The sequence below is a fragment of the Vigna unguiculata genome, chromosome 3 (assembly GCF_004118075.2).
Source record: "Vigna unguiculata cultivar IT97K-499-35 chromosome 3, ASM411807v1, whole genome shotgun sequence".
Classification (NCBI taxonomy): domain Eukaryota; kingdom Viridiplantae; phylum Streptophyta; class Magnoliopsida; order Fabales; family Fabaceae; genus Vigna; species Vigna unguiculata.
This window is the reverse complement of record NC_040281.1, coordinates 33826896-33898984: the sequence shown is the minus strand read 5'-3', so window position 1 is coordinate 33898984 and position 72089 is coordinate 33826896. Positions and strand designations below refer to the sequence as shown.

The 72089-nt window shown below is 34.3% G+C and overlaps 2 protein-coding genes and 1 long non-coding RNA gene across 3 annotated transcripts; 1 reads left to right on the top strand and 2 right to left on the bottom strand.

Annotated features, from left to right (window-relative positions):
* Window positions 1-34354: 34354 nt before the first annotated feature.
* On the bottom strand, window positions 34355-36456 carry LOC114179203. Its single transcript, XR_003603447.1, has 2 exons — window positions 36326-36456; window positions 34355-35014 (listed from the first exon to the last, which is right to left on the bottom strand). It is a non-coding gene; the product is annotated as an uncharacterized LOC114179203 (long non-coding RNA).
* On the top strand, window positions 34786-37841 carry LOC114179202 (cyclic dof factor 1-like). Its single transcript, XM_028065452.1, has 2 exons — window positions 34786-35043; window positions 36303-37841. Exons 1-2 carry the CDS (start codon window positions 34888-34890, stop codon window positions 37545-37547), a joined length of 1401 nt encoding a protein of 466 aa, XP_027921253.1. The 5' UTR covers window positions 34786-34887; the 3' UTR covers window positions 37548-37841.
* Window positions 37842-65833: 27992 nt separating this feature from the next.
* Window positions 65834-68264, bottom strand: LOC114179657 (transcription factor MYB97-like). Its single transcript, XM_028066070.1, has 3 exons — window positions 67372-68264; window positions 66645-67202; window positions 65834-66354 (listed from the first exon to the last, which is right to left on the bottom strand). Exons 1-3 carry the CDS (start codon window positions 67883-67885, stop codon window positions 66077-66079), a joined length of 1350 nt encoding a protein of 449 aa, XP_027921871.1. The 5' UTR covers window positions 67886-68264; the 3' UTR covers window positions 65834-66076.
* Between the last annotated feature and the right edge of the window lie 3825 nt (window positions 68265-72089).

Here is a 72089-nt window from a genome sequence, read left to right as displayed (position 1 = left end):
GCCCCAAACATTTCCCAAGTCATCTCCTGGGTTGCCTCGTCCTAAAGAACCTTCACAGTCCAAATCTCCTTCCCTCCGAGTTGTTTGACTTAAGAACCCATAATTCTCACCGGTCCCACTCCCATAGTCAAATCCTCAGCACCTGGAAATCATCCTGCTCCAGCACATGAGTAGGATCTGCCACGTACTTCCTCAGCTGTGATACATGGAAGACGTTGTGCAGATTTGCCAAGTGAGGTTGCTAGGTAATCTCGTACGCTGCTGGTCTGATCCTCCTCGTAATCTGGTATGGCCCGATGAATCTAGGAGTTAGCTTCCTCGACTTGAGAGCTCTCCCAATACCGACTGTCAGGGTAACTCTGAGAAACACATGATCACTCGCCTCAAACTCAAGAGGCCTCATCCTCTTATCTGCATAAGACTTCTGTTGACTCTGAGTCGCACGCATATGGTCCTATATCACCTTCACTTTCTTAGTGGTTTGCTGCAAGAATTCTGGCCCAAGTACCACTGACTCCCTATCTTGCTGCCAACACAATGGAGTCCTGCATCTCCTACCATACAATGCCTCGTATGATGCCATCCCGATGCTGGAATGGTAGTTATTATTGTACGTGAACTCCACCAATGGTAACAAGTCACTCCACGTACCCAGGTGATCTAACACACAAGTCCTCAGTAAGTCTTCTAGCGACTGTATGGTTCTTTGAGACTGCCCATCTGTTTGAGGGTGATAAGCTGAGCTCATTCTCAACTGTGTGCCAGTGTTGCTTGCAAGGATTGCCAGAACCTCGATGTAAATCTCGGATCTCTATCTGATATGATACTCGCAGGCACACCATGTAACCTGACTATCTCCCTGACATACAGCTCTGCCAGTTTATCTAGAGACATCTTCTGATTGATGGGTAGAAAGTGTGCGCACTTTGTCAATTTATCCACTATTACCTATATGAAATCATGCCCCTTCACCGACCTTGGCAGGTGTGTAACAAAACCCATGGAAATGTTGTCCCATTTCCACTGAGGAATATCCAGAGGCTCCAACATACCACCTGGCCTTTGATGCTCGATCTTCACTTTTTGGCACACTAAGCAGGATGCTACATATTCTGCCACATCAGTTTTCATGCTAGTCCACCAGAAGGTCGCCTTCAAGTCTTTATACATCTTAGTTATACCTGGGTGTATGCTAAGATGACTCTTATGCCCTTCATCCAAGAGCATCTTCCTCAATACCTGACTCTTGGGTACACACACCCTCTCTCTAAAACGTAGGATGTCGTCTTTACCCATCCTGAAGTCTTTTCTCTTATTTGTACCCAACTCACCTATTATCTATTGTAGCTCCTGATCATTACCTTGTTCCACCCTGACCTCATCTAGAAACTCGTTAGTGATTCTCAACATGTTGCACCGTATATGGCCCGCACTCGTCTGTAGGCCTAGATTCATATCCCGCAGTTTCTCAATAAGTTCCAACTCTTTTATCATTAAGGTAACCACATGCACCCTCTTCCTGCTCAAAGCATCTGCAACGACATTGGCTTTACCAGGATGGTACAAAAGCTCAAAGTCGTAATCCTTTAAGTACTCCATCCACCTGCGCTACCTCATGTTCAGTTCTTTCTGATCGAACAAGTATTTCAAGCTCTTGTGATCACTAAACACCTAAAACTGCGAACCATACAAATAATGCCTCCACGTCTTGAGGGCAAATACTACCGCCGCCAACTCCAAATCGTGTGTCGGATAATTTTTCTCATGCACCTTCAACTGCCTCGATGCATATGTTATAGGTCACTTATCTTGCATCAACACACAACCAAGTCCCTGATATGAGGCATCACAGTACACCTCAAACATTTTCGTGGTATTAGGAATAGCCAACACTGGTGCGATAGTCAATCTCCTTTTCATATTCTCAAAGCAGGCCTCACACTCCTCTATCCAAGAGAAAGGTTGATCCTTCTTGGTGAGCTATGTTAGTGGACTCACCATTTTGGAGAAACCCTCCACAAATCTTCTGTAATAACCTGCCAAACCCAGAAAACTTTGTACCTCGGTAACTATTTGTGGCTTCTCCCACTTCACCACTGTCTCGATCTTAGCCGGGTCTACTGCTATTCCTTGGGCTGATATGACATGCCCTAAGAATTGCACCTCCTCCAACCAGAACTCACATTTAGATAACTTCCTATACAACTGATGTTCTCTAAGAATTCCTAGTACCACTCTCAGATACTCTACATGCTCTTCCTGACTCTCAAAATATATCAGTATGTCGTCAATGAATACGACAACAAACTGATCCAGATATGGTCGGAATATCCTGTTTATGTAATCCATAAATATAGTAGGAGCGTTCGTCACCCCGAACTACATACTCATAATGCCCGTAGGGTGACCTGAAAGCCGTCTTTTGCACATCTTTCGGCTTTACCAAGATCTGATGATATCCAGACCTCAAGTCAATCTTAGAGAACACAACTGCTCCCCTCAATTGATCCAATAGATCGTCGATTTTCGGCAAAGGGTACTTATTCTTTATAGTCAGCTTATTCAATTGACGGTAATCGACACACAGCCTCAAACTGCCATCCTTTTTCTTTACTAAAAGTAGAGGTGCTCCCCAAGGTGATGCACTCGGTCGTATGAACTTCTTCTCAAGCAAGTATTCTATTTGCTTCTTCAACTCAGCCAACTCTGCTGGTGCCATCCTATATGGTGCCATGGATACTGGGCCAGCTCCAGGGAAAAGATCAATGGTGAAATCTACATCCCTACTCAGTGGCAATTCTGGTATTTCGTCTGGAAACACATCCGCATACTCCTCCACTACTGGAATCATACTGATTTTCTCTATGGTGCTATTATTCTCTATCTGAGCCACTATCATAAAACAAGTGGCCCCAGCTTCCACTTCATTTATCGCTCTCTGAGCTGAGATTAACTCTAACCCTTCATGTTTTGGGAACACCAAACTGCGCCATCCACAATCAATTATAATGTGATTGTTAGACAGCCAGTCCATCCCCAATATCACATCTAGTCCCTCCAAAGGCAAGCACACCAAGTTCACCTTGAATCTGCGACCTGCCACTTCCATTGAACACCCAACGCAGACTGAACTGGTAGCTACCTGACCCGAGGAGGGAGTCGAAACAAGCAACTCACACCCCAGATCACGTTTCTCCAAATTCAATCTCCCCACATACGCATTAGAAATGAAAGAATGCGTTGCGCCAGAATCGAACAACACTAATACTGACTGACCCAACAATAAACATGGCTCGAGGATAAGGTTACCTGATTGAGTAGCCTCTGTGGAGGTCAAGGCAAAGACCCTGTCAGCCACTCTAGCTCTTTCTGCTAGTGATGCTGCTAGTTTTTTCACACCCAAACTCTTCTTTTCTGGACAATTGTTGGCAAAGTGGCCCAATTTTTCACATATGAAACACTTACGACGGTCACCTGATCCTCCTACACCACCTGTCAGTTGAGGACAGTTTCTCTATAGATTGGTCCGCCACACTGGTAGCAAGTGGGACCCTAAGATGTCTGTGGTCGGCTGTATGGCTTCTTCATTTACCTAGCCTCTGCGACATTCTTCTGATGTCTAATAACAGGACCTGGACCCTTCTCTAGATGCTCAGCACTCTTAGCTTGTTCCACCAAAACTGGGAACCTCATCCCTCGCAAAGGTGTTACCACCTTCTTAAGCTCATGTTTGAGTCCTCACTCAAACTTCAAACACCTCCATTCTTCTGTAATATTCTGCAACTAGTACCTCGCTAAATGTTCAAATTTGTTCACGTACTCCTGCACTGTCATATCTCCCTGCTGCAGTGCGAGGAACTCTGCCTCTTTGTCCTGCCTGCTGTGTCTGGAAAATATTTCTCCAAGAATCACGTCCTGAAGCTAGTCCACTCCACATGTTCGTCCCAGGTCTGCATCTGTTATTGCATTCCCGCCCACCAAAACTCTGCGTCATCATTTAGCAAATACATGGCAAACAGAAGCTTCTGCTCATCTGCGCAGTTCATGACTTTGAAAATTTTCTCACACTTGTGGAGCCATGCATCCGCTTCATCCGGAGAGGCCTTGCCAGTGAACTCTACGGGTTTGTGTCGCAGAAAATCCTCCACAGTGGGCACCCTTACTGGCGCAATCACTGCCCTGGGCTGCACTACAATAGGTGACTGCATCGCATCCACCATCTGGTGAATAGCCTCTGCGATGTCATCATCACCATTACCCCTTCTCCTCCTGTTAGCAGCCATAGTCTGGATACGCCACATTCAACTGTTAAGAATCAGTCACTTAGTCAAACAAAACCACTCACACCTTTTCAACATTCAACAAAAACACATAAACAAACAACCACATCGATAAGCTCACTCCCCACTAGCCCAAAATATTTAAAAATATTTTCAAAACGTTTGCTCTGATATCAACTGTAACATCTCGTCAGGATATTACGAATTTTAAATAAAAAGTAAAGAAAAATTACATTAGCTTCATTTATTAAAGCATCATTTCCCAAAAACGCGGGAAATTAAAAAAACTTTAACGGTAACATAATTTAAATATTCACAATTACTTTATTACAAAAATCCACCAAAGTTCAACATAATTAAAATTACATCAAAATTCTTAAAATGAAAATCCTTTCAAAAGCCCCAGGTAGCCCCTGCACTCCGTCTCTAAGTATCTCTTGGCTCACCTGTCAAATCATCTGCTCCCGGATAACAAGTTATTTGATAATCACCACACACACGCAGATAGGGTGAGCTATGCACAAATATATATGTATATATATATATATACATAAAATAAATATGTCATCCATCCCAAACAAAATAACATCACTAAAGTATTTCATTATTTTCAAATTACCCATCCCTGATCTCATAGTCCTTCATGAGTCATATGCATGAACTAGGTCTTGGGACTTCACTGTGCTTCCACGAAACTAACCCATTCGTGGTCCAACCCTACGAGCCTATCCCGCTCGTATTTGTTAGTTTTGAAATGGTTGAAAAGCCAAGAAGGGGGGGTTGAATTGGCTAGTTAAAAATTTAGGCTATCTTTGCAAGCTAAAAACCACCTTTAATTTAATCAAATAGATCACCAAGTTAGGATGCAAACAATATTGAACTATACACTTTCAATCGATCAAAAATAGAGTTAACAGGTTGATTTTACTAAACAGATTATGTTCTGGTATAATCAATCGATTGAAACTGAAAAACAATCGATTGAAATACTGGGAAAAATGCAGAAATGTGAATTTGAATTTTAAACCAGAAACAATGCTCAAGAATGTTCAAGACCAGTTCCAAATGATTATACAAACATGTTCAATGCTTCAAATGCTATAAAAACATGCAAGAACATGAAAAAGATGATTAAAGCACAAGTTCTTGAAACTTTAAAATGAAAATGCAAGAGAGAAAGGTTAGAGAAGAGAGGACACCACAAATTTTTATACTGGTTCACTCAAACCTGAGCTACATCCAGTTTGTCAAGGCAACCTTAGCTTGACTTTGCACTATTTCAAAAGTTTTACAAAGTATCCACCCTTACACTTCCAAAATATGCAAAAACACCACAAAAGACTCTTGAATCACACAAGAATCACACAGCACAGCAAAAACCCTCTTGCAGACCTGGAAAACCACTAGGCACACACACAAAGCTTGAGAAAGATCAAACCTTAGTGGTAGCACAGCCTTGCCTACCACAAACCACTTTCTCCAAGCTTCAAACCAAGCCAAAAGCTTCAAGAATTGATCCAAGATCAATCTTCAACTGCTGCAACACCTATGATCACGAAGGAGAGAGTTTCCACAAGTTTCCAAAACCAAATCGTGCTCTAAAATGACCAACAGAACTCTCTTTCAAAAATCACAGCTTTTATAGTCAAACTGTTACGAAATTCAACAGGTTGATTTTCAAATCAATCGGTTGATTTCACTTGACTTAAGTGAAATCAGTCGATTAAAAACTAAATCAACTGATTGAATTTGTTCCTTAATTCAATCTTCATCAAATCTTCAAGAAGCAAACCACCTTGGCTTCTCATGTCAACAATAGTCCTGCCCCACAGACTCCTCGTCTGTAGTAAAATCCAAGCCTCCCTCGCTCGGACAATGGCACGCACGCAATCACCATATTATGGACTCCTTGCCCAATAGCAGCCGATAGGAACATAACAGTTCCTTGCCCATCGTGTGTCCGACGCATGTAATCACCATACTAAGGACTCCTTGCCACTTAGCAGCCGACGAGAACTGCACAGTTCCATGCCCATCATGCGTCCAACAATCAAGCACATCACAGACCCCTATTGGACTTAGTCCTTCAAGCCCAAACACCACAAATACAAGCATATAATTTCCATACTTTAGAAACTCACAATCAAATAGTCCTACATCACACATAAACATGAACTCGTAGTGTACTCGCTTAAGCTAGAGCTTTTCGCCCAGGCTAGCCCGTCAGCCTCGCTTAAGCCACCCCACCTCGCCTGAGCGAGAGTGAAACAATGGCTTCACCACCTCATCTCGCTTAGGCGAGCTCTTCTCGCCTGAGCGAGTCATACTTGCGCCCAAAAACACACAGACCTCGCCTGAACGAGAATTCAACTTAAAATTTGCGTCATACCACTTCGTGAACTCGCCTAGGCGAGCCACTCCCGCCTAAGCGAGAGTATCCATCGCTTAGAATTCAAAACTTCTTGCTTGGACGAGAAGTCGCGCTCAAAATGGTACAGGTTTCATCGCGACCTCGTTTAGGCGAGTGTCTCTCGCCTGAGCGAGAGACCTAGTTGTTCAACCCTGTCCCTGGTCGCCTAGGCAAGAAACGCGAACCAGAACCATAAACGAGACTCTGCAACTCTCGCTTAGGCGAGATGGATTCGCTTGGGCGAAAATTACAGAGGTTCTCCTCTAGTCACACGCGAAAACAGCCAAAACAATGCCCACTCACAGCACCAACAGTACCAACAAGTTATATTCACAAGCACATCATATGAACATGATATAATCCCATTTGAATCACCAAAACTAAAGGTTTGTCCAAAATTAACCAATACAGTATCCAAAACCCTCCTTCCCAAAACATATATGCACAAAGGGTTTTGCAACTTTAAACCATCAAGCCAATTCATTACTTTGATCACAGATACACGAATTCACAACACTCCTATTACAATTGAGAAGGCAAACACACAGAACCATATCTCCACCTAAATTTTGCCTGCTAAGTTTTCTTTGCCTCTTCACATTCAAACCACAACTAATATTTAGCAAAAAGGAAGTCAGATTTGGGTTCACCAAGGTTTGAACCCATACCATGCCAATGCTTAATTCAATACACAACCACCTAACCATATCATGTTTCGTGATACATTCCTATCAGTATAAGGTTACATTACCACTTCCATGCTCATATATATTATTAAAATTAATAATAAAACAACAACAACACATAATTGGCACACATAGGACACAAACCCGAGTCTTTTCACACAATCAAGTACTCTCAACCACTTGAGCTAGTACTTTTCCTCGATACATCAAACAATATTTAATGCCATAAAGGCTCCCACTACCCGTATTTATTAATTAATTATTTATTTAATTAGTTAATTTTCACGGGTCTTACAGTGTGAGATGATATAATTAATGGTTTAAGTTGTATATGCTTTTGCATGAAATTGAAATTATTGGGTGTCTAAATTATTTGCGAGTTGTTGAAATGCTTAGAAATGCCAAAATTGAGACGCTGGGATGATTTTGGGATTTTGCAATAATAAAAATTATCTACAGAATTTTCTCAGCAGTCGTCAAAACCACCCACCATATTTGATATAGTGTTTAAAAGGGATTTTTTCCCTTAAGAATTTCATTCAATCAATTTAAATTCTGATTAAGGAAATAACTCTATTGGAAAATCAAATTTAATTGCAGAAAAACCATTTAGTAGATTAAAAATTCGCCAATCAGATTATGTTTGGAAACATTTGGTGTTAAATGACTAAATTTCACTCAAGGGATTGTTAAATGACTGTGGTATTCAACCTTTTATTATTTGCCTTTATTTAAATGATTGTGTATTTATACTTTTAATTTGGTTAGAAAGTTATTTAAGTATATTTTGAATGTTTTCTTTACTGATTTTAATTAGAGTATTTAGTAAGAATTAACATGATGTTATGTGGTAACAAAATTTATACGAAGTTGATAAATATTGTAAATTAAAGTAAAATTGTGATGAATTAATGATTCGTCTTGATTTGATACAGTTACTCATATAACTGATATGATTGATACTCATATGATTCATTATTTTTTATCTAAATATTTGTATTAACTAGTCTAGTTGATTTGTTTTCTTTATGGATTACATGTTGTATCTATAATTAAGACTCTTCCTATGAGTAATATCACACATAAAAGTTACTCCCTATCCTCTCATTGTCTATTCTTCCCTCTATTCTCATTCTTCTCTATGTTATTAGTTTTATTTTCACAAATATTATTAATTTATTTCATGTCTTTGTATGGCTGAACAAAGCAATGAAGCTCTTAATGAAAAATCATGAGATCTGCCCAATCTACTCCATACCAAGAAGTGAATACAACAATAAATATTATGAATTTATTTCATGCCTTTGTATGGTTGAACAAAGCAATGAGCACTTTTGATAGAAAATCATGAAACTTATCCAATTGGTTCTACTCCATTCCCATAAGTGAATGTAGCAACATTTGATTTATATCTCATGATTGTGATATTGATTATGGACATGGTTATAAAGGAAATTTCAAAAATACATTTTGTCACCAGAAGTGGTAGAATAATATGAACAAAGGAAAAGAAAAATGTGAAAATATTGGCAAATAAGATGAAAGTATATATTATCATTACGATGGTAAAGACCATTTGAGTTGTACTTGTCGTACACCAAAGCATCTTACAAATAATGAGAAGAACATAGAAACACACTTTGCTTATGAACATTGTGATTCTGATTATGGCCATATGGATATTACTCATCTTGATATGAATATTTTCTTTGCTAAACCAAATGGAAGCATTGATCACCTCATTGGTTATGAGAGTGTTAAAAAAAAATTATCTCATATTCATATTTATGTTTATATGAAGAATGAATGTTGGCACTAGCACCAATAATGAGAATATATGTCTTATTGATAGTGCAACAACTCATACAATTCTCAAGAGTAATAAATTTTTCTCTTGTTTGGTAATGCAAGAAATCAATGTTAGTACTACTTCTAGTACTACAAATATAATTGAAGGCTCCGGAAAAGCTATTGTACTTCTACCAAGAGGTACAAGACTGCATATTAAAAATGCATTTTATTCTCCTAAGTCTAATAGAAAATTATTAAGTTTCAATGATATTCGTCTAAATGGATATCATATTGAGACAAACAATGAAGAAGATATTGAATATCTTTATATCACTCGAATTGAATCAAATATAAAATGTGTAATGGAGAAATTATTAGCCTTCTCATATGACTTATACTACACATATAGTAATGCAATTGGGACGCATGTCATTGTAAGCTACAAGCTTACAAATAGATGTATTTCTTGTTTGGCATAATCGGTTGGGTCATCCTGGATATATCATGATGCAAAAAAAAAATGGTTGAAAAACTCATATGCACACCCACTTAAGAGTCAAGAAACTTCTTGATGAATATCATCTTACAGGGCTTTTCAACTTGGGCCAATGGCCTGGCCCATTTAGTTTATCTTTGTTTTAAATAAATACATGTTATTTTGTATGTTTTATTTTCAGCTTAATAATTGGTTTCTATTTGCAGCCCTTTTCCACATTTTGGGCCTTTGAAGGCTAGAAGCCCAAATCACGTTAACAAGCCATTCCCACACACCAAACAATCTGCTCCAACGTGCAAGCCAAATGAACTTCCAGGCCACTTCCACGTGTAGGGAGAGAAGCTTCAGCGTTCCTTTTATTTGGGCTTCCCTCTGCTACGTACAACCCAACATTTTCCAAGTTGGCAATTGATATTGGGCCTGCGACCCAATCCTCCTTCACACCTCCACACTGCAGGCAACGCTTTCCTTAGTTGCAGCGACAATTGGGCCTACACGTAACAGCCTAATTGCATCAAGCGAAGTCTCCATTTCCTTCAATCTGCAGCCAACAATTTCAATCACACGTGGACCACACTGAATATTCATTTTTCAGCCTGCGAGCGTTCATCACCAAAAGTGTTTTCCTCTTCACACTTAGGGTTGCCTCTGTCATGAGTTTTCACCATCTGTTAGGGTTCACGTCGCAACCCTCAGCCCTCACGTGTCACAACCTTCACGCGTTCCTTCTTTTCCCAGCTAGGGTTTCCGTTTGTTCTTGCAACTTTTAATGTTTAAGTTTTCTCTTGTCGTTAGGTTTGTTAGACGGCATCCACCCTTCTTCTGTTTACTTTTTCAGTTGCCTTCATCTATAAAAGGCAAGCAACCATTTGTATCGATTAGCTTTGATGAATGAGAGAGCGATTTTAATCCCCTTTCGTCTTAGCTCACCTTCACCGAGAGGAAACCCTATAGTGGCCTCGCCGGTGAGATTCCGAACACCATAATCGGAGTTTGGTTAGTTTAAGTCTTTCGCTGCGTTCCAAAAGGTGTTCTGTGTGATTCAATCGGTAGAACTCTGATTGGATGGGTTTTCCGATGAATATCGCGATAGAGGATATCATCATGTGGTAATCAGAACTCCGGTTTCGAGCTTGGACGAAGAGGTCTTCAAAGATAAGTTTCTTCACTTATCTCTGATTCTTCTTTCGAATCTGTTTGATTTTTGTCTTGTACGAATTTGTTTGAGTTCATATTTGCTGCTCTTCGAGAATCTGTGTGTTGTTGGTTGTTTTCACTGAAATTGATTCAAGCTTGCTTGTTCTAATTTCCCTAAATCAATACTATGATGAAATGTCTAGATTTCTGAATCTGTCGCTCCAATACATGTCAGTTAGGTTTTACTTTCAATTTGATTATCTAGCTTTCAGTTTTATAATCTCTGTTTTGTCTTTGTTTATGTAATTTGTTTTATATGTCATTGATTCCATAGAGTTGTCCCTAATTTTTGTGTGCTATTTATCTATTGCACTCGTGTTGTTTTGTGATTTAGTGTTGCATCTCTTTTAATCATGTTTCATTTGCGTATATAGGTTCTTGTGTTTTGTTGAGTTCTTTAATTGCTAGTATATCAATAGCAATTTTCTGCAGTGTATTTTTCACTGTTTCAGTTTAATTCGTGGTTGTTACATTTGCTATTTTGTTTACACATGTGTTGTCTGTGCTTTTGAATCTGTTATTGTTTCTGAGATTCCAATTGCTTGCTAATGATTGTTGCTGACCAAACTGTATCTAAGATGTTGAAATCTAATTGTGTTCAGAGTTCTCATGAGGTTCTGGTTTAGCTGAAAGCATAGGATTTTTTAGTACCTTGTTTATTGTAGTATTATATGCCTTCACAGATGATTAAATTTTCGTTATGTGCCAACTTATTGCCTCAGGACTAGTTTATTTGATTGAGTTTGATGCTGATATGATGCATTTTGCATTGACTGTTCTTGTGGATATTTGAATTTGAAGTCAAAACTACAATCTGTGTCCATTTGCTTAAGTTGCCAGTATTTGATTCAAATTATGTTCGAGTCTTGATTCTTATTACTGCTCTTTAACGGTATCAACTTATTTGAGTCCAATTGGTCTTGTATTCTTTCTTCAGCCCTAACATTGTTATGTGTTATTGTGCAATTCAGTTTTGGTATCATTGTGTGAAAGTCTGGATTGAAAAATCAGTGTGATATCACTAAATCTGCTGCATGTTGTGTTGTGTCATTATCTCAGATTATATACATCCACTGATTTCCAAATATTCAATTTTTATGCATCAGTTGTGATATGAAACTCAAATTCTGCCTTTTCTGTTTGGCCACCTGATTCGTGTGAAACTTTGTTGCATCAGTTATGTTATTGTACTATCTAATACTCTTTTCCTTGTTGAGTATTGTTTGACATTGTGCTTCATGGTGTAGTTCTTTTTGGCCATTCCTGTTTCCTTGCATCAGAAATCAGTTGTTTCTGTTTTCATCCAGTATTGTTTGTGTTCCTTTGTTTTGACAACAGTCTTTGGTGCAATGTTGTTATTTGGTAGCATAAGCAATGAGTTACTAGTGCTTGAATGAATGTATCTGAATGCAACTATGCTGACCTTCATTACCTCATTCAGTTTACTACATTCATTCACATTCGTCCTTGTTGCCTTTTCAGTGCAGTTATAAGTCACGGTGTTGTCTTGCATTCTTTTTGGTTATTTATTTGATGTTGAACATTGTCTTCTATTGACTGTTACTGATTCAATCACATTTTGCTGCACATTGTGTTCTTGATGTTTGCTTCTGCATTAATCGAGAGTCTCATTTCACCTATGTCATTCTCAAATTTTTTTAAGTTGAATCTTTTGTTAATTCTTTATGTGCATCTGTTAATTGACATTGGGAGCATGATAATTGTTGTGAACTGTGGCCTAAAATAAAGAGTATGCTAATCTTTCAAAGTTGAAAAGAAAACAGTGAAAAGAAAATCAGTAGGAAGAAATTGATCATAAGAACATCTGGAAAAAGAAAGTTGCTAGAGCAGTTCATAACTTCATCCTTACATTGTATTTTCAGTTTCAATTTGAGATGCATGTGCATTGTTTTGGATTCAACTTGTTTTGTATGTTTTTGATTTTAGTTTTGTTAATCTTGTTCTAGACACATTCCTTAGGTTCTCCTTTGTGTGTTATCCTTTGTTGCTCTGCCTTTTTCTTGCTTGTCTTTCTTGCTTACTCAATTGAGTTTGTCCATTTAATTCTATCACTTGATGTTATCCAATTCTTCCATTTGAGTTTTTCTTGATTTTCTGCTTTGTTATTCTTATGTGGAAGACCATGAGTGATCTTGCTTCGTTTAGCTTGAAACTCACTAATTTGGCAACTGTGTAGGTGATTGCCTTTCTCTTGAAGGTAGAGCTGAAGGAGGAACTGTGAGGACAAACAAATTAAATGGCTACTCGAGAGGAATTGTAGGAGTGAGTTGGGACTTAAAGAAGGAGTGCAAACAGTTGAGGAATACATTTTTTTAGGGCTGTCCGAGAGGGAGAATAGCAAAGAAGCTGCAGCCCGAGCCTACTTTTATTTTATTTTATTTCTGTTTTGATATCATGGAATTTTGTGGTGTAATTTTCTTCTTTCAGTTTCTGTTCATTTGCTTTGGAATAGGAAAATGCATTATTGCAATTCCATTCCTTAGTTGTTTGTAATAGTTTTAACGTGTAGTGTGAGGTCAACAAGGGGTTCTAAGTTCCACTTGATTCTTCACATAGGAAAAATTTTCGTCTAGTTTATGTTTTCTGCCTTTATGTTTTAAATTTCCAAGTTTTGTGTGATTTGTATGATTGTTTCTATGTTTTAGGTCACCATGATATCTAGGTGTAATGCATTTATCACCTAGTTGACCTTCTTTTGGTCTTTAGATTTCACTTTGTTCACACACTTTGACAAATTGTTTCTCACAATCTATTTTGCTTTGAATTTTTCTTGAGAAATTTTGTGAAAGAAATTTAGAGATCTCTGGCTAGGAAAGGCTTGGTTCCTAAGATTGTCCATGTGACTCACCTCCCTTTCCTAGGAGTATCTCTACAAATCTTTTTCATTATATTCTCTTTAGAAATTCCTAAAGTTTCTTTGTGAAAAGTTGTTTAGATAAGTGTTTCAAAAGTGTTTTCCAAAATGAGTTATCATTTGTACAATAGATTGCATTTAGGTAGTCATAGTGAGGATGTAATGCATCATACACATGAGAGTACATTCCCTTTCTTTGGTAAGGACATTAATGCATTATCATACATATCTTGGGAGAGGGAAATAAATGATTTGGTGCATTCTTTCCATCTTAGACATAGTAAATACTACTTTCTTACTTTGTGCATTTCTAGTTTTGTAGGACATGCAAGAGTAGAGGTGTCAATTTGGCTCAGCCCATAGGGCTTAGTCCTGGCCCATGTGGGCTAGGGCCAGAAAAGCCCACATTGAAAAAAAAGCCCCCAACAAAGAAGCCCACAGGGCCAAAAATCCTACAAAAGCCCTGTGGGCCAAGGCCAACCCATGGGCTTTCATCTTCCACATGAAAAATATATTACTATCTGTAGGACGAGCCCAACGAACCGGACAAGCACGACACCCGAATAGGTCGAACGACCCGGACCTGTCCGACGACCTCGGCAAGAACAACGACACGAACAGGCCCAACAACCCGAACGGGCCGGACAACCCGGACAACCCGGATGGGCCGGACAACCCAGATGACCCAGACGGGCCTGACAACCAGGATAAACCCGACAAGACGGGCCCAACGACCAAGACGGGCCCAACGACCAAGACGGGCCCAACGATCCAAATTGGCCCGACAACCCGATCATGCCCAACGATCCGATAGGCCCAACGACCCGGACGAGCCCGATGATCAAGACAGGCCTAATCACCCGAACGGGCCTAACAAACCGGAGGGGCTCGACTACTCGGATAGGCCCAACGACAGACTCAACCACTCGAATAAGCTCGTCCGTGTCGTCGGGCGAGCCGTGTCGTCGGTATCATCCGGGTCGTCGGGCTCGTTCTGGTCATTGGGCATGTTTGGGTCGTCAAGCACGTTTGGGTCCTCGGGACCGTACGGGTCATTGGGCCCGTCGGGCTCGTCCGGGTCGTTGGGCTCGTTCGGGTCATTGGGTATGTGTGGATCATCATGCCCGTCCGAGTTGTTGGGCCTATTTGGGTCGTTGGGTCTGTCTGGATCATCGAGCCCGTCCGGGTCGTTGGCCTCGTCTGGACCGTCTAGGTCGTCGGGCCCGTCCGGGTCATCGGGTTTTCTGGGTCTTTGGGCCCGTTCGGGTTGTCGGGCTCGTCCTTATCATCGGGCTTGTCATGGTCATTGCGCCCGTCCGGGTCGTCGGGTCCATCCAGGTCATTGGGCCCATTCGAGTCATTGGGCCTATTTGGATCATGGGGCGTGTTCGGGTCGTTGGGTTTGTTCTGGTCGTCGGGCTCATCCGAGTCGTCGGGCTCGTTCGGATCATTGGGCATGTCCAGGTTGTTGGGACCTTCCAGGTCGTCGGGTCCTTATGGGTCGTAGGACCCGTCCGGGTCGTCGGGCCCGTCCGAGACGTCGGGCCCGTCCGGGACGTCGGGCCCATCCGGGTTGTCAGGCCCGTCCTTGTCGTCGAGCTCGTTCTGGTCATCGGGCCCATCCGGGTCGTCAAGTCCATTCGGGTCATTGAGCCCGTCCGTGTCATCGAGTCCGTCCGTGTCATCGAGCCCGTTCGGGTAATCGGGCCTGTCCGGGTCGCTCGACTTGATCTTTGACTCTAGCTTAATGTAGTATTATTTGGGGGGCTAACCCATTTTAGCCCTAGCCCTAACCCACTAGAGAGAGGCTTTGGGGGCTGGGGCTTTTTTTTGGCCCCCTCGTTTAGGGGCCCCTAAAAATGGGCTTTATGAAGAGTGGGCCAAGGGGTGCCCATGGGCTTGGGGCCAAATTGACACCTCTATGCAAGAGAGTGGTGGGATTATAGGCAGTCTAGAGTGAAAAAAGGAAGAAAATCTCCCATTCAAAATTGGAGTGAGTTGAGAGCATGCATGAGAAGAACATTCATACCACCTTCCTTTGATTTAGATCATGAGATAGAGAAAAAGAAAATTGAGATAGCAATAAGGAATGAGGAATATCATCTTACAGGGCTTTTCAGCTTGGGCCAATGGCCTGGCCCATTTAGTTTATCTTTGTTTTAAATAAATACATGTTATTTTGTATGTTTTATTTTCAGCTTAATAATTTGTTTCTATTTGCAGCCCTTTTCCACATTCTGGGCCTTTGAAGGCTAGAAGCCCAAATCACGTTAACAAGACATTCCCACAAACCAAACAATCTGCTCCAACGTGCAAGCCAAATGAACTTTCAGGCCACTTCCATGTGCAGGGAGAGAAGCTTCAGCGTTCCTTTTATTTGGGCTTCCCTTTGCTACTTACAACCCAACATTTTCTAAGCTGGCAATTGATATTGGGCCTACGACCCAATCCTCCTTCACATCTCCACCCTGCAGGCAACGCTTTCCTTAGTTGCAGCGACAATTGGGCCTACACGTAACAGCCCAATTGCATCAAGCGAAGTCTCCATTTCCTTCAATCTGCAGCCAACATTTTCAATCACGCGTGTACCACACTGAATATTCATTTTTCGGCTTGCAAGCGTTCATCACCAAAAGTGTTTTCCTCTTCACACTTAGGATTGCCTCCGTCACGAGTTTTCACCATATGTTAGGGTTCACGTCGCAGCCCTCAGCCCTCACGTGTCACAGCCTTCACGCGTTCCTTCTTTTCCCAGCTAGGGTTTTCGTTTCTTCTTGCAACTTTTAATGTTTAGGTTTTCTCTTGCCGTTAGGTTTGTTAGACGGCATCCACCCTTCTTCGGTTTACTTTTCCGGTTGCGTTCATCTTTAAAAGGCAAGCCAACCATTTGTGTCGATTAGCTTTGATGAATGAGAGAGAGATTTTAATTCCCTTTCGTCTTAGCTCACCTTCACCGAGAGTAAACCCTAGAGTGGCCTCGTCGATGAGATTCCGAACACCATAATTGGAGTTTGGTTAGTTTAAGCCTTCCGCTGCGTTCCAAAAGGTGTTCCGTGTGATTCAATTGGTAGAACTTCGATTGGATGGGCTTTTTGATGAATACCGCGACGGAGCATGTCATCACTTCTTCAGACCAAGGATTTCTCATGTAATATATGTTCATAAAAGTTGATAATAAAACCCATCACCAAAAAAATTAGAAATGAATCAATCTCATTTTCAGAACGAATACAAGGTGATATTTGTGGTCCAATACACCCACCATGAGGATCATTTATATATTTCATGGTTTTAATTGATGCATCTACTAAATGGTCAAATATTTTATCAACTCACAATCAAGTACTTGCAAAGTTATCAGTACAATTAAGAGCTCACCTCCCAGATTATCTGATTAAGAAAATCTATTTTGATAATTCTGGTGAAATTACATATCATGCTTTTCATGAGTATTGTATATCAATTGGAGTTGAAGTTGAGCCTCTAGTAGAACATGTTCATACTCAAAATAGACTTGCGGAATCATTACTAAAATGTCTAAATTATTAGAGATAATCTTCCAATTGCTACTTAGGGATATGCAATTTTGCATGTTGCATTATTGATTCGCATCAAACTAACAAGTTATCACAAATACTATATTATGCAGTTGGTTTTTTGTCAAAGACCTAATATTCTCATGTAAGAATTTTTAGGTGTGGTGTATATGTTTCTCCACCAAATGGGACTATGATGGGTCCTTAGAGACAATTGAGAATATATTTTGGATATGATTCTCCTTCAATAATGAAATATCTTGAACTACCAACACAAAACTTATTTATAGTTCGACTTTTCAACTATCACTTTGATGAATAAGTTTTTCCAATATTGGTTGGAATGAATTATCGTTATCTCATTTTGATCCTCGTACAAAAGAATGTGAACTAGAAGTTCAGAGGATAATTCATTTACAAAATTAGTCAATCAATTACCTTATATTTTATTGACAAAAAAAAGTGTAAGAACCGCAAAATTTAATTAATTAAATAATTAATTAATTAATAAATGTGGGTGGGAAGAACATTTATGACATTAATTTTTTATTGGTATGACGTGGAAAAGTACTAGCTCAAATGGTTGAGAGTACTTTGGTTGTGTGAAAGGACTTGGGTTCGAGTCCTATGTATGCTAATTGTGTGTTATTTAATTATTATTGTTTTGATAATATGTTTAACCATGTTTCCTATGATATAATGCTTGAAGTGTATTAGTTAGCAAGAAACATGAATTGGCTTGATGGTTTAGCATTGATTTGGCATTGCATGGTGATGGGTTCAAACCTTTCTTGGAGAACTCAAATTAAACTTTGCCTGGAAGGGGCTGGACAGTGGGAGAGCTTGAGGAATTGTTGGAACTCAAGCATTTCGTTTTAAGCGAAGGAATTCCAGGTTAGGGGAGTTTTCCACGTTAACTTGAAGAGGATTGATTGAGATGGAGATAAAAGAACATTCCAATGGTATGAGAATTATTCGCAAGGGTTGCAAAAACTAGGAAATTGCCAAGAAATTCATGTGCCGCCTGGCGGCACGGGGCTTGCCGTCAGGCGCCTTCGCAACAGTATTGGTTTTGTATGGTTGCGTGAGACAGTGTGGATGTGGGGGAATTTTAAAGTCCAGACTGGCTAGTGAATGAAATTCAAAACGTGAAGTGGTGAATAAGAGATGTATTGATTAGAGGATTGAGTTGATGGGTAGGAATGGTTGGCAGGCGTTAGGCAATTGTAAATGGGAAGTTAGAGATCAACTTGGTAAATTGGAATGAGTGAATCAGAAAGTTGTCAGTGTGAGCAGTATTAACATCAGATAAATTTGTTTACTTTGTTTACGCACATTGGGATGACACACTTGAATGGAAGTGGGAGTTTGGATAGGGAATTAGTCACTTGAGGAGTGGTGTACCTAAGTGGTAATGACTTAGCGAGAGTTTAGAAGTATAGAATGAATGATGGAAGCAGGTCTGACCCTTTAAACCAGTCCAGCGCAGGTACTAGTATGGCGCCTGGCGGCAGTGTTAGTCCGCCAGGCGATAGCCCTACTTTAGGGCTCTCTAGAAGACGTGAGGCGCCTGGCGGTGAAGGATATTCTGCCAAGCAATATCCGTAGGATTCAAGGTCTACTGGAGTGTTGGCGCCTGGCGGTGAGGGTTGTCCCGCCAGGCGGTGGCTAGTGTGATTTATGGTATTGAGGCGCTTGGCACCTGGCGGTACGTGTCCCCCGCCAGGCGGTCTAGAAGCTGTAGCGCCTAGCGGTACGTGTCCCCTGCTATGCGATTTGACTCCTGTAAGTCCTAGTTGTTGGACATTTTAGGCGTGATGTACAAGGCTTTTGGTGATGCTTCAAAGGTAAGATTGCTAGGTTCCTTAAGTTTAGCTTGAAACGTATCCCTTGAGTTGAGCTCGGGATAGGGGTTAAGCACGTAACATTCCTCGAGTTGAGTTGGGAATGGCATCCCTCGAGTTGAGCTCGGGATGGAGGATGAACACGAGGAACCCTTGAGTTGAGCTCGGGTTGGTGAGTGTTGTCGGTGTGAGTGTGCTGGTTGTGGCCAATACGAATAGGTCCAGATAGATTGCCCTCCTTAGTAAATAGCTAACGAGTTTGGTAGTCTTGGGACAATACGACTTATGTTCGTATTTGGGAACTCCACCTGGTGTTACAGTGTATGATCCGTAGCAATGGTTTCTCGCGCGTGCTTTGTCGATTGTGGCCGATAGGTTTGGCAGCAAATTACCTTGGGGTAGTTACTAAAAGAGGTAGAACACGAATGATCTGGTTGTGGCCAGGTGATATAGAATAGAGTGAGAGATGTTATTTGGATGTTTGCATGAAATTTATAAATGACTACATCTATGTATATCAATATGTTTGTGTGATGATTTTATTAAGCTCACCCTATCTGCTTGTGTTTGGCGATGATTGTATGTGCGGTACACGTGAGCAGTGGATGTTGATGTAGGTGGTGCTGGTGATGCTTAGATACGGAGCGGGGACATCATGGGATTTTATGTTTATGTTTTCTATCTTCTATTGGGAATAAGTTGTAAAGGCTCATGGCCTATTTTTACTAAACTTGCAGTTTTGTAATTATGGATGTTTTAGTAAATTAATAAAGTTTTAAATTTCCCGCGCTTTTGGGAAATGAGGTTTAATCATAAATGCGATGTCTTTATGACTTTATTTATTTTATTTATTTTAATTCCGTAATATCCTGACGGGATGTTACATTTGGTATCAGAGCAATGGTTTTCAAAATGATTTTTGGGGTCTAAGGGGAGTGAGCTCATCGTGTTACGTTAGCGTGGCTAATTGTTTGTGATGTTTTATTAGTTTAGATGTGAAATCCTAATTTGAGCTGTGTAATTTGACCAGCTATAAAAATGTGGCGTGCTCAGGCCATGGCTAACAAGAGGAGGAGAAACACTGCAGGAGCTGATGATATCGCTCAGGCCATTCATCGCATGGTGGACGCGATGCAGTCTATTGCCGCTCAGCCCAGAGCCGTGGTGGTACCTGTTCGCCCCGTGAGGATGGAGGATTTTATGAGGCATAAGCCCTCAAAATTCTCTGGTAAATCCACCCCTGATGAGGCAGACGCATGGCTGAGAGAGTGCGAGAAGATCTGCAGGGTGATAGACTGCATTGATGCTTAGAGACTGTCATTTGTCACTTTCCTACTAGTGGCAGATGTTGAGTATTGGTGGGTGGGCATGCAACAGCTGATGTAGACACGGGCCAAGGATATCACTTGGACTTCTTTCAGGACCAGATTCTTGGAGAAGCACTTTCCAAATTCGGTGAAACATGATAGGGAAGTTGAATTCCTCACTTTCTAGCAGGGGAACCTGATTGTGCAGGCATACACAGACAGGTTTGAATATCTGGCTAGGTTTTATTCACCTACAATCACTGAAGAGTGGAGGTGCAGGAAATACGAGGGCGTGCTGAAATAAAAGTTGCGCCGATTCATAGTACCACTCCGCATCAGGGAGTTTCCGGTCTTGGTGGAGTAAGCCAAGGTGGTCAAGCAGCTTGAGACGGGGCCAGCAGTGGGACTCGACCACAGAGGACCACTACAAACACTCGCCAGCAGAAGAAGCCTTATACCAGACCACCAGCTTCTTCCAGAAAACTGCAGTGTTTCAATAGTGGTGGTGAGCATTTGAGGAGGGATTGCCCAGAACCCTCAAGCAGCTCTCGAGGATGCTCTAGCACTAGCAAGTGCTATATGTGCGACCAGACGGGGCACTATGCCAGACATTGTCCTAACAAGAAACCAGCTAGAGGTGTGCTAGCCAAGAAGCCAGTTGGAGATAGGCCTAGAGCACCAGGGCGTGTTTTTGTCTTGACGACTACCGAGGTGACCTAGTCAGGTAACCTTGTGCAGGCTACATGTTTACTGTTTAATCATGAGGTTATTGTGTTATATGATTCAGGAGCTACCCATTCATTTGTATCTAATAAATGTGTGAGGAGGCTCAGGCTTGTGATGTGAGAGCTGGGGTGCGAATTAATAGTCGTGACACCAGCGTCAGGCGAGGTAACCACCAGCTCTGTTTGTGTGGGATGCCCTATGGAGATGGCGGCCCGCAGATTCAAGGTGACTCTTATTTGCCTACCAATGGAGGGTTTAGATGTGATTCTAGGTATGGACTGGCTGTCGAGCAACCATGTTGTAATCGATTGCGGACATCGTAGGGTAGTGTTCCCAGATACAGCAGGGTTGGAGCTTATCTCTTCTAATTAGGCTGTGAAGGAGATTGAGGTTGGAGCTACATGTTTTATGATAGTGGCTCATGCAAAGAAGATGAGTACTGCAAAGAAAATCAGCAGGATTCCAGTAGTGGATGAATATGCAAATGTTTTCCTAGATGAAATTCCAGAATTGCCACCGAGCATGGATGTGGATTTCACCATTGATCTCATCCCTGGAGCCGGTCCAGTGTCCATGGCACCCTATCAGATGGCACCAGCCGAGTTATCTGAGTTGAAGAAATAGATTGAAGATCTGCTTGAGAAGAAATTTATACGACCGAGTGCATCACCATGGGGGCGCCTGTATTACTAGTGAAGAAGAAAGTGGCAGCTCCAGATTGTGTGTTGACTGACTACCGGCAACTGAATAAGTTAACGATAAATAATAAGTACCCGCTGCCGAGGATTGACGACCTATTGGATCAGCTGAGGGGAGCTGCAGTGTTCTCAAAAATACACTTGAGGTCGGGATATCATCAGATCCTAGTCAAGCAGGAAGATGTGCAGAAGACGACTTTCAGGTCGCGATATGGGCACCGCGAGTATGTAGTGATGTCGTTTGGGGTGACTAATGCACCGGCAATATTCATGGACTATATGAATAAAAATTTTCGGCCTTATCTAGATCAGTTCGTGGTGGTGTTTATTGATGATATTCTGATTTACTCTTAGAGTCGGGAGGAACACGCCGAGCATCTAAGAGTGGTACTGGGATTCTCAGAGAGCATCAACTTTATGGGAAGTTATCAAAATGTGAGTTCTGGCTGGATGAGGTACAATTCTTGGGCCATATGATCTCCGCCCAAGGAATAGTAGTGGATCCGGCCAAGATCGAGGCAATGGTGAAGTGGGAGAGGCCATAGACAGTTACAGAGGTGCGAAGCTTCTTGGGACTAGCCGGTTATTATAGGAGGTTCGTGGAGGGTTTCTCCAAGATGGTACAGCCACTAACACAACTCACTAGAAAGGATCAGCCTTTCTCTTGGACAGATGAGTGTGAGGCATGTTTTGAGGATATGAAGAGATGATTGACTACTGTAAGACCCGGGAAAATTAAATAATTATTTAATTAAGTATTTAATTAGGACGGGTAGCGAGAACATTTAAAGCAATAAATGTGAGGGACTATGACGTGGAAAGGTACTAGCTCAAGTGGTTGAGAGTACTTTCTTGTGTGTGAGGACTTGGGTTCAAGTCCTATGTGTGCCACTTGGGTATTATTTAAATTATGCGTTTTTGTGTGTTTATATATTGAGTGCGTAGGAATGATAATAAATCTTTAAAATTGTGGAAGTCATCATGAAATCTGGATTAGTTGAATGGTTTGGCCTTGGCTTGGTATGTGCATGAGAGTGGGTTCAAACCTTGTTGAGAACTAAATAGTTTCCTTTTTGCTAAATTTCTTTTGAGCATGAATATGAAAGGATTGGGAAACCTAGAAGATACTGGAGAGGCAATGTGGGGGGCTGAAAATTAATGGGTGATAACCATTGAATGGCCTTAACCATATTTTTATTTAATAAAATTCGTTTTAGTAAAATAGAGAATAATTAGGGTACATTAAGCTTGGGAGAGAAGAGAGAAGGAGAGGAAAAATCAGTCCGTGAAAGGTGCAAATAGTTCTGAGAGTGAGAAGGGACAATTCTGGTGCGTGAAGGAGGCCAGCGAGAGAAGAATTAGAGTGGTTCTTTTAGCAAAGGGAAAAGGTGTGCAAGGAGAGTGGGAATCTCAATTTGGAGCGCGAATTCCAGGTTAGGGGAGTTGTTTATTGTGTTTTAATTCGTGATCGATTGAATATGTATTGTCTTGTATAACTGCATGAAATTCTTCCCTTTTGACGCTGTTGTTTTGGAGATTCTAGGTTCTCGCCTAGAAATCGCCTGGCGGGCATGAAGGTGCCGCCAGGCGGCACATCAGTAATAGCCATTCTAGGTTTTGTAATATGAGCTGCCTGGCGGTGAGCATGAACCGCCAGGCGATGTATGGTACTGTCGTTGTTTTTATTGTGTTTTGTTGAATTGTGACCTGTGTGAATTTCAATTGGATATTTCTTGTCTGTGTAATTGGATAATCTTGCGATATTTCATGTGTTCGGAGGTTTTGGGCATATTAAGAATCTGATTGGAGACATGAGAGATTCGTACGGGAACCAAGGGATGGTATGAGTGGTAGGCTAAATAGGATTGCTATGCGAACGGAAGAAGTAAGATGGGTAATTGAATAATATAATGGTGTGATGGTTTGTTAATTCATGCTGAGTAAATTGAGCCTGAGATTGAGAATTGGTTAGAACTTTGAGGGGTTGGGGTATTCGTGGGTGCAGGAAAAGCTGAGATTCTATTATGGTACTGGAATGCCGCCTGGCGGCGTTACCTTTGCCGCCAGGCGATAGTGGGACGCAGACCCGTTTTTTTTGTGCAGAGATGGGGTGACGCAAGGAGAGGCAAAAATCCGTGTGTGGGCTGTTGAGAAATTTTAATTAAGGAAGAATTCGTGGTGATTAATAGGGTAAGAGAAAAAGGAGGGGAGTATATTGTAAGATATTGATGAATAGTAGGTAATGGGAAGTTTAATGAAGATGAATAATTGGAGATAAAAATATGGTAGAAGGAGAGTGTAGCTGCTATTAAATGGTGAGTATAAGATTTCGTGGTTTGGGTAAACCAATTGATGACGAACTACAGGATGAAGCAATGTTAGAAGTTGGTAAGTATAAGAATTGGGGGTTGACTGGAATTTAGTATTAGTGGAATTAAGTAACTATTCTATTGTGAGAATTAGATAACCTATAGAGTGAATGAATTCTGTGATTATACTTGAATAAGTCGGGGGAAGTATACGGACCTAGGAGTATGGTGATGAGTAATTCCATTGTTATTGTATGGTGGGGTAACTTGCATAATGTACTGATGAATGGGAAGAGTAATGATTGTGGTAATGTTCTAGTTGGAACCAAATTAGTGAGTGTGCCAAAAACAGCTGCTGGATGCTTCTGATATGGCGCCTGGTGGTCGGTTGACAACCGTCAGGCGACAACCTTAATGTGAGTGAGCCTGCACTGGACAGGCGCCTGGCGGCACGGTGTGCTCCGCCAGGCGACAACCTTAATGTGAGTGAGCCTGCACTGGACAGGCGCCTGGCGGCACGGTGTGCTCCGCCAGGCGGAGATGGGAAAACAATGAGTCTGGGAGGACGCTGGCGCCTGGCGGTGAGTAGATACCGCCAGGCGGTCTGGAACAATTTCGCCTGGCGGCGTGTGGGCCGAGCCAGGCGGAAATGCTGTTGTTCATTGCTTTCTGGTGTGTTGTTTTTAATTGACAACGATGCTTTGCTTGGATCGGGAGATGCTGTGCCATGAGCGGGTAGGTTCATGGATGGTGTTTGACATGTGATGATATGAACGGGGAGGTTCATATTCAGTTACTCTCACGTGGGGATACGAGCGAGGTAGGTTCGTATGTTCCGTGCTCACATTAAGAGATGCCACGTGCGGGGAGGTACGGGGGCTGGTGGATCACATGTGTTGGACTACGGGTGGGCAGGTCCGTAGAGTAGGACTACGAGCGGGGAGGTTCGTAGAGCAGGACTACGAGCGGGGAGCTTCGTAGAGGCAGGACCACGAGCGGGTAGGTTCGTGTGAGCATCAGATTCCCGAGTTCAAGGCTAACAAATTGTATGATTTGAAGACTGATAAGTCTTGGGGTTAAGGTCTTGGCCAAGAATTATAGATAATGAATAAGATGGGTAAATGATCTATCTTGTGTTTATATGCTTGTTATTTTATTTTCTCAGCTCACCCTTTCTGTTTGTGTTTGGCGATGATCGTGTGATTCGTTACACGGGAGCAGATGTTGATACAGGTGGTGCTGAGGATGTTCAGATGGCGGAATGAGGGCTAGCATGGGATTAGACCTAGAGTTTTACTCATATGTATTTTATGTTTTAAACACAAATTTTGGGAACTTGTAACATTTTATGAATTCAATTATGAGTTTTGGCGCGCTATCTTAATAAATTGAAATTTTCCCGCGTTGGGATTCTTACCGAGATGTCTATTAATGAATTTATTTCTTTTATTATTTATTTTTAAGTAATATTCCCTAGGGATGTTACAACTACCGCTCCAGTGTTGGCCATTCTTAATACCACGAAAATGTTTGAGGTGTACTGTGATGCCTCATATCAAGGTCTGGGTTGTGTGCCGATGCAGGACAAAAGACAAGTGGCTTATGCATCGAGACAGTTGAAGGTGCATGAGAAAAATTATCCGGCGCATGACTTGGAGTTAGCGGTGGTGGTGTTTGCCCTCAAGACATGGAGGCACTATTTGTATGGGGCACAGTTCCAGGTATTCAGTGATCATAAAAGTTTAAAATACTTGTTTGATCAGAAGGAGCTGAATATGAGGCAGAGGCGCTTTGATGGAATATCTGAAGGATTACGACTTTGAACTGTTATACCAACCTGGTAAAGCTAATGTCGTAGCAGATGCCCTGAGTAGGAGAAGAGTTCATGTGTCGGCCATGATGATTAAGGAGTTGGAGATGATAGAGCAGCTACGAGACATGAATCTAGGACTGGATATGGGGGCAGGTCAGATACGGTGCAGCATGCTGAGGATCACTAATGAGTTCCTAGATGAGGTTCGGGTGGAACATGGTAATGATCAGGAACTACAACAGATCATTGGTGAGTTGGGCACAAAAAAGAGGAAGTACTTCAGGATGGGCAGGGACGGTATTCTACAATTCAGGGAGAGGGTGTGCATTCCCAGCAGTAGGGTCTTGAGGAAGATGCTCTTAGATGAAGGGCATAAGAGTCGTCTTAGCATACACCCAGGTATGACTAAGATGTACAAAGATTTGAAAGCTACCTTCTGGTGGACGGGCATGAAGACAGACATGGCTGATTATGTCGCTTCCTGTTTGATATGTCAGAAAGTGAAGATTGAGCATTTGTGTGATGATTTTATTAAGCTCACCCTATCTGCATGTGTTTGGCGATAATCATGTGTGTGGTACATGTGAGTAGCGGATGTTGATGCAGGTGGTGCCGGTGATGCTTAGATACGGAGCGGGGACATCATGGGATTTTATGTTTATGTTTTCTATCTTCTATTGGAAATAAGTTGTAAATGCTCATGGCCTACTTTTACTAAACTTGCAATTTTGTAATTATGGATGTTTTAGTAAATTAATAAAGTTTTAAATTTCCCGCGCTTTTGGGAAATGAGGTTTTTTCATAAATGCGACGTCTTTTTGACTTTATTTATTTTATTCATTTTAATTTTGTAATATCCTGACGGGATGTTACAAAAAGGGTTACACTACTAAAAAAACTCATATTTCCTGCCAATTTTGTTTTGAAATTTTTTTTGTAGGAAATATTTATAAATTTTTTTATGAAAAAAAAATTCGCAGGAAATTGCTGCCAATTTTTTTGCAAAATATTTTGTATAAAACAATTTTCGCAACAAATTTTGTAAGAAATACTTACGAATTTTATAATTTTGTAGGAAATAATTACCTACAAAGGAATTACTTGCCAATTAAAATTCTTAGAAAAAATAGCAGGAAAAAAACTTTTCTTGCAAATTTTTTAACAAATTTGCAAGAAAATTTCCATGTAATTTGAGAATTTGTACTACTGTTACTAATATCAACTGCTAATGCTCTGAAGATAATTGATATTAATTCTTAACACACCTGAAGCGTGGTAGGCTTTTTAATTCCAAAGACACGCTTAAAGCATGGTAGGCCTATTGGTTCCAAAGATAAAAGTCATCAAATGAGAAAAAAGGGAAAAAAGGCAAGATGGCCTAATTGAGGAGGTAAAAGTCCCAAAAGATTCTTTTTACATAATTAATGATTCAGTTTCAAAAGAACCTCAGGTACATGAAATTGTTGAAAATAATGAGATCTCAATAAATTATGTCATGAATCATATAATATGGAACCAAAATGAAGTCAATATTGACAAAATTTTTACATATAATATAGCGATGAATGCTATGAATGATAATGGGGATCAACAATCAATGATCATTGAAGATTGTCGATAAAGAAATGATTGACCAAAATGAAAATATGCAAAGAAGCATAATTAGATTTGCTTGCTAAACGAAAGGTTTTTTGAGCTATAGTTTGCACCTTGAGGGTGTGAAACCTGTTGGATACATATGGATTTTTACGCAAAAAAATATAAGAATGATGAAATTGTTAGATACAAAGCATGGTTGGTTGCTCAAGGTTTTTCACAACCTAGTATTTATTTGTGAAAAGACATATTGATATTGGATGCAACAACATTTCAATAGTTGATTATTCTAGTTGCACAACAAGGTCTGCATTTACATCTAATGGATGATGTTACAACCTATATGAAAATCCTTGAAGGATTAATTTTCCCAACAAAGCAAATTCTAAAGAGGGTTATTCAATAAAATTGAACAAGCCCTTTTATTGATTAAAGCAATTAGGACGTGTGTGGTATAATCCTCTTATTGAGTACTTATTAAAGGAAGGGTATAAAAATGACCTTATTTGTCTTTGTATTTATATGATAAGATCTGAAAATGAATTTGTCATAATTGTTGTTTATGTAGATGGCATAAACATTGTTGGAACTCCTAATGAGCTCACAAATGCAATTGATTGTTTAAGGAAAGAATTTGAGATAAGGATCTTGTAAGGATAAAGTTTTGTTTGGGAGTACAAATTGAGTATTTAAACAAAGGTGTTTTTGTACATCAAGAAGCTTATATAATGAAAGTGCTTAAAAGGTTCTATGTGGACAAATCATACTCAATGGTAGTGGGGTCGTTAGATGTTGATAAAAGCCCATTTTTAGACCTCAAAAAGATGAAGAACTTTTTGGTCCTAAAGTACCATATCTTAGTGTTATAGGAACACTAATGTATCTTGCTAGTTATACTCGACCTTATACAACGTTTGTTGTAAATTTGTGAGCAAGATATAGTTCTTCACATACAAGAAAACATTGGATTATAGTAAAACATATACTATGTTACCTTAATAGTACTATGAATATGAGCTTATTTTATCCAAATGATTCAAAATAAGATCTAATGGGTTATGCAAATGCATGTTATTTATCATATCCTCACAATGTCACAATGGTTAATCATTAACAAGATATTTTTTCACATGTGGTAGCACAATGATTTCATGGCGGTCTACGAAACAAACCATAGCAGCAACATCCTCTAATCATACAAAATTTTTATTATTACATGAGGTAAGTTGTAAATGTGTTTGGTTAAGGTCTATAATTCAATTTGTGCAAGAAACTTGTGGCTATCTCCAATAAAGATGGAATCAACAACTATATAAAGACAATAGTGTATTATTCAATTGAAAGGATGATATAGATATCCAAAAGATTCATTCATGTGAAAATCTAGTAAGTCTATTTATGAAGTCTTTGCCAAGGAAAACGTTTTAGCAAATGATTCACAATTTTGGACTTCATCATCTTAATGATGTAAGTTTACATGAGGGGGAGAAATAGAATATGTTATGAACAATATTGTATTAAAGAATACAGGATGTTGTACTCGTTTTCCTTCACTAGGTTTTTATCCCAAAGGATTTTTCCTAGTAAGGTTTTAACAAGGCATATTCTTTTATCAATGGACACCCAAGGAGGAATGTTATGAATTAATGGTTATCCATTGATTTGATACAATTACTCATATGATTCATTACTCTTTATGTAAATATTTGTATTAACTAGTTGATTTGTTTCCTTTATGAATTATATGTCGTATCTATAAATAAGACTTTTCCTATCAGTAATAACACACAGAAAAGTTGTTCCATATTCTCTCATTGTTTATTCTTCCTTTTATTCTCTATTCTTCTCTCTGTTATTAGCTTTATTTTATAACAAATACTAGTTTTTATTTATGTTTTTTTATGTATTATGACTATGAGAACATTGTTGGTTTTGTTTAAAGGGATCTACTGTTTACTATGATAGATTTGAAAGTCTCGTAGGTGTTTGCATCAAAAGAATTAAGTTTATTTGGGAAATGAATTTGGAGGAGAAACCAATATTATCATCCTCTTATGAATGAAGAGAATGGGAGGGAGAGACAGATCATCACATGAATTTCTACAATTTTATCCATAATTTTTACAAAATAATAATCATAGTAATATAAATTATATTACCAATAACTAGTGTAAACACATTTTTAAAATATATATGATATTATATTAGTACGTGATGATATTGTAATATCACTGAGTTAATATACAAAGTAAATTTATATTTATTAAAAATAAAATGGAATAAATGGAGAAAAGAAGAGAAAATAACTTTAGTGAACGAAAAAAAAAGTAATTATTAGAATATTTTTATAGAAAATATAAAAATAACTCTTAGTATTTAAAAAATAAGTAAATAATTATAATGTAAAGGGTAAATTAAGAATAAGTAATTATAGACACAAAAAAGATAATCTTTTTATATATAGTTATAGAAAGTAGCATATCTTTACCAATATTATTCGGGGAGCCAAAATAATACATTAAAAATTTATACATTTAATTATTGTCACTAATAAAATAAAAATGAATACATAATTTAGTATAACGATAACTAAAAAAGAAATCACACATATAAAAGATTGCTTAAAGAAAATTCCATGATAATCAAACCACACTTAAAATTCAATTATAAAAAACACACAATACAATACTTCTTTTTCTATGTTCATAAAATATACAAGAGACTCATTAAATAAATGATTAAACTAATATTTTACTATTAAGTGAGACGAGAGAATTACCTTCTTCTTTATTTTTTCAAGAATGGAAGAGAACATATGAGAGATGAGAGCAAAAATAATAGATCTTTTTTTCTTCATAAACAAAAGAAATTAGTTGAGAATGGGAGATGAGAACAATTTGTGAGAAACTCAAGACATATGATGGAAGCACAATTAAAATTCAGTTATAAAAAAATACACACTACAATGTTTTTTCTTCTATGTTCATAAAATAAAAAATTAATATAAAAGAGGCTCATTAAATAAATTATTAAATTAATATTTCACTATCAATTGAGACAAAGAATTACCTTTTTTTTCTCCCTCGAGAATGGAAGGGAACATAGGATAAATAAGAGTAAAAATAATATATCTTTTTTCTCTTAAAAAACAAAAGAAAACAGGTGAGAATAAGATGAGAACAATTTGAGAAAATCAACATATAATGGAACCACAATTAAAATTTTGGTTATAAAAAAACACACAGTATAACATTTTTTCTTCTATGTTCATAAAATAAAAAATTAATATAAAAGATATTCGTTAAATAAATTATTAAACTAATATTTCACTATTAATTGAGACCAAAAAATTATCTTTTTCTTTTTCTCCCTAAATGGAAGAAAATAGAGGAGAAATAAGAGCAAAAATAATATATCTTTTTCTCTTTAAAAATAAAAGAAAACATGTAAAAATGAGATATAAGAATAATTTGTGAGAAACTCAAGCCGTAATAAATAAAAAAATAAAAAATATCTTGATAAATATTTTTATTATTTATTATTTATTATGTTTAATTTTATATTTTATTATTTATTAACATTAGTTATTATCATTATAAAAAAAATATTTGATTTTATCATCATTAATTTATGATATATTTTTAATATTTATAATATTAAAAAACTTAAAATAGTATAAAAAATTTTCAAAACTGGGAACGACCTTTGTCACCACAATGCTCCGCCACTGATTATAAATATTAATGATAATAACAATAATATTATTATTAGCATTGACGTTAATTGGAAAATAAAAACTATTAAAAAAATTAATAATAATAATTATTGTTATCATTATTAAACTTTGTGATAATTAATAATTATTATTATTATATTAATAAAAATAATAATAATAAAATTATTAATAACAATAATTATTATTATTATTATTATTATTATTATTATTATTAGTATTATTATAATCGATAATAATAATAGTAAAATTATGAATAATAATTATAATAATAATATTATTATTATAATAATAATAATATTATTATTATTATAATAATAACAATTATATTTTGTTTTATATTAATTTAATTATAAGGTAAAACTGTAAGATAATAATTTTATTTATTAAAATATTTTTTTATCCATCACCTTCATTAAATTATTCACAAATTTTGAGAAACTTTATATTCAAATTCTTTCATTGTCACCTTTATCTCTTCATTCCTTAAAACAAATACTCCACTTTTTTCTCTCTATTCATTCAAATTTATCTTTTAAGGATGTGTTTGCTTCCAATAATAAATTTGAAAAAATGTAGAGGACAAAGTAAAATCGTTTATTTTAAGAGAAGGAGGTAAAAATGAAAGGATGGATGTGATAAATATAATTATGTTTTAATAAATAAATTGTTAGATTACAGTTTTACTCCTATGGTCAAAATTAATATAAAATAAAATATAAATATTATTATTATTATTAGTTTTATATATTATTATTATTATAATTAATATTACTATTATTATTATTTCTTTTTTTTTAATGCGTATGTGATGAGTTGCATTCCCCCTATCTCTTCATTCATGTAAGGATAAGAATATCTATTCTTCCTCAAATCCATATGCACATATCACCTCTAATCCCTAAAAGCAAACAAGTTTCATCCATTCTCTTAAAAAATAAATCCTTATAAGCAAACACATCATAAGTATGTTTGTTTTTAATAATGAAATTTAGGGAGAGTGAGTTGATGAATTTGAAGAAATGGAAAGAGAAAAGTGAGGTTGTTTGTTTCAAGGGATGGAAGGTCAAAGTGAGAAGATCTTAAAATAAAATTATGAGAGTTTATAAATATTTTGATGGATGTGATACATAAAAAAATGTTTTAATAGATAAAATTGTTAGATTACAATTTTGTCTTTAACTTTAAAATTAATATAAAATTAAATACAATAATAATAATTATTATTATTATTATTATTATCATTCATTATTAATATTATTATTATTAGTTTTAATATTATTATAATTTCTAATTATCACAGGATTTAATATTATTAACAATAATAATTATTATTTAATTATTTTTTATGTGTTTTAATTTTACAATTAACATTAGTAATTTTATGCCATTATTGTTGTTCTTATCATTAATAATATTATTATTAATAATAGAATTTATATTATTATTAATATTATTATTATTATTAATTATTATTAGTTATTACAATTAATTATTATAAATTCTTACTATTATTATAATCATTATTATTAATAATAACTACCGTAAACACAGGTACATTAGTGCCTCTGTACACATTTTTTAAATATACAAATATGCAAATATGCATGACATTATATTAGTAGGTGATGATATTGTAATATTATTAAGTTAATAAATAAAATAAAACTATATTTATCAAAAGTAAAGTGAAATGTATGGAGAAAAGATGAGAAAATAATTGTTGATGAATAAGGATAAAAAAAGAAAGAGATAAGTAAGCAGTTTTATAAAAAACTTATAAAAGTAACTGATAATTTTTAAAAATATAATATATATATATTGTAAAAGGTTATATTGGAATTATGAAATATGAACGTAAAAGAGATAATATTTTTTATATTGTTATAGATATATGAAAAATAGTTAAATTTTATGTTTATACGAGTGTAATTATAACTTGTAAATATATAAGTATTTAATATATTTTGTAATTCAAATATGTAAATGAGATTATAATAATAAATAAATTATTAATTAAAAATTAGGAGTAAATTAGTAAAATAATATTCGATGATATGATTTTTTTCTGCAAATTCATGCAAATCTTCTGGTAGTATGAGGAGATGGATTTCATATTTTCTCCCCCAAATCTACCCTCTCAGATTGTGCAAATCCCTTGAAACAGAGTTTACTTTGTTTTTTCTAAACATGAGTTTTATTTAGATTTTATTTTTTATTCTCGTTTTCTTAATCATATGATAACAAAATATGATAACAAATGATAAATAAAATTTGAAGTATTATTTCAACTAAAAGCCAAAATTTCAACTAAAAGTCAAAATATATAATGATATTTAACGTGGATCTATAGAAAAAAAAAGGAATAGATTTTTTTTATTGTAATATTTGTAGATATTGGTGATAAATCTATTTGTTATATATTTTAGTTTATAAGACTCGTTTGTTTAAAATTATACAATTACTTGCATATGTTTCACTTTTAAGATTATAGTAATTATTTAAGTACCGTGACAAGTTCCAAGGAACGTTATGATAAAGTCACATATATTAATAAAAATTGTAAGTTTTTCTGCTAATTATTCATTAATTAATAAAAATTTAGAAGTTTATGATATTTAATGGGAGGGAGAAAAAAAATTAATGCTTCATAAAGGTTATTAAATGTATTATTAAAAGATGAACTTATTCTTCTAAATTATGCATAATGTTGAGATATTATAGTAAGTTAGAACAGTTTTTACCTTAAAAATATGGACTAAGGAGAAGACAAAGTTTGAAATTTATTTAGCATTAAAAACATTTACAGAAAAGACAAAGTTTGACATTGATTTAACGTTAAAAACATATAAAGGAAAGACAAAGTAATACATTTATTTAACATTAATTTCATTTAAATAAAGAGTAATGATTCATTAATAGCATTTATTTTTAAACACTTAATTAAAAGATTTTCTTTATGTGTTTCTGTTACATTACATCCTATGATTTATGATTTGAGTTTTGTGAAATGAAGGAGAATTAGGAGAGAGAGAAGAGGTGGGGTCAAAACGAGACTAAGAAGGAAGAAAGTGTTACTAGAGTGGTTGACGAAAAAGGCAAAAAATGAAAGTGCTGACAGGGATGAAAAAGGGTGGGACAGAACAGCACTATCTTTAGAAGCAATGTGGGGGAATCCAACAGCACACAAAGATCTCATAGGCCACAAGAACTTGTGGCTCACAAAATTCTCACCTTATGCTGAGGTGGAACATGTTTTTTCTCCTCTCTCCCACAAATAAAACCACACCCAACACAACACAACACAAACAAACAAACTTCACCACTTCACCCATCCCCTGCCTCTGTCACTATTCATTATCCGTTTTCATATCAATTTACAGTGCAAAAGACACCAAAAAAGAGAGTTACTGAATGCACCAACGACAACAACTTCTATATATCTATCTACATATACTTATGTATATATATTTTTCATCGTTACTTTCCCCATTTTTCTAGATAGAGAAGGAGCAAGCAAGCCACAACAACAACAAGAGAGAGATATTCCTGACCCTGACCACCCTCATCACCATTTTTATATCTCAGGAATGTCAGAGGTTAAAGGCTCTGCCATAAAGCTCTTTGGAAGGACGATTTCTCTGCCACACAATGATTCTTCTGCACCTGCGACTCTCGCTTCTCCTTCATCTCCCTCTTCTCCCCCGGAACTTACCTCTGCAACACAACAACACCAAGAACACCAGGTACGTCACCACCATATTTGTTTTTCCTTCACTTTGTGGAAAACCATGTCGATTTTCGAATCTAACCGCGACCCATTTTGCATAACCGTTCAATTGCTAATGGGTGTTTTCAAATCTTCAAAAAGTTTTCTTCTTGGCATCGTGTCAATTCAGTTGAATTCAGGGCTTGCTGCAATTTTCTGCGGTTATTTTTATTTGTTTTTTTAATCAGGGGTTTTGAATTTATTTAATCATCATTTAAGTGGTGGCGAGAATTCCCTGTGGGGTTCCTTTCGGCCAAATTGGATCCAATCTCCTTTATGGAATACAAGTATAAGAATATTGGATGGAATATATCATGTGGTTTGGCTAGCTTCGGTTTTAGCGTTCTGTTTGGGTCCATGAATTTGCATTTATGCTATACAAAGTGAGTTTTCTAATTTTAGTGATTTCTTCCTGTTTTGAAAATATTGTCCTAAACGGGTTGCTTGGCACGTTCAATCGAAATTCAAAAAAAGAAAAAAAAAAAATCTTTTGTGTCCATTTTTTATTAGATCTCTTGCAGCATCCCAGAGGTACTATCGCTAAGTTTTTGGCTTGAATATTTTCTTGTTTTACTTAACTCCAATCTAATCAATTTTCCTTTCACACCAAGGACTTTAATTGGAGCTTAACTATTCTAATTTGACACTTTTGTCCTTATTTAACAATTGTCCAAATGACCCCTGATTTTGTGACATCACTGAGAAGAGAACATATTTATAGACTACTTTTGATTTAATTATTTTCCATCCGTTTCATACTCTTATTTTCTTCTTCCCCTTGAATTCCTTATATGGTCCTGTATTTGTAAATTTTAAAAGATCATTTTCTCGATTGTCACCTACATATTTACATCTAGAATTGAGATTTTGGTGCTGAATTGTTCTATTGACTATGCTCCTTACGCTTTCACGTGAGCGACTTCGTTCATTGAACAAAGTACTTACCCTGTTAACTACCTTAACGTGAAAGGAAAAATAATATCTGCCCCATTTTTGGTGGTGTGAATTCACTCACCCTCCAACCTTTCCCCTGAAATATCTAAGATTTTTTTATATGTTGAATCAGAGTCACCAAATAAATAAATAAATGTATCAATTTCACATGTCATAATGATAAATACCAGTATATCATTTCTCTTTTCTTGATTTAAGGTATTGAGTTCAGAGTTTTCCAATTCCACGAGCTTAACCATAGTAAATTAGCAATTCTAACCGTGATCACGTTCACTGTTTTAGGAAGCACTAAGGAAAGAACTTACCTCACTTGAAGACGATGGTGCCTCGTCACACCAAACAACAGAGGATTTAAAATCTGCCGCTTCAGACATACTCGAGAATCCTAAGACTCCCTCAGCGGAAACAGAGACATCACTGCAGAAATCGCCCGAAAATGAAGAACAGAGCGAGACAAGTGCTTCTGAAGAAAAAACACCAAAGAAACCTGACAAGATACTTCCATGTCCGCGGTGCAATAGCATGGACACTAAATTCTGCTACTACAACAACTACAACGTCAACCAGCCTCGTCATTTCTGCAAGAACTGTCAGAGATACTGGACTGCAGGAGGAACAATGAGGAATGTGCCCGTGGGTGCTGGTCGCAGGAAAAACAAGAACACTTCGGCTGCAGCTGTGTCACATTACCGACAGATAGTGTTCCCGGAGCCACTTCAAGGAGCTACACTCAGTGCCTCCAATGGACTGCATAATGCCCTTCTGGGGAACAGAGCAACTGTGTTGAGTTTTGGTCCTGATACCCCTCTCTGTGACACCATGAGTTCTGTGTTGAACATTGCTGAGCGGGCCCAAAGCTGTGTATCAAATGGGTTTCATGCAACTGAGCGAAATGGCTCTGTTTCCTATAGTAAGGAGGGTGATGCGGGTGCTCATTCTGCTGCAGTTTCTGTTTCAACAACTTCAAATTCAAGCCATGCTAGCTCACATGAATCAGTTGATAAAAGAGTTGAAGGTTTCCCTCCTCAGTTATCATACTTCGCAGGTGCCCCTTGGCCTTATCCTATGCCTCCTCCTACATTTTGCCAACCTAGGTACCCTTTATCATTCTATACTACACCACCATATTGGAGTTGTATGCAACCCTCTTGGAATATCTCATGTATGTCACCCCAATCTTCTGTCAGCAACTCTGTCTCTGCCCCCATTTTAGGGAAACACTCAAGGAATGGGAACATCATCACCCCATTCAACTCACAGAAAGAAATACGTGATGTGGAACATAACAGTTCAGAGCACAATTTCTTGATTCCCAAGACTCTTAGAATCGATGACCCTGGTGAAGCTGCAAAGAGTTCCATGTGGTCAAAACTAGGAACCAAGAATGACAGAGCCAGTTCTGGAGGCCTTTTCCAAGCTTTTCCACCCAAGGGAAATGACATGAATCACAGGGTTGAAGCATCACCCCAGTTGCAAGCCAACCCTGCTGCTCTATCGCGCTCTCTTACCTTCCATGAACACACCTGAATGGGAATCACGGTGAGGCAAGTCGGATTCTCATTGTGCTTATGCAAGTAGAACCCCATTTTGATGAAAAAGTGTTCTTCCTTTCCCTCAAGAAATTGTTTTATTGAACAACCTCTGTGCAGGATTCCTAGGAGCCTGTTAGACTGAACAGGTGTTTTTGCTGCATAAATAGGAGATCTGTTGAGTAAATATCTTGGTGTATAGATATAGATATATAAATGAGACAAGCAAAACTAGGAGGAGAAGAAACAATGGCATCTTGGTTTAGAATACACATGCAAATCTTCTTTGGAATTCTGTTTTTTTTTTTTTTTCCTTTTTTTAGAGATTCTCTACTTTAATAATGTTAGTCCCAGATTATGATATTTATGTAAGCTTTCTTTATTTTATTTTCCTTCTACTTTAATCGTGCTATATAGCACGACTTGCACTCTCATAAACATCAACTCAGATGCACTCTGTTTTCGCCATTATCTACAGAGATTTGGTTTTCCATATTTGTTTTTTCTCTACCTTTTTTGGTATATTTACATTCAAATTCTGCTACTTATCCTAATATGAGGCTAGGATATAAGTGCCTCCGTGGTGTGCAACCATAATTAAAACGAATACTCACAAACTTTTGTTTCAACTACATGTTAAGAAACAATGTAACGTGTAACTATGATAACCCAAGTTAAAGGGAGGTGTTCAATTATATGGTTAATGTAAATGGTCTTTTTAAACGAATATTTGTTTAAGAAAATAATATTTGAAATAAATTATTACAAATGTTTTCTTTAATATAAGTCAATAAATCATTTACAAAGAGTTTAAATCCATTCCGATCTTTATGATGTCTTTACTTTTTAATATGCAAGATTTTTTTTTTTTAATTTTTAACACATTATTTTGTTCTTACTTATTTATCACTATCAATTACTAATTATACCGTTTCGCTTTATGCTAAGTTATGAACTTTTATTACTTTTTTTTAATTTTTAGAATTACTTTCTAAGTTTCTTATTTTTCTTAAACTAAAAAATAAATAAAAACGTTGCACGGGAGCGGATATGTTTACTAGTAAGATTAGACAAAGAGGGAAAAAATGTATTTCTTTTTTAGGTTTATTGGTTATATTGAGCCCATTAGGAAAAGAAATAACTGTAAAAGTAAAGGGGTGTCACCTTTTGAAGATTATAAAAATGGAAAATTGATGACCATGCTTTCTTTTTTTAAAGAACTCCAAAATAGAGAAAGTTAATAAATTGATATTCTTTTATGTGCATGCATTCATATGAAGGTCATTTTCAATCTTTATTGACGCAACAACAGAAAGTTAGGTCTTGATGCAGCAATATGCCAATCTTTTGTTAGTGGGATCTACTACATTCCTGGTCCTTCATTCCTATAGCTAATTCACTTTCACTGCATTAGGAGGTATTTATATAAAAGAAAATTATCTACAAATAAATGGACTCAATCTTCTTGCACTGCATTTTATGTACAGTCACAATCATATCGAAAGGTTGGACTGAAGGTAGCCAGACAATGCAAATGGATTTCATATAAAGTATCAAGTTCTTTTCTTGTTGCTACAAAACATGGAATTCATGGTGGCTTGGTTTACATTAATATTAGTTTTCTTAATTCAAAAAAATTGTTTCATTTTATTTTAATTTCTTACTTGGTTGGTTACTACCATTGATTAATGTGACTTCCACATTCATTGTTATTTACAGGGATGACAAAATAGTCAAAATTTGATGGGCTGAGCTGTTAACTTGTTTAAAATGAGACGAGTTGGGTTAAAAATTTTAACTCGTTAACCTGTTTTAGTTTGATTTCTCCATCCATCAATTTGACAGACTAAAATACGGGTTAATCCGACATGATCCGTTAGTTCATTTTTTTCTAAATTAAAAATTAAAATATAAAATAATTTAAAAATTAATTTTTTTATATTATATTTTTTAAAGGTGTAAATATATAATAATATTGTAATTTAAATCATTAACACTTATAAATTAAGTTATAATTATTATTTATAATAGAATAATTTAACATGTAAATGTAATAATTATTTTAATTTATCTAATTAAAAGCATTAACTAATTAATTAAAAGTTTAGAAAATATTTTATATGATTAAATGTGCTTTTAATATTCATTTATATGTATACATAAACAAAGTGTAAAAATAACAATTTTTAAAAAAATGAAAACAAATTAAAAAAAAAAGTGACAGGCTAGCCCAACCCAGTCTGTCAACTTGTCATCTACAAGGCAGGTTATCACAAGTGGCCTGTTTTTATTTGACGAGTTAGCTCGGTCTAGTCCGTTTCTTATGGATCAATGACAGGTCAGGCCAAAACGGGCCAAACTAGCCCATTTTATCACCTCTAATTATTTTGAGCCCAAATTTTCTATTGAATTTTTTTATGTTGTCTTATCCTAAGCATTAAAGATACGCTATATTGGTACTTTAAAAACCTTTTTAATATATTTTAAATTTTCAAAATCATTAATCATCAATGTATTTTGAAGACACAAATAAGAATCATTACAGGAAAATCCAGTAGAGAATCAAAATTCAATTATTTCCTCTTCAGAATCACCTTTGTCATTGTATATTTATCTAACATTGTTTATTCCTACCTAATGACATCATATGTGGCCCTTCAAAACCTAGCTAATATAATAAATGTTACACCTTATTCTAAGTATTCTTTAAATATACTTTCTTTTATCTTCAAGTTCATTAATATACATATTTCAAAAAGAAAAAAATTTAGTTCAATTATTTAAAAATGAATTTTTAAATAGAAGGTATACAATTTCTTAATAAAAAAACTCTCATTTATAACCATAGAGCTCTCAGTGAAAATAATATTACAACTAGGGATGTAGAAAAATCCGTACCTGTGGATAAAATCCACAACGAGTAAGAAATAAATATTATAAATGGATACCCACTGGTAACAAGTACGAATATTTATTCATACCTGCATGTTAACAGGGTGGGTACATGTATCATAGTATTCATACTCGTGGATATATGTACCCGGTATACTCTTATTTAAATTAAAAAAATTAAAAAAACATGATTAAAACATTAACACATTGATCTTGAATGAGTTATTTTTATCAACTGATTTTAAAATACAATCTCCCTTTCTTTGTAAATTGTTATTCAACACTATTTAAATAAGTTATTTGAACTTTGTTTGAAATTTATGAATGTTATATAGTGTATTTTATTTCAATTTATTGTTAAAATATGGTGCTAAATATTTTAATTTTCTTTTTGTAAATATTTGCGAGTACCCATGGATATCTATGGATGTTAAAAAAATATGCAGGTACTCGCATGGATATGAGAACAGGTATTGGATGTAGTGGCGGATCTTGACCAACAATATTGGGGAGCCAAAATATTAAAATCAAAACTTATATATATTTAATTATTGTCACTATTACAATAAAAACTAATACATTATTTAGTTCACTGATACAAACAAATACATTAACTACAAAAGAATTCACATGTATATAAATGATTTGTTTCGTGGATAGCTTTTATTTTATGACTTTTAAAAACTGAATATATTCTTTTAATTTTCATCAATATACCTTTTTTTATTAAGTTTAAGATTAGAAAATAATTTATCATAATTTACTAAAGAATTGAGAGTTAAAAGAAGAATATATGATAATCAAGTCACAATTAAAAATGGCTATGAAAAAATACACAGTATATTATTTCTTTGTGGATAGATTTTCATCAATATACCTTTTTTTTAGTTTAAGATTAAAAAATAATTTATCATAATCTACTAAAAAATTGAGAGTTAAAAAAAAAGTCTACGATAATCAAGTCACAATTAAAAATCGACTATGAAAAGACACATAATATACCCCCCCCCCCCCCCCCAAATTTTGAATTTTTTTGAATTATATATATATATATATATATATATATATATAATATAGAATTATATTTGAAATTTATTAAATTTTTTAAATTGTAGGCAATATATATTAGAAATTGATAAAAATTAAATTATGTATTTTTTTATTTTTTTTATTTAAACAAAAAATTTAATGTAAATACATAATAAAACATAAAATTAAATATAATAAAAATATAAATTTTCAGGTATAATTTTTCTTTTGGTTCCTGTTTTTATTCAAAAATTGACACTAGGATTATGTTAATTACACCAATAAAGCAAATCATCCATATTAAAAGTCTCAATTTTAATGAAAAGATCATTGATCTGTTTCGAGAAATTTAACGAAATTTATCATAAAAGACCGAATTACATCAGTTTTTCAAAAATCAGGACCAAATTGAGACTAAAAAAAATTGGAGGGCCAACTTAATATTTTTAAATGAAAACATGAATCAAAAGAGTAATTAAACCAAATATTTATTAAAATAATTTTTATTTTCCTTTTCATTGTCTTTTTAGTTTTTCACAAATTGTAATAATCTCTATAAGGCCCACTAAAATGTCTTATTCTTTTCTGCCCTAAATTAAAGAGCTGCCCCTTGTGAGTTGGGCCTAAGGACTAGTCCAAAGGATAAAAACCCACCCTAAGTCTGCCCTAACTCACACTTTCGACTTGCTTTCAGCGAACCTTGAGTTGCAGTCGTCACCCACTCTGCTAGGGTTTGCTTTCCCGTCTCGGACAAGTTCGCTCGAAGCTCGTTTCTACTCAACGTAAGTTGCCCATCAACTCATATTCTCCCTTTCTTAGTGTAATCTCAAGTTGTCTCAGTTGGAGTTTTCGTAGTGAACCCAATCTTAAGATCTGTTCCACTATTTTCCAGTTCTAAGTCTCTTCCTGGAGCTTCTGTGTTCCGCTATTGGAGTCGCACCCTTCTTTTAGCCTTTTTCCAAGTACGAGGAAGTTAGGGTTTACGGTTCTATTTCATTTTCTCACATGTTCTGATACTACTTCGTGAGTTGATGTTTGGTTGCCACTGAAAATGATTTGGGAGTTGTTAAAAGCATGTTTTGGTCTGTTTGGATGTATCTGAGTGCGTGAACTGTGACGGGTTCTGTTGGTCTCGCCTAAGCGAGTGTGTCTCACCTAGGCGAGATTAGCAACAACTCGTCCAAGCTGTTTGCGCGAGCGGTCGCTCAGGCGACGAGCGCCTGTTTTGAGCGAGAGCCCATCTCGCTCAGGCGAGGAGGTCTCGCCTAATCGAGAGGGCGCGACAACGTTACTGTTCCTGATTCGAGCCCTCGCCTAGGAGAAGGGAGCTCGCCTGAGCGAGGGAAACCTCTCGCCTAAGCGAGGGGCTGAGTGAGGGGCATGTTTGTTTTCTGATCTCCTTGTTTTTGAATATTGACCACATGTTAGACTGTTTATTCCCTTTTAAAGTATGAATTGAGTGACTTTGTGTGAATAAGATGGAGTATGATTTGTGATTCATGAGTTTTAACATGATGTGAGCATGATGTTTGTATGGGATGATTCATGGGATTAAAATGATGAGTTGGGTATGGATTTTGACATGAGACATGAGTGAATGTTGGTTAATGAATATGGCATGGTGTCGGTATGAAATACACTTCTACATTCGTGGTTTGGGAAGGATAAATGAAATGGATTCAACATGGAATACAAATGAGGAGGGATTGTAAAAGTTGGCATGAGATATATACATATGCATGTTAAATATTACTTGTTTGATTATGATTGGTCCATGGTTAGTGGGTAATTCCTTAAAATCTCTAGGTGGGGTTTCAGGGTCGTGCTTCAGTGGTCGGGACGTAATTCCATGGCCTCTGTTAGTGGGTGTCCATGGTGGTGCCCAATTGATATAATTTGGTAAGGATTCAAGGTAAGGATTGCATTCTGACACTCTAAGGAGTCAGTTAGTCTCACTTAGAGCGGACTGACTCCTGTGGTGAGAGTAGCAAGAGGCTTGAAACTCATTAAGGGCTAACCTTGTGTGTGGGGGATTGATTCTTCGTAACACTTGTAACACATAGCTCGGGGGTGAGCAGAGGTATCCACCACAAGTGCAAGCATCCACTAAATCCGACCAGATTATATATGTATCCGGATGAGTCGAGTTAGAGTCTAGTGTATTGTTTGAGAAGTCAGAACATGTTTGGATGATATATGAAATACTTGGATTGTGTAATGCATGTGATTACTTGATGAATTATTTTACTCTAGCTTACCCTGTTTGTTGTTTGATTGTCTTGTATGTTGTTCTTCTACTTTTGCGATGATCATCAACTTGTTGATGTGAGCAGATTCGAGAAGCACTCGAGGTCAACCGGGAAGAGATGATTTCGCTGCATAGATCGCTTGGGTTGGACATCGTGTTTTGTTTGGGCTTTTCGTTAGGGCTATGGCTCATGTATTGCTTTACTCTTTAATGCTCTATCTTCTTCTGTTAGCCTTTGGTTCTTGTAATCTAGTATGTTTTGGCATCGTGGTGTGTCTCGAATATTATAAGGAGTAAGGTTTAAACTCCTGGACCGCGTTTATACTTTATTTTGTGTGACACTTCCTTTAATTATTTTATTAATTAAATGGGGCGTTACAATCTCTCACTCTCATATTTCTTCTTTTTGTTTTTAAAGAAAAAAAAAGTTAGACAAATTCATTATATTTCTCATTTATGCTCTTCCTTTCTCGTCTCTTGTCTTACTTGATTATGAAAACATTATTTTTTTTTAATCTCATGAGCTTTTTGTATATTCATTTTTTTATGAATATAGAAAAAAATAATAATGTATTATGTGTTTTTTCGTAATCGATTTTTAATTATAACTTGACTATAATATATTTTTCTCTTAATAATTACGTGTCTCAATTTTTTATTAGATTATGATCAATTATTTTTTAGTATTACTTACAAAAAAGGTATATTGATAAAGAATGAAAGAATAAATTAATCATTTAAAAGAAAATCATTGACTAAAACAAGATATATTCTACCTCTTCACATATTTTGAAGCATTATACTAATGATGAAAAATGTTTAGTTAGAGAAGTCATTTTTTGAAGCATTATATTAATGATCGAATCTAATGATCTCAAAATTATATTACTTTGGCCCCTCCGACACTTTTGGTCAAGATCTGTCACTACTCATGAGATGAAAAATAATGCTAACTATTAAACAAATATTTAAGTATCAAATGAGATGAGAAATTTATCTTTTTTTTCTTTTATAAATGGAAGAAAACAAATAAGAAATGAGAGAGAAAAAATAATGTGTATGTCTAGTTTTTTTTTTTCTTTTTAAGAAATGAAAAGATAACAAGTGAGAATAAAAGATGGGTAAAATTGTAGAAAACTAAAATAGACAATGAGGAATGGGAAAGTAAATAAAACATATCTTAATAAATAATTTTATTCTTTATATTTGATTCTATACTTTATTATTTGTTAATATTAAATGTTGTACTTTATAAAAGAAAAAAAATATAATTTAATTTCCATCAATTTTTAATATATACTATATATACTTTAAAAAAATCAAAAAAAATCAAAATTCAAAATATATATACATATAATATAAAAAAATTCAAAAATTTTGGGGGGCATTGTAACCCCATTCCTACAAAGCTCCACCCCTGACTGGATGAATATTTATCCAGTGGGTAGGGTACAAGGGACCTACTACCCATACCCTACTCGCTCCGTTGACATCCCTAATTACAATTGTCTCTACCTTATTATAAGCAAAGGATATATAAAAAATTAAATAAATCTAGCCTATATACTTAAAAACATAATGAGAAGTTTGTGTCTAAAAGAAGACAATTGAGAGATGAGTAGGTGAAATGTTTTTTGAAAATGATTTATCAAGAAGAGATACAACAAAATATAAATAGTTCAATTTATATAAGAAATTCACAACACCTTTAATTTGAAATCACAACGAAGCCTCCATGAAGTTGCAAGAACTCCACAATAAACATGTTGCATCGTGATAGTACAAGCTATTAATATATGTATATTACAAGTTGATAACATGTGTTGCTAACGTTAATTAAATCCCCAACCTCTCTTGCTCATAGATTGTGGTTTCTATGTTTTGACACTCCACTCCAATGGAGGATAATGAACCAGATGTTTATCGTGTAAGCATAAAAACGCAGAATATGATCCTATTATTGATTCTGACAATCAATCATAAACAATATTCCATACTGATAATCATGTTGTAAAAAGTAAACGGAAGCGTACCTGAATTTACTATAACGATAATATTAGAGAGCACTAATGATACAGTGATCTTCCTCTTGTAGAGCACCTTTATTTCCCTTAGGTTTTCTCTCTTGATGGGGATAGGGAGAAAGGAACAGGAAGAGTACGTTATGACTCTGTGTGTGCTCTCAGAAGGGGACCACGACCATTTATAATCTGAATTACTTAAGTTTTAGTATTTCTAATTTGGCCCCTCATCAAATTAGAAATTACTAACTGGTCTCTGCACAATATTTATTTTCATGACATATGCCTTTACATTAATTAAAAAAACTTTTTTTTTAATTAAATAAAATAATTTATATATAAAAAAAAATCTAATTTGACACCTCTGAATTTTTTATCCAAGTTCACCATTGACCGACACACCATCGTCCATCAATCATTCCTCATCATATAAAATTTTATTAAAATAAATTTAAAAAAATACAAAATATTATAAATCATACTAAACCCATGATAAAAATTATACTTACAAAACATAAATAAATTATATTATTATAAAAATGGTATAAATAAATACACTAAGTTAAAATATTAAACCATTTATAATGTTATTTATAAATAAAAATCAAATTAACTAACTTAACTTATGTACAATAATTCTTTTAATAAAAATATGAGAAACTTGTCTATTTGAATTGTATATACTTACAAATTTGTAAATATTAGCGTCACCGTACTCTACGACTCACAGAACCATTTATTTATCCAAAAAATTGTGACAAATTAAATAAAATCACTCTCTGATAAAATCTCTAAAAATGTTTGAAAGTGTAAATTATGATAGGGCTTATCAATCCATCATCATAACAGATTGGAGACCAATTTTTCTTTTTCGCCTTTTAATTATTTGAATATTTAACTTTTTACAAATAATTTTTTAATAAGTAATAGTTTTTACAAAGATATTTATTGCTTTGAAAACTAAACTTAAAATACTATTTTTATTTCAAATGATATAAACAGAGACACATAATATAAATTTATATCATCAAAATTTCAATTATTTTTATAAATATAAAATTTAATTTTTGTGATGATCAAAATTCTCTTAAAAATGGGTTGTCAACTGTTCTTATAAGTGAAAAAAAAAAATATTCCTTTCATAATTAACTTCCTGTGCTATGATGTCTATTTAATGTAAAAAAATATTTACCTCTCATATTTCTGTGCTATTACTTCTACTTAATGTGAAAAAGTATTTATTTTCCTTTCATAATTAACTTTGTGTGGTATTACGTGTATTTAATGTTTAACTTTTGTGGCCGTAGGTGGCCTGCAGTTGTGCAGATAAACTCGAACAAGTGCGGGAATAGTCGAAACACTTTCCAATAGAATCCAAAAGTAGAAAGAGAAGATAAAGCTAGCAACCTTTATCTTTTTCTCCCTTTTCTTTATTCTTGGTTACTTTTTCTTTAGTTGTGAATTGAGCCCTGGCCAATTATTTTGGTGGGTTGTTAAAGCAAGTTTTATCTTGTATCAACTGTGCTACAAGTGTCTCTGAAATCAAAGTCAGGGTCGAAGCACAGATATTTCATAGGTTGCTGTCATGTAAAAGAGACCACAAATTATAATAGAGAAGTTGGTGTTGAGGGACCCACCTGGTTTCATGTGATGCCCTTTCTGTCTGTTGCACCCTTTTGCCTGTCCTTCCCTAAATTTCTGGTACAACTCTAAATCTGTCACCATATCTTCATTTTGGCTTCATCAAATGCTGCTACTTTACTATATATAAATATTTTCCAAACTTTCTGTTTTCAATTTTTTTCTTATGCTAATTCACCCTGATCATCATTAATACAAATATATGTTGCTCATCTTGTTCGCCACTTGATAATCATTATTATTGATTCAATATAGTTGCTCAAAAAATGTTTTGGGATATTGTTTGTAAAGGAAATAAACAATAAATTAAAGGAAAATATATAACAATTAAATAAACAATGAATGATAACTTTGCTCTTTCTTTGACTTTTTATCAGTCATTTTGGTTTTTCTTTTTTTTTCCTGTGATTTTGGTTCTTCAATTTTTAAAAAAATATTATTTTTTTATATAATTCTCAATTTTAGATATGTTTAATATTTTATGTTTTACATTTCGATTAATTAAATCGTTTTTATGATATTTTAAATGAATATGATTAGTAAAGATTTAATTGTGCTGAAATTAAAACATAAAATGTGTATAAAGTTGAAAATTGAATTAATATTACGATTTTTTAAAATTTAATACCTAAAATTGAAAAATAAATATATAAGATAAAAATAAAAAATAAATCATGAATCACAAATCCAAAAGAATCAAAATTTCAAATTGTACTAAACTTTGGTGACGTCTTACAATACAATACATCAAATGTGCATACAATAACTCCATCTGAAAATATACTAAATCAATAATAGAAGCATTTTTCTAAATCGTATTTCATTTGGTCTATTTTACTAAAATTATTTTAATGATATTCATTGGAACATAAATTGTTATTAAGTATAAGTCAAAATTATATAATCACAAAAAAATTTCAGTGACAAAATTGTATTGATGAAAAAAGTTGTTGATAAAACAATTAATGAATTTATCGACAATATTGTTGTCAATAATGGATTCATCGATAATATTTATCAACAAATCTATAAGTAATTTATAATGTTTATTATATATATATATATATATATATATATATATATATATATATATATATATATATATATATATATATATATATATATATATATATATATCATAAGTAAATTTCATCAATAATATGGAAGTCGAAATTTCAATTATGAACTTTGACCATATCATTCTAAAATTTTTCAATAAATTCATTTATACTGCTTTTTTTTTAATTTGTTGGTTAATATCTTAATAATGATTTTTTTAAATCCATCATCAATTGATTTTTTTTAAATTTGTTCGTAAATCAAATTTTTTAAAATTTGTTGGTAATTATATTTTTTTAAAATATGTCAGTAATTCCATTGTTAAAATGGACATCCATTTTTTTTGTCAAATTTAAAGAAATATTTGTTATAAATTAATTCAAAGTAGGTAAGAAAAAGGAGGAGGAGGAGGAGGAGCAAGAAAAGAAGAAATGGGAGGAGTGGGAAGAAGAAGAGGAAGAGGAGGAGAAGGGGACTACTACGTTTGTGCAGACAACAAAGGTAGCAAGAAAGGTGGAGGCAATGACGACAAAGGCAAAGGCAATATTGATAAAGATGGAGGAAGAGAAAGAAAAAGAAAAAAAAGAGGAGGAGGAAGAATAAAAAAAACCTAATACCGAGAACTTTTTACCGAATTATCAAAATCCATCAGAAATTATTAATAAATATTTACCGAGAGATTTTGGTCATCGTTAATCACCAATGATTGATTACCAATGAATTCTGGTCTTTAATAATTACCAAAAAATTATTTTATCCATTATTAAAATTTATCTATGAACATTTCACTGATGAATTTAATCATCGGTAATTTTGATTTATCAACAAATTTTAATTATTATCAACAGAGAGTGTGACCATGGATAAATTCAGTTTTTTTTTCTTATAGTGTATGTTAGATGCTAAATTTATTTTTTCCAAAATTTTAAAATAAATTATACCTATTATAAGTGAATATTAAAACATGGACACATAAATGCATATGTCCGATACAAGCTAGCAATTTACAGTTAAATACATAATAAGTGTTGATTTGTGGTGGAATTTGAATTAAATAACGAAACTGAAGTTGGAGATTGAAATTAGGCTTAAATAGTCATTTGGTCTTAGTTTTGGTCGACTTTTTTCACCTTGATCCTACTTTTGAAATTGTTTTCAATTTGGTCTTACTTTTCGTTATATTTTTTCAATCAACTCCTTTCCATTAACTAATATTTTTTTATTTTGTAAATTGATATATAAATGGATCACTATTGTGACTAACAATTTTTTAATCATTAAAATTAATTGTTAATGAGCCATTTTCTTGTAGTGATTTATAATTTATATAGTTTAATATTAATTTTAAGAAATGTGTATTTAATTTTATTCAATAGACAAGAGTTTAACCTTTAAGAAGTTATATTTTTATATTTTATATTTTTATTTAATTGTGTTTGAAATACATTTTTGATTAGAAATCTGTTTAATTTCATTTTAAATTTCGTGTTCTTACCTTGAAGGAAACATTTCTTATATAAGAAACATTTTCGAAAAAATGTTCTACATGTTGAATTTTCTAATGATAAATTTTTCCAAGATTTTCTTTTTTCTTTTTTTAAGTTAAAAAACCACCATTAACCATTATATGCTCCAAGGTTGGAATGTTCTTTTATAATCACAAACACAATTTTAAGGTCTAATTCTATTATTGAACAACATAAATTTAGTTATTACTAATTCATTATTATATCATTTTTATCTCAAAGTATCTATTATTCTTGTTTCTTTTTAATAAATTGTTGTTTTTAATTATATAAGTCTTATAATATTAGATAGATTTAAGGATAGTACAAAAAAGGATATTTTGTTGAGATGCTTACAGTGACCGAGTGTTTAATTTTATTTTATAACTTTTAAAATTTATCTTACATATATCTTATCCTTTAATAGACTCATCTTAACATTTAGCATAGGCCGACTCAACTTAACCCTTTAATCCTGGTGAACTCAGCTCTTTTCTTTTGTTTGTTGATTCGGTTCGAGCTTCAACCTGGATAGACTCAAATCTACGTAGGTTGTAACATCCTAGTTAGATATAACTAATTTTAATAAATAAAACAGGAAATAAAAACAAAACCTCATTTATTATAATGTCATTTCCCCAAATGCGGGAAAATTAAAACCATACATCAAACGTCATAATAACCATAATCGTAAATTAAGCTCCAAGTTTTACAATTTCAAAACTGATTTTAAAACCGACTTACAAAAATAATGACAATAAGCTGAAACATAAAATCCCCAGGCTACCCCGCTCCGATCTAGGCCTCACCAGAGTCACCTGCAACATCATCTGCTATCGTGTAACGAATTACACGATCATCGCCAAACATAAGCAAATAGGGCGAGCTAACAATATAAACATGTATTCATACAATACAAGTATATGCACACACTCATTAGAGGAACTCTATCCTCTAACTCTACACCACATGGCCACCACCATGTTATCTGCGTTCTACCTCTTTAGATGATAACCTCAAGATACTCTTTGTTGGCACCACCTACAAGCCACAACTTGTAGAACACGTGTGGAAAAACATGCTACGGACCACACTCTGTAACGCCATATGGAGTTCCCAATACAAATCATAGTTTGTACTCTCGACATAAGATTAGCACATCACTGGCCATAACCTGTGATTGCTCAATCTAGTGGAGACCCTCTGTATGAGCCACAACTCGCACACTCACATCAGTAACATTTGTCAATCCAAGCCACAACTCAAGGAATGCTCGTGTTCATCCGCCATCTTGAGCCATAACTCAAAAGATATCATTTCGAGCCACAACTCAAGGAATGCCACATGTTTACCCTTTATCCTGAGCCACAACTTAAGGGATATCATACCGAGCCACAACTCAAGGAATGCTCTAGCAAGTCCGTCTTTAAGGTATCACCCAAAGCCTTGTAGACCACGCACATTCAACGCATACAAACATTATGCCCTTGTAATATCGTCTGGCACTACTATAGAGCCGCCAAGCAAAAGCCAACTGTAGACCCCTTGGCGGCACCTATCAGTCGCCAGTCGCCAAGCGCCAAACGCCTTACCACTTACTATCTCTGCAGGTATCGCCTGGCGGAACGACCCTCACTACTAGACACCACCCGTCATAGCAGCACCCTAAAATTGTAGCTATCACCTCACAGTTACAATCTTACCGTTAGGCGTTAGACCAATACAATGAGCTTACTGATTATTTTCCCAATGTAACAAAACTCCAATTCCTCTCAGTACCACTACAAGATACTCAGCTCATAGTGACACACCAAACCTCTTTCCAAAAGTTGGAGTTCATCTCACCCATATTTACATGGATTTATATCTCTAATTCTGTAAGACTCGAGAAATTTAAATAATTAAATAAATAATTATTTAATAAATGCGGATAATAGGAGCCTTTATGGAATTTAATGTAGATTGCTATGATGTGGAAAAGTACTAGCTCAAGTGGTTGAGACTTGTTTGTGTGAGATGACTTGTGTTTGTGTGAATTGAAGGTTGAAAAGTCTTGGGGCATTAAGGTCTTGGCTAAAATTAACTAGAATAAAACAGTGGGGGTGTGTTTTGATTTATATTAACTTATGTGTTAATTTTTTATAAGCTCACCCTTTATGTTTGTGTTTGGTGATGATCGTGTGACTTGTCACACGGGAGCAGATGATATTCCAAGTGATGTTGTGGATGCATAGTGACATTGAGAGGGCTAGCTTGGGGAACTTTGAGCTAGGGATTTTATTTTGTTTTTTTGACTATTTCTTCGGATCTTGGAACTTGGAATAATGTTATTACTGTGGTTTTGTTTAAAATTATGGCGCGCTGAATAATGTTTTAAATTTTCATGCGTTTGTGAATAATAAAATTATGTCGTTTGATTTTAATTTCTTATTTAATTATTTTAATTTAGTAATTTCCAGTAGGGACGTTACAAATTCCACTTACTTAGACCATTTAAATGCCTAAATTTAATTAGATGCACCCACTGCATAAAACTCATACCATAGTCCCCTAATTGTACCTTTTTTTTGTTATGGTCCTAAACAACACATCCCTTTTCTCCAAATTTGTTCTATCACATTGCATTATTCTTTTAACATGCCATATGCTCATTTATTCTCAATTAAGATCAACTTCCTTATAATTTAAAACTGAGAACAAAAACCCATTGCCTATGATTAACTCAGACTAATCACTACAACTTTTTATAACTCACCACACACTAGCTATAATACCCATTACACCCAAGTCTCCAACCCCTAATCCATTCTTTAATCTTGCTTTTTTCTCTAACACCCAATATATTCATGAACTGTCTTTTCCCCAATTTTCATAACTATTTATCCACAAGTTACCACAAAATCTGACCCAATCCCATCACGCCCAAAAACAAAACTTGTCCTTGTGATCTACACCGTCGCCTGGCGGTAGATTTTGTCCTGCCAGGCGGCACATCAGTTTCTAGGAAACCCAGATTCTTATGCACCTGCAATAGAACCCTTAAAAATTCCAAAACTTCTCCTTCTGCCTCCTTCCCCAATCTAGTCATGCAATCGTACATCCATTGGCAGACCTTAAGAGAGACTAAGGGGGGCCATGGCCTCCCATTTTTTTTACATTTATATATTTAATATATAATTTTTGATATATTTTCTAAACATTTAATATTTTTAATATATTTTATATATTTGATAGTTTAATAAATTTATATATATATATATATATATATATATAAATAAGAAAAAATATTTTCCTTTTGTTGTCCATATTTATTTTTTAATTTTTTAATTTTACCTTTTAAATATTTTTTAAATAAAAATAGTTATTTTATTAATATTATCTTTTAAATGATTATTTGTTTAATTTAACTATTTTTTATTTGATTATTGTTTTAAATTTAATCATTATAAATAAAAATTAATTATAGTAAAATTATAAAAAATATTTATATTTAATTTTATAATTATAATAATAACATAATTATAATTTTATTATTATAAAAGTAGTAAATACATGTTTTTACTAGTTTATATAAAAATTTTGAAATTATTCTTTTGATTCTTGTTTTTGTTCAAAAATATTAAGTTTGTCTTCTAGTTTTTCTAGTCTTAGTTTGGTCCCGATTTTTTAAAAAATGATGCATTTTTGTTCTTTTTTTGTTAATTTCTTGAATCGAATCAATGTTTTTCATCAAAAATAAAGTTGTGAATAAGGATGGTTTGTTTTGTTGGTGTAATTAACATGATCTTCATGTCAATTTTGATGAAATTTTTTTGCTCTGCTTCAAAAAATCTAACGAAAAAGATCAAATTGCATCAATTTTTAAAATATCAGGACCAAATTGAGACTAAAATACCCTAGATGACCAACTTGACATTTTTGGAATAAAAAATGGATAAAAAAAGTAATTCAACCAAAATTTTGGCACCTCCAAAATATTGGTCGAAGATCCGCCACTATGTACATCCAAAGGCTCTAACTATCAATTTAATTCGAACATAGCAATTCTTCCTGAAATTCATACATCAATTAATCTAGTAACATAAAATCCTCAATTTCCAAACCCTATAAGAACGTTCATACAATTTTCTCCAATCAAATTTAATTGATACCGTAATTCATCAATTCCTAGCATCCAACAATCTACCCATAAATAAAACCCTCCTCTTCTCCGATCAGAATTAACCTAGAACCTCCAAAATGCCAAAGTCGAGTCAATTTTGCTCGAGTCGGTAGAAGCCCAGAAATTGGGTGAGAAAAGTTGTGTCGCCTGGCAGCCTGTTCTTGTCGCCAGACGATTTCTGAGAAAATCCCAAAAACTCAGTACAATCAAATGAGTCGCTTGGCGGCTCTGAAGGCCTGCTAGGCAATTTTTGGAAAAATTCCAGAAACACGCAATTACACGTGTTAAGCAACACTGAAACATCCAAACATACATACTATCATGCAAAAGAATAACACAAATTAAATTTACAGAGTCTAGCTCCCCTAAACTTGGCAATCTTTCCCCCTTGATCAACACTGGCCTCCTTTGCTCTTCCACAGTTGAGCTCTTCCTCTCACTCATAAACTTAGTTGTTACTCTGAATTTTCTCTCCTTACAATACTCACCAATGGTAGACTCCAAAAACACACTCTCCCCCTTAATATGCCTCTTAACTAAGCCTTAATTATGGTTAATGGAAAGAAAACGAAAATACCATAAAAATTGTTTTAATTGCCATTCAAAACCCTTATGAGATGGTTTTCCAGTCCCCTTGGCTGCCTCCTCTAACATCTAGGGTTTCCTGATAATTCCTATAAATCTAGGATAAAATAATACACAATTGGCATACATAGGACTCGAACCCAAGTTCTTTCAACACAATCAAGTACTCTCAACCATTTAACCATTTGAGATTCCACATCATAAAGATTAGCATTAAATGCTATAAAGGTTTTCACTACCCGCATTTATTAAATAATTATTTATTTAATTAGATAAATTCCTCGGGTCTTACATTCGTCATGGCTTGACTTAGACGCACATTTATTCTAGATTTTCAAAAGCCAAAAAAATATCCAATCTAAATCAAATCCAAATCTAATTAAGTAGATTGAATTTAAAATCTAAATATATAAATTCGAATTTAAAATAAATTCACTTAAATAAAATTAAAATAATATAAATTTAGATTGTTATAGATTGAATTTCAAAATTTAGATCTTTTATCCTTAGTTTACTTTAAGATAAGTGATAAGGTGTTGTGATAAAGTTGCAACCTTACATACAACACTGTTTTGCATCATACAAATTCAGAAGTTGAGCTTGAAGTATTTTGGACTTTTCTATCCTATAGAGGAAAATTTGGACAAATTGCTTCCTAAATCTTGCAAAATTAACCATTAATATTTCATTTTCACACTTGAAACTGTTGTGGGGATCATTCTCAACCTTATATTCATCTATCAATTATTTCAAATGACTTACAACCAACAACACTAGTCTAGTCTCCAGTTATTTTTAGAAGAACTCAACATCTTGAATAATACCTTATGCAATGAGAAGAAATGAATATATCTAAAGCTACTCGGAAAAATCACACAACTTTATAGAATGAACTTCTCCTTACCTCTTAGAAAATGTAATCAACATACATAAACAAATGTTTAACAAGAAAATTGAAAATACAGATAATTAGAATCAGGTGTCAAACATTCTGCATAACACAACAATCAAACACAACTAAAGATTTAAAATAAGTCGTTCGTAGTTAAATGATTGTGTGTAGAAGGGAAATACAATATATTAGTTTTAAAAGAAAATTAAAAGATTGTAACAAACATATCCAACGTTTTCCAAAATTTACTAAAATTTTTGGTAGAGGTAATTTACTAAAATATATTCCTTTGAGCAGAGTCAAGTATATAAACCCCCAAATGATAGAAAATATGAAGTTAACAAGAATGAAACTCGGATAATGCACTTTTACGTGTCCAAAACTGAGAATCAATTTTAGGAATGAATCAATTTCAGACGTAGTATACTATTTATTGTGTGATAACATGTTGCTTGTACTGTTATGATGATTTGAATCTGGTTCTGCACGAGCGAGGGTAGTGAGTTTCGCTAAACTCGCCCAGGCCAGCGGGTTGGTCCCTAAAAATGAAAGTTCTCGCTTAAGCGAGGAGCTCTCGCCTGAGCGAGAACAGTAGTACCTCACCCCCTCACGGGCTCGCTTAAGCGAAGGCCACTCGCCTGAGTGAGAGTAGTCTCGACTGAGCGAGTTGGGCTAGCTTGAGCGAGACCTCGATGTGCCCTCTATTGCAGTCTCGCCCAGGCGAGAGCAGGTAGCTTCAACGAGAGGTTCCTCTCACCTGAGCGAGAGCTCTTTAGCTTGAGCGAGATTAGCAGAGTTGAGTGTATATATGTATGCTTCACATGATTGGTTGATGTGTGCTTTAAATAGTTCAAGTTATGATGCTATATATACTCTATATGTTATATTGGGGCTGGAAGTTGATGTGTTTGGCATGAGCTTGGTGTGATATATGTGTGGTTAGTTTGGTATATATATATTGGCATGAGATTGATGTGCATGAGAACTCTATGAGTGGTTGGTGAAACATGGATAAGGTATGGGTAGGACGTAATCCCATGACTTTCATAGTGAGTGCTCATGGTGGTGCCTCATCTAATGGACGTAATCCCATGGACCCTCCTAGTGAGAGTTCATGGTGGTGCCTCAACATAAGGACGTAATTCCAGAAGGGTATTGTGATTGTGCCTCAAGGCCAGGACGTAATTCCATGAAGGCCTCGTGGTGGTGCCTCATGTACGGACGTAATTCCACGAAGGCCTCGTGGTGGTGCCTCACTGCTAGGACATAATTCCACGGTCTCGTGGTGGTGTCTCATTGTACGTATCCGGATGGTCAAGTCTAAGAGTCTTAATTGGTTTGGTATCTCATGTGTGGATGTTTGCTATTTATGCTTGATTTTGAAAGGTGCATGTTGAGTGTTATGATATAAAAATCTCTTTCACTAGCTTACCCTTCTACTTGCTTGTATGTTTGTGTGTGGTCTTTCTCCTTTGCGATGATCATAAATTTTTATTGATGTGAGCAAATGTGAGACCCCTGGCAATGGTAATGATAATAGGGATGCCACAACTTGATGGTCATGGACGAATATCGGGCTCAGTATGGAGCCCACAACTGATGGAGTTTTAGTAGTTTAATTTTCTCTTGTTTTGGATAAGACTTTGTGCTACTTTTGAACCATTGTACTTGTTTTAGGCCATGTGGGCCTCTTTTTATTGGTTATGGATATGTTTGGTGTACTTTATACCTCCATACCCCAAACTCTGTATTCTCTGAATATTTGTGTATGCGACGTATTATTAATTTTAGGTTATCCACTTTTTGGGACGTTATATTCAACAACTTTCTGTAAAATAAAAATACATTTTACTCAATTGTTAAATTTCACGTTTTTATTATTCAGATTATGTATGTAAAATTTTATATAGATGAAAAAAATGTACAGTTTAATTTTTTTTTTGGTATTTCATAATTTAATATATTTTATTTATGTTACGAGTAAATAAAAACTTTTTTAGATTCATTTTTAAGATGGATTTTAAACATCTAAAAAATATTGGACAAAAACATTTATTATTAATATTATTGCTGTAGTATATATGTATTGAAAAAATTCACTTAGAAGTACATAAAAGTTTATCTTAATAAAATTCAAAAAATAACATGTTTTTGTTTTACATTTGCACTGTTGATCTATATAAATTACATAAAATCATGGGGTCTTTCTTCCTGCACCTCCAAAATTTCTTCTACACCTCCAAACTTTCTTTAAATTCCCAAAAAACCCTTTGACCATTTAAGGAAACCCGCTTACACCACACCCCCAAAATTATGTCAACTTCCGGAAGTCAGAATATATAACTTCCGAAAGTCAAAATATATCACCGGAAGTCAAAAATTATCACCGAAAGTCAACTTTCGGAAGTCAAAAAATATTCCCGAAAGTCGACTTCCGGAAGTCAAAAAATATTTCCGGAAGTCAAAAAAATTCGGAAGTTGACTTTCGTAAGTCATAAAACAAATTTTATTTTGAATATTTTTAATTCTTTTTAAAATTTATATTTTTTAACTTTTAATAATTTTTTTAGTTTATTATTTTATTTATTTTTTATGTTTTTATATTTTCTAATATATATTTTTTTGAAAATATTAATATCTATATATATATATATATTATTTAATATACTGAAAAAATATAAATATGAAAAATAAGTAAAATTAAAATAATATTAAATTTTAAATAAAAAAAACAAAATATTAAATACTATACACATGAAATATATAAATAAAATAATTGTAATAATATCAATCAAATAAATAAAATTAAAAAATAATTTAAATTTAACTAAAAATAGAAAAAAAAATATATATATATATATATATATATATATATTCATTTTTTAAAAATTTAAAATTTTATTATTTTAATTTAAATTATTTTTCAATTTTATTTTTTAATTTTTTATTTAGTATTTTTATAACATATTTTTATTTTTTAAAGTAATTTATTTTTTAATTTATATGTTTTATAATTTTTAATATGTGTTTTAAAACTGACTTAATTTTTTTTATCTACGAAAGTCGATTTTTGGTAAAGCTTTTTGATTTTTGGAAGTCAACTTTCGGTAATGATTTTTGATTTTTGGAAGTCGACTTTCGGTGATATATTTTGACTTTCGAAAGTTGACTCAGTGATATATTTTAATTTTCGAAAGTTGATTTTTGGTGATATATTTTGACTTTCGGAAGTCATATATTTTGACTTCCGGAAGTATTTTTGAGGATGTGATGTCTGTGAATTTCTTTAAATGATGAAAGGGTATTTTGGTAATTTAGAGAAATTTTGGGGGTGCAGATACTTGGAGGTGTAGAAAAAAAAGACCCAAATCATGTAGAAGTATTATAATAGTCCAGGAACCTTAAACGAGACAAATGGGTTTCTAAACTGAAGTAAGTTAGTTTTGATCATTAGTCGTCTCATCCAGGGCCGATTATGGGCTTCGTATTGTATGAAGGCCTACCCAATTGGAGGGTAAGAGAAATATTTTGATATTTCAAAAGAATTATTTGTATAAGTTGACTTTTAGTTTCTCTTTATATATTTGACTAATTATAGGTCCTACCAACTTTTCATATATTTACATATTCAATAATAAAATAAGTCAAAAATATATTTCACCCTATTTAAAGTAATGAGAATATTTTTACATTTATAAAATAAGTTAAAAATATATTTCACCCTATTTAAAAGTAATGAGAATTTTTTTTACATTAAAAGGAATGAAATTTTTTTTTATATTAAATAATAAAGTACTCTTTGTTTTTTAAAATTTAAAAATATTTAAAGAAATTCTAAATTTTGTTATTAATTTTGTCTTTACAAATGCTGGAAGAAACTACATTTTATAAACATCTGTCTTTCTTTGTATCTAACAAAGAGATGTATAACAGAACAATCACATTACTCACTTCAAAAAATTACGTTGCCTCAAGGTTGTTGCAAAATTATTCGTCTTGTCTTAATAATATGGTGAAAAAAGTTATATGATTATTTTTAACCATTTTCATGTCATTATTAATAACCATTTATTATTGTTCATGTTGAATAATATTATAAACAATAAATAAAAATTAATGTAACATTAATAGAGTTAATTTAATGGTAAAAACAAAAAACTTATAATCAAATTGTCCTAACCAAAAACCTTGGTCATATAATAAATATGTTCAATTTTTCTTTCATTCGTTAAATATTTGCATTTTACACAAATACTTAACCACCATGTATATCTCCTTATTGTAAATAGACATCGTGGATGGTTAACTATATCATGAAAGTTAAACTATAGTTAATTATAAAAATTGGAAATAACTGAACTACTTATAATGTTAATTGACCTGATTCGTAAATCAGTTCAATTTTAAAAAAAAACTGCATTGTTATTGGTTAATTAGACACTGAACTGAAGTCCAGCTATAATTTTTTCAATTTTTCTTCATTCGTGTTCTGTTTCTAGATAGGTAACGATACACTCCATTTTTGCGATACACTCTTTACCTCACACACTCTCTCTGTCCTGGTTAATCACTATTTTAGAAATGACAACTCACGATGTACTTTCTCTATTTGCACCTCATAATGAATGAATATCTAAACATTTATTAATATTAATTTTAAAAAATGAAAACTAAAGTAAATAAATAATTATAAAATAATTTCTTTTATAAAAATAAATAACAAATATATTATATCATATATAATTTAATATTTAATGACGTGCTTTTTACAATAAAAATGTCATAATAACATCGATTTTTGAAATAAAATATTAAATGAATGAAGAGTTTCTAATAATATATGAAAATGGAAATTAGGTAAATGTAAGGTTTAATAAGTAATGTATTTCTTACTATCATATTTGAACGATCTTAATATTTCTCAGTACTAATGTTTAATATCATAACAAAGTTTGAAAAATATTTATAAATTCAAGTTTATTTAGTATTCTTAAATTTGCATAGAATTATATTCTATAAACTTTTGTTATATTAAATCTTCGAGGTTTATTTAACAAAGGGTGATGGATTAATATTTTGAATCTAGGATCGAATAAGCGTGTGAAATTAGATAGTTGACTAAATTAATTATTGTTCAGAAATAATTTACTTTATGGGAATATTGATTAGTGGAAGAGAAAATCTTAAAATTGGGGATCTATTCTTATAAAAGAATATTGCAGAAAAAAAAACGTATAATTCATTAAATGTTGTTATTTACAAATATTGCATGCAATATTCGGTAATTGTAACTAAATCTTGATGTGCAACCAAGGAACTAAGGCATGGAGTTGTAACTTTAACGATGGATATTATTCAAAAGGGAACTACAGAAGCATTCAGAAGGTAAAAACTGTCATCATCAGTTACAGAAGGGGCCAGTGTTGGCCCTTCACCAACTATTTCTAAGTTTGACAAAAATGCATCTCGAATGAAGTTGGTGAAGATGTTTGTGAAGTCCGAGCTTCCTTTTCGATTTATGGAGAATCTATGTATTAAGATGTATTAATATTTTGATTTTGGTGTATTGAAGTATGATACATATTTCAAGTATTATTTTCTAAGCACTTTCAAATTATAAAAGTTATATTATTATTGCGTAGTACAATCATATATAATTAGTGTAGTTCAGTTCAAAATCAGTGCAATTCAATTCAAAAATAATACAATTTGGTTCAAAAATAGTGCAGTTGATTCAAAATCAGTGCAATTCGATTCAAAAAATAGTGTCATTCAATTCAAAATTAGTACAATTCAGTTCAAAATTAGTGTAATTCGGTTCAAAAACAATGTAGTTAAGTTCGAAAGTAGTGCAATTCAATTCAAAAATAGTGTAGCTTAGTTAAAAAATAGTGTAGTTCAGTTCAAACGTAGTGCAGTTCATAAAACAATTCAGTTTATAACAGTTCAGTTCATATTATAGTGCAGTGCAATTCAGTTCAGTTTATTAGAAAAAAAAAACAGTTCATTTCAGTTTGTATGAACTATTTTTCAGTTCAGTGTAGTTCAGATGAACTATTTTTTACTTTAGTGTAGTTTTTGGTAGTGCAGTGCAGTTTGGTATATTTTGCCCAACCCTAATGAAAGTGTTTGCTCTACTTCTTTTCAACACACATTTCTAACCTTTTATAAGTTGAATACCCTTATCTTTATATTTTTCATCATTTTAAGACTTTAAAACCTCTATGTTAATTAGCCTTTGTCAAGTCTTCTCAACAAAATTCAAATAGTTTATTCAATAATGTACCTCTTCACAAAAATAAAATTTCAAACAATGCAAATTCTTCACATACATTATAAGAAAATAGTTAATTACCAACATACAAAATCCGTCAACAATGTCAAAAATTCATCGATAATCCGAATTTACTAACGAATTACCAAAGGTAAAAAATCTATCGATAAATTGCTTATCGATAATTCGTTGATAATTACCACCGATTTTGGTCTTCTTCTTGTAGTGACATCCTTTAAAGATTTTTATATATATTTCAATAGGGTACATCTAGTATTGAGACAATAGGCTCTTAGATTGTTAGATAGAGTCTCATCCTCTTTTTTGCACAACACAAAAAGTAAAAGAACCTAAAGCAAAAAGATCAAATATCTCTTCAAGTTATATGAGTATACACAACTACAAAAACTTCTTCAAGTTACACGAGTACACAACTCTCTAGGTTATACGGTATAAACCTCTCTCTTTAAGTGTAACACTTCTTAATCTCAGCTTGAGATTAAGAACTTTCAAGATAATTATGTAATCACTCTCCATAGAGACAACAATTAAGCTGACAACAAATAACTTCACACAACGAAGAATATTACAAAAGGGTTTCACCCTCTCGATGATTGTACTGACTAGACGATATCTTAGTACTACGGATTATGTATGTAAGATATTGTAAACACACATTATATCTCTTTCTTTTGTGTATCTCTTCTAACTTTCTTTCTTACTTTTCGTATATTTTTTTCTCTCAATTTCTTCTTCGTATTATCTCACGTTAATTTATTATTCTTTTGATCTTCACTTGATGTCTTTTTATATCTTCAAAGAAAATAATTGTTGTTGCTCTTAAAATAGAAACATATTCTGTTGTAGGACTATGAATTAGAATCTTTTATATGGATTATTAAAGAAAAAGGATCTAGCGCAATCTTAAATATAATCTTCAAATATTTCTATTCTTTCTTCCTGTATAGAAACATCTATTCTCTTGTTTCATCATTCAACTTACTCTTATAAAAAGGATATAAAACAATTACAAATTAGTAAGAACTTAAAAAATTAAAATCCCAACAAATAAACATATACAAAGAATATTTGTTGATGGGAGTATAGTTCTTATCATTAAAATTCACTCCTAGATGTTAATTAGTAGACATTTACAATCAAACCATTTATCCTAAAAAAGTTTAGTACACGAATATCTATAAACTTTCTGTACATTAAATTACATTAAAATATCTTATACTCGTTACTAAATGCTAGTAAATGAATTATAAAATTTGATTACTAAAAGTTAGGCTTACAATGAACCAAATTGTTATGTTTTGGCGAATAAGATTCAGGTTTAACTAGATTCTTATCCTATAAATCCTCATTATAATAATGCACTAATTACTAATTGTGAGTCAAGCAAATCATAAATTTTTATTTTCCTAAGTGAAACATAAAAGAAATGAAATGAAATTCTTAGTTCTTAGTTCTTAGTTAAGAAAATGTAGATTGAAGTGCTTCATCGCCTCTCCATCATCATCATCATTGTCAAATCTCGAGTACCTACTATGCCTAAAATTAAAGCCAATGTTTTGAGGTCTCTTCTAAGCCAACCATTTGCTTTTGATATTTAGCCCTCTTTAAGCTTATATCTAACTGTGGGCAAATGTCATTAACTTGTCCCTTTATTTCTATTAATTGTTTATATGGAAGGCCAGAAACAACACAAGGCACGGTGCCTCTTCACATCTCTACCTATAACCATCATTGGCCCTACTCAACTACTACAGGTACACTACTGGTTTGTCCTATGAATTTGCAATATTGTTTTAACTAAGCTTAACATTTTTTTAGTTATTTTGGTAAAAAATCATTTCCATTCTTATTATGAGTAAAACAATATTAAACTAGTGATTATGAGACAGAAAATAAATACTTTGAGATAAAAGAAAAGATCACATCAATATTTTATTTTTATCCAATTTTCCTAATTCGACAATAAAAATATACAATAGTTTGAGAATTTTAAAAACTATAAAGATTAAAAGTAAAAAAAATAAAGATTTAGAAATTTCCCAACCTGAAGACACTATTAGCTGCTGTGATAATCATTGCAGTCCATCTAGTTTCTTTTATTGAGAGTGAACGTAAAAGGACATTGGCATTGATTATGAGAATGAGATTGGGCTTCATTGAAGCCCCAAGTGGGCTTATTTGTTCCCAAAATTTTGGATGGGCGTGGGCACCACCTTGGGCCGTCATGCTATGCTACGACAACCTATGACCTACACCAACATCGATACACACTTGACCCTAACTGGCATGACGATTCAACAGTAGTTTATGTCAGATGTTACTTGGCAGAGCAAGTAATGGTAGGGTCACGACACAACATTCATGTTTTCTCATCTTAACCCATCACTGTCACTTTTGTAATAAAACCAGACGGCGACGTTTTCCAACTCCATAACCTCCAAACCTCAATTAACTTTATGCAATTACAGGTTCAGCGATGCAATGCCACGTTCAAACTCGCTTCACTAGTTTGTTGCCCCCATTAAGACACTTATTTTTTTCACCCACAGACAAAAATTAATAAATAAAAACACATGTTTCATTTGTGTATAAACTAATTTTAACATTTTCTTTTTCCTTAATACGATTATGTGACCAAATGATAACATTTTATTAAACATTTATGTAAAAATTGCAGTGCCTGTAGAGACAAATTAAATTGATAAAAGTACTAGAATAATGATAAAAGTGCATTCAAACATTAGTCATTATTTTAATGAATAACTTGGTCTTGACATCATGGTAAACTTGCATGTTGGGGATCAATTAAAGGTAAATGTCTCGGTTAATACTCACTTTCATATCAATTGAAATAAGATGAAAACTAAAAAAAAATAACTTTCTGCAAAATTAAACAAAAATACTAACAAAAAGGTCTGAAATAACGTGTAATTGCAATGTAAACAACAATGTAGAGAAAATCCAACACCGAACTCCCTGAGACATTCATTTCAAAGTTCTGTTATGTGCTTTTACGAATTATAGAAAATTGAGTCTCGGTCATGAAAGAAAGAGTCAAATTTAGTCTACATCTGTGTTAAAGTAACATTCAAATTCTGCCAAGATTTTTATGACAACGGCAGTTGAAAGTCATTGACCAAGCATAATTTTCTCGAGTTTGCATTAAGTGTGGGAGTTAAGTTGAATTGAAATATTTATGATGGTGTTTGAAACAGTTAAAATAAATGTATGATAGGTCTCCAAACTAACAAGTTTGTTTGTTAGTGACCAGAATTCCCTGAAAGGAATTCACTACTTAGTGAATAAATAAATAGGTAGAAAGGTCATGTGAGTGGCATGAATTTGCAAAGAGATTTTGGTGATGGGAGAAGATGTTGCACAGTTGGGGATCTTGAATGCATAAATTGGATGGAGTGAGATGCTGAAATTGTGGCTTAGTTATTGCATCACAGGCCCATGAGAAAAGGATGTTCCCAACAGTTCCCATTCCCAACCCCCTTCTTCTATTTTCATCATCATTCCACCAAAACAGTTCACAAAAACCACTTTTCTTTATAGCGAAATAAAAAAAGTCAAAGAAGCCTTGGATTGAATTGAAACTGGGAACAGGAACACACGTATTTATTCACGATAATCTTAAAAATAAAGACTATACACATACACTACTTTACTATACCAATTCCTGTCCTTTCCTAGCTTCTTACACGTATCACCCTATCAGTCCTTCTGTCTCCCAATTTGTTTTAATTAGTACCTTCCTATTCTTAGCCATATATTCTAAGTAACAAACGAATGTCTCGGACACATTTAATATCCAAATCATCCGTTTCAATCTTCATTTGGCTGGTCGACAATTTTAACCTATGGGATTGTTAATATAGAAAGCGCCAAAAACTAAAAGGAAAAGAAAGAGCATGAAGATGAAAATGAATAGAGAAGGGTTATAGTAATCAAATTTAATTAATATTATTATTTTTATTATTGAAGAGGGTCCCCATGTGATAAAAAGAAAGGAGATCACAACAGAGATAGGTGTGAAGTGTGATTCTCAACAGAAGTGACGCAAGGATCACAGTCACCAAACTGAAGCAACTATCCTTTCTGTTTACCTCGAATGGCTTCTCAGTAATGTTGGACCACACCCATATTGAGGAGCTTCCGGGGAAGGCTGCAGCTTTTTGTTCGGTTCTAACTTTGATCATGTGGCTCCTACTCCTAGGAAGTCAATAAATGGAGGAGGAATTGCATCTGGGGGGTCACTGCTCATGGCTTCATCTCTGCGTTCTGCCACTGATGATAGTGAAGCTTCACTGCCCAGTATCTGTGCTGTGGAATTTGAGAAACCGTAAAAGTTGTGATTGTTTTGGTGTTGTTGCATTAGCATCAGATATTGGGGGTGGTAATGAGAGTAAAAACCAGACGCTTGCTGATGGTTCTGGCCAAAATACTCTCCCACCATGTCATTGCTTCTACCACCTGCAGGTCCAAACACCACTGCTTTAAGCTACATACTATAGTATTATGAAACAAATGTGATTATAAATGCGCAAGTTTTTTGGGGGGAGGACTAGTTAAGCTGCGACCCAAAAAGGGTTGCATCAGTCACTGTAGCAGACCAAAAAGATAGACAAACAAAATCACAAAAAGTTACACATTTAACTTTGTTTGAAAAGTAACATACAGTGATTTGAAGGCTAATGAATGAGGTTGTAACCACAAGCATTTGAAGGCGAGAAATTTAGTGGGGATTAGAAATGGGCACCAACCTGAAAAGAAATCGAGCGGTGTTTGTTGAGGATACATGGCAATGTGAGGAGGGGCCAGCTTGGTGGTTGAGATTGCTTCTTTGGAAGCAGCCATGTGGGGTGAGCCATTTAAGCCATACTCAACCCCACCAGCAGGAGGAGGAACTACTCCATGGAAGGGTGCAGCGGCATATGGGAAACTTGGCATGTTGTTGTTACCAAGTCCTCCGTTGGGGAGACTGAGACAATAGGGTGGTGGTGGTTCTGTCCCTGCAGTGGTTGTGTCTCTAGAGACATTGCTGCTTGATGTGTTTTCCTCCACTCTCCTGTAAACAGATTGGCTAAGCCTCCTCCTTCTGTAAGCACTGGACTGTTCTCTGTACTTCCTGGCCATTATAACGTGCCAGTGATTCTTCACTGCATTATCTGTTCTTCCAGGGAAAAGCCTAGCAATCATGGCCCATTTGTTGCCATAAATCCTATGTGCCTGCATTAGTCTCTCTTCCTCTTCTTCACTGAAAGCCCTCCTATTGATTCTCGGGTCCAACTGGTTGAACCATCTCAGCCTACAACTCTTGCCTAAAAGCACAACATCAACCGAAACAAAGATAAATGAGAACACATTTATTCATAACAAAAGAAAGGGTCACCTGTAAAACATTGAAAACAAATCATACAAATTCTTTAAGCAAAGAAATGAAGCATGAGTTTATATCTATCTGATAACCATCTGCACTGGTTTTCTAACCTGATCTTCCTTCTAACTTCTCGGCTATGAGGTTCCAGTTCTGAGGGCCGTAGAGAGCCACAAGCTCCTTGAGCTTGGAATCTTCTGCCGGTCTCCAATGCCCCCTTGCACAGAGCTTGGAATGCCCCAAACCGCTATTAGAATTCTCATTAGGGCTCTCTTCGTTAAAGTTATTAGCATTATGGTTAACTTTGTCACTGTCTTCCCCACCCCCATCGTCACTGCTATCAGACCCTTTACCCTCTTCCGCCCCATCACTGTTGGGATGTTCCTCGAAGTTCCTCCCAAGGCATTCCCTCATAAAGGGCAAACCCCAGTTGGAGCCGCCGCCGTTGGAGACATAACAATCTTGATGAGACGAAACGACACCATAGTTAGAGCAAAGAGAAAGAGAATCCATGTCAGCATAGACCATTCCCATTGAGGGAGGGGAAGAAGAGTAGGAAGACGAAGAAGCGTATCGAGTGAGGTTTTCTTGTGAAGAGTATACAACACTAGCAGGCCACGCTTTCATTTTCTCTGACTTGCTCACAAATGCTGAAGAAGAAGGATATGAATGTTTTCAAGTATTGCAAAGTAGAAAAAGCGCGGATCAGGAAGAGGAAGAAGAAGAATATTTCATGCGATGAAGAGGAGGAGTAACATGAGAGGAAAGTTTGACAGGACAGATAGTGAAGGGGGAGAACAGATTTTTGCAGAACATAAAACAGCTAAAGTGGTTTGGTTTCAAAAGTTTGCTTCCAGTGGTGAAGTGAAGGGTTTCAAGAGATAGATATCTATCCCTACAAGGATTCTTTCTTCACTAACAAGACCATTGGTTGAATGAGAAAGAAGAAAGAGAGAGAAATAGAGAGAGAGAGAGAGAGTTTGAAGTAGTTAGGTACCCAGACTGAGGCAATGAGTCTGGCATTCTTCATTTAACCAGTTGCTGTCATTATATTACTACTATTTATTCTATTCTTTTAACAAATCACACCTCACTCACACGTGTGAGAGTGAGAGACAGGGAGAAAGTAATATATTTTCTCTCTCCATTCATGGGGGGGTTGCAGGGTCTTAGGCTGTCTCTCTCTAAATTGACAAGAAAGACAGTAATGTGATGGGTGCTTACTTGGGGTTGTGGCAGCAGCAGGGACATCTTTCTTTTCAAAGCACATCAAAATTGAGGGCTTTGCTTTGCCATTGCTACACAACACAACGGAACAAGCCTTGTCATGTTCATATGCACTAGCACTAGTAAATGAGCCTAGCACACCCTATTCATCAACCTATTTTCTCTCTCTTTCAATATCTCTGTCCCCATCAACATCAGCGTCACTGCATAACTCCCTCCTTCTGCTTGTGCTTATGTTTTTGCCTGCTCCTCCTATTAACTAGATGCAATGCAATTCAAAGAGGGTTCAGTAACCTTGGTTTCAGTTGAGGTAACCACTTGAGCTCGACTTATCGACCAACCCATCCCTTCCTTAAACACACTCATTTACTCTCTTACTTCCACTTTCTAATTACCTTTTTTTTTTATCATTATACACACAAATTAAATATACTTTTTAATTACACTCACTCCTTATGCTACTCCTGTTTACATTAATTTAAAATGTTTTTCTTTTTAAATCAAAACAGTGAATAGAATGTAATTCATTGAATGTCTTTTGTACTTCAAAAACAGTTCTTATATTTAAAACTGGTGCAAAAATGTACAGGATTTTAGACTACTCTTATTAGGACTATTGAATTCTTGTGAGTTTAGGATGAGTTTGTGGTCATTTATTGAAATTTACATTATGAAATACAGCTTATATGATATCTCAGGTGTTTATTTGCAAATTGAAAATTTATTACTGATAGTTTTAATTAAAACATAGTATTTTTTTTTCATAATTCTCTCGTCAAATTTTCATCATTTCTTTAAATGTTATTTATATATTTATGAACATTGTTTGGTTTTATTATTCATAATTGATTAAAACCTACTATTGTAACTTATTTTCATTATTTTCAAAACTTTAAAATTTTTGGTTAACTTGGTCTAACATATTTACTTTAACATTTTTAATAATTGCTTCTGAACTTAACTGCCTTCACTTATATATGTATGATTTATCGCATTTGTATTTGTACTAACCTTAAATTATTTTAATAACAAATGAGAGTATTTATTTTATTCTCTACTACTACTACGAGTTGTTCCTTTTATCCTTTTAGCATTGTTTTTAAATGGAATATGAACAAAAGACGGAAGGCATGACATATAATTAAATAAACAGAAAATAACGGTTGGAGTCTCCAAAATAATCTTTAAAATAAATTATTTGTTTGTTTATTTTAAAATATAAATTTTATTTGTTTTGTATTTTCAAAATCAAATAATTTTTATTTTTATTTTATTTCCCACCGTTTATTATTTTCTAAATCAACAATGCTTGTATAATTTTATTACTTTTTTTAATTCTTCTTTATTCCTTCGATAAGTAATTTTACTTATTTATTTTTCACCTCTTTCTTTTGTATTTTTTTTTTCTTTCACTTTTTCTTGATATCTGTAACTCCATTTAGAAACGGTAATAGTGTCTAAAAAATAATATAGAAAGTTTAACTATAAATAATTTTTTTATTATTAAGTTTCATTTTATAAAATCTTATTATCTTTCTTTGTGTTTCTCATTATTGCATACTCAATCTTAAATTAAAATTTCATCTCCATAGTCAATGAGTATAAGATTTTTATCTCATCTTCCCATCAAGTAACGGGTACACCAAACCTTGTAGCCATATCAATATCGATTAACTATTTTTTATAAATAAAATAAAAATTACATAATAGGAAACATAATATTATCAAGTATTCATTGTCACAACAAAGGCATATTTTCATATCTTTAGTGTCAAATATTTAAAAATAAATTATAATTGTATAAATTCCATATCAGAATATCAAATAATAATTGGATAAAAGTAAAAGAATTATATAAAATAATTCACAATTACACATAAATATTTTTTTATGAAGACCAAAACATCTACAAATTTTGCAGTATTAATGAAACAAAGTTGATAAAATTAAAATGTATTTTAAAAGAAAATGTAAAAATAAAACAAATATTCAAGTTTAAAAATATTTCATATGTCTCTTTACTCATTTCTTTTCTTATACACAGATAAATATTATATTAAATGAAGTTGTGTACACAAAAAATGTTAAACTAATGATAATTCAAATTTAGACACGAATCTTTCATCTTTTGAACTTCAATCTATGTTGAATGGTATAAACAAGATTGATGACAATAACATTAAATTATTATATTATAGTAAATGAAATATTTTTATACAATTGTAGTGGCAAAATATGTATGAGAATGAATTAGAAAATAAAAAAAAATTAAATAAATTTTTTTAAAATAGTATATATTCTACATAATAAAAATAAATAACAAAAAATATTAAATAAAATTGTCAAATGATTTGATACACAATTGAATAAAATCGTGCATGTAATGTCTCATTTAATAATTAAACTTAATTAAATGAAAACATTACACAATATAATATAATGAGCGAAGATTCGAAGTATTAACGTCACTCCATATAAATATCCAAAATCCTCAGAGGAAACCAAGGCACACCAAGATACCAATACAAAACAAAGTAAGGAATATAAAATATTCCAATTAAAGTTCTAGGACAAGGCAATACATGGGCCTTAGCCCTGAAATAAAACTCAGAGAAGCGGAAGCCATCCTAGAGGCTAAGCAGCAGAATCACCATTTCTCTGTTGACAACGAGTAGTTCTCGCATCTACTCACATCAATAAATTGATGATCATCGCAAAAAGAGAAAGCCACACACATAACAATCAAACAAGCAAAAGGGAAAGCTTGAGTAGAAAACGGTTTATCATACAGTTACATACACTTTCATAAATCAAGATGCATATGTCAATCAATCATGTTCTGACTTGCAACCCATACACTAAGACTCAAGACACGACTCATCCGGATACATATAATTAGTCGAATTCAGCGAATGCTTGCACTTGTGGTGGCATTTCCTGCTCTACTGAGCTAAATGTTACAGTGTTTATTTTCCCCACACACAAGGTTAGCCCTTAAAGTGTTTCAGGCCTTCTGCTACTCTCACCACTCGAGTCATTACGCTCTATGTGAGAGTAACTGGCTCTTTTGAGTGTCAGGATGCAATCATTACCTTCAATCCTTACTAAATTATATAAATGAGGCACCACCATGAACTCCCACAAACAAGGGTCATGGAATTACATCCCGACCAACTGAGGCACCATTATGAGGTTTTACCTAGAGGCTCATGGAATTACGCCCTAACCAATGAGGCACCACCACGAAACTATCATGGAATTACGCCCTAACCACATACAAATCATGTTTCACCAATCAATATAGAATCATTTCTCATGCCAATTCCATGCTACTTTTATAACCAATCCTTTCCATACATTTCTTATGCCAAATATCATGTTAAACTTATCCATCACAGACCATAACCCGTGTTACTCATGCATTTCACTCAATTCATGCTTTTAAAGAGTAATCAACCCAAACATATGGCAAACCCCCAAAAACAGAGAAAGAAACAGAACAAACGCACCTTTTCACCTAGTTCTCGCTCAGGCGGATGAGTCTCGCTCAGGCAAGAGCTTTCCCTCGCTCAGGCGAGCTCCCTTCGCCTAGGCGAGAACTCGA

Coding starts and splice junctions, on each gene's coding strand:
- LOC114179202 (XM_028065452.1), top strand. CDS start 34,888: ATGTCAGAGGTTAAAGGCTCTGCCATAAAGCTCTTTGGAAGGACGATT. Junction 35,044..36,302: donor AACAACACCAAGAACACCAG/GTACGTCACCAC, acceptor TCACTGTTTTAG/GAAGCACTAAGGAAAGAACT.
- LOC114179657 (XM_028066070.1), bottom strand. CDS start 67,885: ATGAAAGCGTGGCCTGCTAGTGTTGTATACTCTTCACAAGAAAACCTC. Junction 67,203..67,371: donor GAAGTTAGAAGGAAGATCAG/GTTAGAAAACCA, acceptor TTGTGCTTTTAG/GCAAGAGTTGTAGGCTGAGA. Junction 66,355..66,644: donor ACCGCTCGATTTCTTTTCAG/GTTGGTGCCCAT, acceptor TTGGACCTGCAG/GTGGTAGAAGCAATGACATG.